Source organism: Megascapheus bottae, chromosome 10, assembly GCF_031878675.1.
Source record: "Megascapheus bottae isolate mThoBot1 chromosome 10, mThoBot2.hap1, whole genome shotgun sequence".
NCBI lineage: Eukaryota > Metazoa > Chordata > Mammalia > Rodentia > Geomyidae > Megascapheus > Megascapheus bottae.
Window position 1 is genome coordinate 52051111 of NC_143518.1, and position 70273 is coordinate 52121383.

A 70273-nucleotide genomic window follows, 5' to 3' on the forward strand; every position below is an offset into this window, starting at 1 on the left:
AGAGATAATTTGGGCTGGGGTGTTTCTGTTTCTGGTTCCCTCCTCCATGTCTCTTTGTGGCAGACTGGATCTCTTAACCAAATTTGCTCCTGCCACAGGGTGCTCTCCAAACTGACCTCTGTTCTGGGTTCTCCTAACAGTTCTATCTTTTTGTCTCTACAGGCCTCTCGGTAGTCTTGAGATGCTGCACTGTTGTTGGTGATGTCCAAGCTTTGCTCATGCTTTTGTAAGTAGTTTCCTTTCTTTATAAATTAAACTTCATGGAAATGATCCAACATAGAAGTGTCATCTCTTACCTGTTGGGTCTTGCCCAATGGAGGGTTTTGCTAGGTTGTGAGCAGTAACAGGTGTTTTGCTTCTCATTTGATTGTAGTCACATGATGACTAGCAAGCGTTGTTGACTGAATGAAGACTAAAGTAGTAATGGAATTTGAATTCCAATCTGTTCACTCTAAACGTTGAATGAACAGTTGAGCATTCCTACATAGAATTATATATTGGATGGGCTCAGATTCTTAAGGACTGCCACTTCCCTGAGTTGCCTTCATGACTCATGCTCAGGTATTTGCATTCCCCAAAGAATGGGAATGCAATAATATGAAGAATATATGAAATACATGGAAATGATGAAAAGTAGGATGCCCACCAAAATGAACATAGAAGTGATTTCTTCAGCTTGGAAAAGTCCAGAGCACAAGTTATGAAATGAATTTTGACAAGCTTTATTTGTATAGCTTATTCTCTTACAATATCAATACCCAGTGAACTCAAATTACACCTATCAGTATTGAATTTATAAAGTTGAAATGATCTTTATTACCATTAATATTGTATTTAGCATCACAAAATTACACAGAAGGGATGAATCTGATATAACTTTTACCTGTCATTATATCTGTGGTCACTAACAATCTCGCAACCTCAGGTTGCAAAGTGGCTCATACATTTATTGTGGAAATTACATTTCCATTGTGCAAATTGTGATTCCAATTGTGACTTGCTTGTCTCTGCGGATAGTTTAGCTATCCCTCTGGAGGATGCTTTTGTGGAAAGAACTCAGAAATGTGGGGCAGACTTTGGTTAATCTCATATTGTTACTGTATCTGACTTTGTTACCTGGTATATTGTATATACCTTTATTTGTTAATTTGAAATAGGAAAATGGGGGGGGAACAAGATGATTGGGAAAGGGTTGGGGGAGGGAAATGGGTACAAAAACATGAGAGGGGATATCAATGTGTGAGAAGTAATGCACCTACTACCTGGTGAATGTAGCTGTAACCCCTCTATACATTACCCCCGTCAATAAAAAATAAAATAAAAAATGTAAAAAAAAAAGAAAGAAAGAAAAAAGAAATATGGGTCAGAATGGCCACAAGGTCCATTACCTTTCTGAGCCTAAAGCTACTTCTTAATTTTTTGTAAGCTTTTCAACATTATATCTTCTTATTGTGAGAAACTCCAAGATTTTCCTTCCTGGATTGCCAAGAAGGAATTTGGTCCAGGCTGAGCGGTCGTAGTATACTTCATCTTGACGTAAAGCTGTCCCTTTGATGATTTCCAGAGCACAATCTTCCTTTGGAGCTGCTACTAAATTGATCATCCCAGAAACTGCCTTCATGGCTGTTTCTGTGGATGACAAAGAAAGAGGAGTATTATTTAAGACCAGTAGCTGTCAAAGACTAGACAATGGATTACCTGAAGGTTTACACACAGATTGGCAGTTAGGGACTATTTGTTAGTGCTTGACCCTCATACGTCTTGGAGGCAATACATGGGGAACTGGGAATTGCTTAGTCTCTGTTGACCAGAGACATTTGGTACTAACAAAGGCATGCCTTCCAGAATGGAGATTTTTTGGAAGTGTTAGAGGTGTGTATTTGGGAGTTCTGAATCATGATTTTCTCTTGAGTGTTTAGTTGAGGTGCAAGTTGAATATGAGGGGTTTCAAGAATAAGGGTAGAATCATGTGATTACTTATTAGCTAATGGGAACTATCCATGGGCAAACACCCAGTATATATATATGTATATATATATATATATATTTGTGTGTGGCAGGGGGTCATGGGGCTTGAACTTGGCCTGGGCTCTGTCCCTTAGCTCAGCTCAAGGCTACTGTCCTACCCCTGGGCCTGGGCATTGTCCCTGAGCTCTTCAGCTCAAGGCTACCGCCCTACCCCTGGGCCTGGGCATTGTCCCTGAGCTCTTCAGCTCAAGGCTATCACCCTACTCTTGAGCCAAGCCCCTCTTCACTGTTTTCTATAGGTTAATTGGAGATAAGAGTCCCAGGTCCTTTTGTGCCAGGGCTGAACCTTGATCCTCAGATCTCAGCCTCCAGAATAGCTAGGATTACAGACGAGAGCCACCATGCCTGGCTCTCCCAGTATATTTTATAATGGCTTACTTACTGACTTGTAAAAACATAGGTAGAACTTAGCCTTTTACTTCCTTCCTAACCATGACCACTTCTCAGTAGAAGGCAGCTCTACTATTTCCTTTACTCTTTTCATGTCTTCACATTGAATCCTTTTCTTTTTCTCTCTGTTGTTTCATGGAGTCTCTGCCTGTCTCATTCTATAACAAATATTCATTGTTCCTTAAAGAACTTTTCCTACCATACTTGCTGTATGTTTTGGGGAGTCTTGAATTTAGACTGAGAGAACTTACAAAAACTGAACAAAGTGCGTCCTTATATGTTGTATATATGTTTCTCCTGATTGCTATGTCAGGTGTAAGCATGGAACACTGATCAACAATACAATCTATATAATTCTATACAAGTAACTAAATTACATGACTCATGTTTCATTAATATCCTTGTATGTTCTGGGATTGTATTTAGTAGTAATTCCTTGTATATTGTCTTTCTCCAATGTAAAAGAGTTCTTCACTCAATACAAGGGGGTCACTTATGGCCTTGACACTTTCAAAGAGCAGAGATCAAGAATCATTCATTTTGTGGAATAGCTTTGGATTTGTTTTAAATTTTTTATTTATTTGTTTGGGCGATCCTGGGGCTTGTGCTTGTTAGGTGTGTGCTTTACTACTTGGTACATGGTTTCATACCATTTTTCTTTTTGCTGGTCTTAGTGCTTAAACTCAGGGCCTAGGCACTGCCCCTGAGCCTCTTTTGTTCAAGGCTAACACTACTATTTGAGCCACAGCACCACTTCTGACTTTTTCTAAGTAGATTGTTGGAGATAAGAGTCTCAGACTTTTCTGCCTGCGCTGGCTTCAAAATGTGATCCTCAGCCTCCTGAGTAGCTAGGATTATAGGTATAAGCCACTGGTGCCTGGCTGTTTTAGTTATTTTTGAGCTAGGAGTTGGTTATGCCTGGTCTTTTCTGGACCATAATCCTCCAGTTCTCATAATCATCCAGTTCTCCAGTTCTCATAATCCCCCAGCTTCTCATATACCTACGATTGACAGTTGTGTGCCACCAGGCCGAGCTATTGATTGGGATGAAGAGATCTTACTAACATTTTGCCCAGGGTAGCTTCAAAACACAGCCTTCCTAATCTCTGACTCCAAGGTAGTCGAGTTTGAAGGTGTGATCCACCAGGCCCAAGCTGTTCATTTTATGTGAGTCCAAGTTTATCCATTTTTTGTTTCAGTCAATTGTGTTTTCCTTTGTGCATCATGGCAGAGGGTTAATGGACCAATGCCTTACTGCTGTTGATGCAGAAAAGTAGTGACTGTTGAGAGTCCACAAGAGTGTAAGATGTTCAGTGGATGGATGTGGCATAGGCTGTACTTCATTATGTGAGAGTGTTAGTGCATTTGCCCACTGCTTCTTGGTGCTCATGAATCAAGGAGTATGGCATCCCACTTTGCCTACAATGCTAAGTAAGACATACAGTCTGGTTTCCATCCATGTATTCTAGTATATTAACCTTACCTGTGTCTATAAGGCCAAGGACACAGAGGGTGATTGACACATTGAGCTTCATGAGTGAGTGCTCTTTCCTAATGGAAGAGAAGAATCCATCTAGAGCAAACTTGCTTGCAGAGTAGGGAGCAATCATAGGATGAGGGATTTTCCCTAAATGAGAGATAAAAGAAATTGGCTAAGGCTGAGGACATAGATCAGTGATAGCGTTCAGTGCATGCTTTCATAAAATCCTGCATTGGATCCCCCAGTGCAGCAAAAACAAAGAAAGACACTAGATTAAACAAAGAAAAAACTGGATCCATTTTAGAGTCTGGCAGATCTGGCCTTTATTTTTAATTGGTTTTATGAACCTTGAGGACTTATCTTACCCTGTTGTGTCTTAGTCTTTCACTGTACCTTAGACTGTCCCATTGTGTTGAATTTTTAAGGGGAAAATATTAATATAGCAGTGGAATTGTGTATCAGTGGTATCAGTGTATCAATAAAGGGCAGAGAACAAGATAGACTTCACTAGAAGGATTGGATAGATTTTTAGTAAGAGAGGAGATTGCCCTGGACTAGGATATAACCAAGTAATCCCATGATTTTTAAGTCATCCACTTCTGAGCTGGGGAGCCTAGGGTTGACAAGAGCTTCTTGACAACTTGGGGCCATGGTTCTGATGTAGAAAGGGGATGTTCATTCTCTTTATGAAGAGGCTTGAACCTCTGCTTTGGATTTTTATACAGAAACTGTCCTGTCCCTTTTTAACTCTTGTTAGTCAGATGTGGGACTTGAACTCTGGGTCTGGGTATTGCCCCTGAGATTCTTTTTAAAAGAAAGAAAGAAAATGCTCATCTCTCCAAGATTTTCTTGCCTTTTGGTCATATGATATAGTTCTTCCCAATGATTAATCTAATAGATGTACTTTCCAGGAAAGATAATAAATTCCTAATTTAAAAAAAAGAAATGGATCTGAGCATTATGCAGCTTTTATATTACAACCTTTCCCTCCTTTTTCCTAAATGCACTTCAATGCAATGCTTAGAATCATAGCAGAGTTGCAGTAAAAGCTTTATATTGGGAATAATGGAACAAAATGTAGAATAAGCTTAGATTCTTAAAGAATTTTCCAACCCTACCAGCCCAGCCCTGAACTTCTTACTCAACAAAAAGGTATTGCTATATTTTTTTCCCCTAGTTGTGAGGCTTGAACTCTGGGTCTGGGCACTGTCCCTGAGCTCCAGCTCAAGGCTACCATCTTATCCCTTGAGCCACAGTGCCACTTCCAGTTTTCTGGTGGTTAATTGGAGATAAGAGTCTCATGTTCTTTATTGTCTGGCTTTGAACTTCAGTCCTCAGATATCAGCCTCCTGAGTAGCTTAGATTACAGGTATAAGCCACCATGCCTGGCTTAAAAAGGTATCCCTGTTTTTATCTACTATATGTAGGGTTTAGTTATAACAGAATGCAACTTCCTACTGACAGAAAAATAATTGAACTAGAGCAAGAAGACAGTGTATAAAATATTTATCATATCCTTTGGAATGTATGATCACTCTAATAGTGAATAATAAAATATATATAGGCACGGAATGTTTTATAAAAAACAAAACTTCTGTATGTCAAGCAGTTACTATCATAACACTGCTATAAAGAACAAATAATAAAACAGACAGACCAGCTTATTAGACAGACAAAACCTTGCTATTTTCTATTTTGAATCTTTCTTTCTTTCTTTCTTTCTTTCTTTCTTTTTCTCTTTCTCTCTTTCTTTCTCTCTTTCTCTCTTTCTTTCTTTCATTTTCTCTCTTTCTTTCTTTCTCTCTCTCTTTCTCTCTTTCTTTTCTTTCCTTCCTTCCTTTCTTTCTTTCTTTCTTTCTTTCTTTCTTTCTTTCTTTCTTTCTTTTTTCTTTTTCCTTCCTTTCTTCCTTCCTTCCTTCCTTCCTTCCTTCCTTCCTTCCTTCCTTCCTTCCTTCCTTCCTTCCTTCCTTCCTTCCTTTCTTTCCCAGTCCTGGAGCTTGAACTCAGGGCCTGGGCAGTGTCCTTGAGTTTCCTCAAAGGCTAGTGCTCTACTGCTTGAGCCATAGCACCACTTCCTGTTTTTTTCTGTATATATGGTACAGAAGAATTGAACCAGGGGCTTCATGCATGCTAGGCAAGCACTTTACAGCTAGGCCAAGCTCCTGGCCCCTTGACTCTTTTAACAAAAGTTTTATAGATAAAAAAATATAAGTCCATAGTTTTAAGGAACTATTCCAATTTCATCCTAAATCATGAGATTTGGCTTGGGATAGCTCATAGCTGTGTTCCAGGTATGGGTGTGTGCCTGACACAGAATGTCAACCTGAGCAGACCGCTGGATGGTCCAGACTTGGCCAGTGGCTCAGGTGAGGCTGTCATCCAATCACTGTTTTCTCATTAGTTTTTCTTTCTTATAACAGATCTCCAGTTGAACTTATGCTTCTCTCAACATATCTTTCCCTCCTTTTTTTTTTTTTGGTTGGTTGTGGGGCTTGAACTCTGGGCCTGGGCACTGTCCTTGAGCTCTTCAGCTCCATTTCCAAATTTCTGATGGTTAATTGGAGATAAGAGTCTCACAGACTTTCTTGCCCGTGCTGGCTTTGAACTGAGGTCCTCAGATCTCAGCCTTTTGAATAGCTAGGATTACAGGTGTGAGGCACTGGTGCCCAGCTCTTTTCCTCTTTTATGACAGTAAAACCTTTTAATTGTGTATGCATTCATTGATATTTGGAATACAGTTCACATCTCACAACTTCCATCAACTAAATAGTGCAAAATGACCAAATTCTGTCCAGTAACAGGGAGTAGAAATCGATTATGTAACTTATGGGACATGTTTCCCTCCTTTTTCACTCGTTTTTTTTCTTGGAAGGTAAGTATAACAACTGTGGCACCAGCCAATCTTGGACAGTAGATGGAAGCCTTGATCTACCCTATAATTTGCAAAACCTACTGTTACTTGATTATTTTGACCTTTTGCATCTGAAAGCTGAATTTAACCTATATCTATACTTCTCACTTCTATACACCTTCTGTGTGAGAGGAAATATGACACTGTCTCTAACCCTAGGTATAAGACTGTATAATATATTTATTTAATTTAATCTCATGCTTTTTATTCATTACTGATGTAGAAATGGGCATGTGGCCCATGTAATCCATTGTGGACCAATAAGATTTGAGGTGAATCTTGTTGGATTGACTCAAAAAATTTTTTTTTCCTGAGAGTGTTTCTGAGAGTGGCAATGGGTGCATGCATGCGTGGATGCATGCATGCATGTATGTGTGCATGCGTGTGTGTGTGCTGGGACTTAAACTGAACTCAGAGCTTGGGTCCTTAACTTCTTTGCTCAAGATCAACATTCTGCCACTTGAGCCACAACTCCATTTCTGATGCCCAGCTTCTTTTACTTTTGCTAGAAATTGTGTGTATGGATATGGGGCTGGGATTGCTGCAGCTAACTCTCTTCTAGCCTGAGTAGAAAGCCACACATAGAAGAGAGCAGAGCCAAGAGAATGATGGGGACATTGAACAGGAGCCAAATCAGCTGTGAGCCCTGCATTACCACTGAACTCCAGTTTTGTCAATAATTGTCCTTATTGTTTAAGCCAAAAATAGATGCAAATTCTTTATAGAAATAACATGCTCCTTAAAAGTATGTATACTCAGATCACCTGGGTATGAATCCTGAAGATTCCATTTCTCAGTTATCACTTGTGGATAATAGTATTACTAGTCTGAAATAATCCATGTAATGCACTAGCACAACCTCTGGCATATCGAAAGAATTCAGAGAATGCTCCTATTGTTAACAGAATTAATATTCAAATATGAGCTATTCAAAAAGTCAGACTAGGACAAATAGCTAATTGCTTGGAGAAAAGAAGGGTGCCCTTCTAATAAATGAATTTAAATTGCATTAGAGAGTGTATGTGGAATAGTCAAGTAAGATATAGATGAATTTACTATCTAGAGCTATACTTTTAAAACATGAAATCAAAGTCATGCACCAAGAAGGAAGATAAAAGTAGATTTCATTATAAATAATCTTAAAATTATATATTATAATTATAAACATTATATTTTAAAATTATGTACTGTATAAAATATTACATATAATACATTATGTAACAATACATAATATATAGCATATACTTGCCATCAGAAAGAATGACATTGCCCCATTCTTAAGGAAATGGAGAGACTTGGAAAAAATCATATGAAGTGAAGTAAGCCAGATCCAAAGGTACGTAGGTTCCTCATTTGTAACAATTAGTCCACATCTAGGACTCTCCTAGCAGAGGATTACCATAGCTCAAAACCTAGGTTCATAAGATCATATAGGATGAGACTAAATGAAATAAACTCTCGGATATGGAAACAAGAGCTTTATCTTGTGTGGTTGTTGTTCCTAATGTACTATATTATTTCTCTTCTCTTTTTTTCCCTTTATGGTTAATCTCATATTGTTACTGTATCTGGTATATTGTATACACATTTATTTGTTTATTTGAAATAGGAAAGGGAAGGGGGAAAACAACATGATTGGGAAGGGTGGGGGAAGGGAAATGGGGACAAAACATCTGAAGGGGTATCAATGTGTGAGAAGTAATGTATCTACTATCTGATTAATGTAACTATAACCCCTCTATACATTATCCTGACCAAAAAAAGCATTTATACTATATAATATATTATATATAATATATGATATAACATATAGTGTATATACTATACAACATAATAATTGATTAATATATGTTATTTGATGTATCTAAACATCCTGTTTAATATATATATATATATATATACATATATATATATATATGATTTGTACCAGCCCTTGGAAGACTGGAAGACTGAGGCAAGGAAGATCAAATGTGTAAGGCCGATTTCAGCTGTTCAGTGAGACACAAACCAAAACTGGACATGTGGCTCAAGTAGTAGAACACCTGCTAGGTCCTGAGTTCAATCCTTAGCATTGCCCCAACTCATGCAAAGTAAAACCTAAAACAAACCCAAGCCCAAACAAAACCATAAAAACTTGCAGTATCTTAGAAATACTTAACATCATATTTCACAAGAGACAATTTTTCTAGCCTTAGGAGTTTGGCTTCATGATAGATTATGTGTACACTGGTTTCAACACATAGTATGATGTGAATAACACAAGGATTCTAATTGCTACTGTTTGATTTTTTTTTGCCAGTCCTGAGTTTGAACTCATCGCCTGGGCACTGTTCCTGAACTTCTTTTTGCTCAAGGGTAGCACTCTATCATTTGAGTCACAGCACTACTTCAGGCTCTTTCTGTGTATGTGGATCTGAGGAATTGAACCTAGGGCTTCTTATATGCTAGGCAAGCACTTTACCACTAAGCCACATTCCCAGCTGTACCCTTGGATTTGAATCAAAGGTGGTATAAGGTTGAGGCTGAGGTATCCATTTCCTGGCATCGAAAGGGCCAAGTCAGCAGACAAAAGCAACCTCCAAAAAATAAGCAGGAATAGGAGGCAAACTTTAGCACAGAAGGTTGTATTGTTATTATTATTAGGGAAAAAATATATGCGTCACTTTAAAGTTCCAGGCTTAAATATTTGCTCAGAATTGCAAGGTTAATCAGTTGGAAAACCAGGAATCAATTGTGACTTTAGTGGTTCACATTTCTAATCAGTAGGTAGTTTTTAATCTACAGAGACTATGACTCTCTTTTATTTTAACTTATTTTTTAAATTATTTTGTAAGAAGAAAAGTTATAGCAAAATCCATCATATTTTCCCTTTTATAAATACTTACATAACACTTCTGAGCCAGACATTATGTAAATAAGAAAAATTTTTGGATTTTATAAAGTGGTTTGGGGTGTATACAGTGTATTAAAACACACCCTCAGAAAGAGCTGAGAGACATCTTGTAAGCAAATATTATTTCTGCTTGAGAACAGCTTAATTTAATTATGTAGAATTCATTATGAAAAGGAAATCCTTAGTTTTCAGAACTTTGTTTTTTTTTCTCATAGATTTTTGGATTTTAAAATTGCAAATAAATGTTATGAGCCAGTCTAAGCTCACTAAAGGAAGGCTGGAACCTAGCAAAGAAAGCAGAAAAATGAGTAAAGAAAAATCTTTCACTCTCAGCACTTTTGATGCAGTGAATTAAAGGCTGTTTCCAGTTCATAGGTGTTAATGCTAATTAGTTTGGATAAGGAACTGTTTGCATTCTTCTCTCTATAAAATGTATTTAGGAGTTTTTATTTTATGTGTTTAAGAATTTATTTTACATAGTCAGGAATACTTAGAATACAAAGGTTAAACCTCGTTGAAATTCCATATTTGTAAGTTTTTGGCCTCACCAACATGGAATCATCTTCTTCTTTTGCCAGTCCCAGGGCTTGAACTATCCTTGGGCTTTCTCAAGGCTAGAGCTCTACTATTTGAGCCATGACACCCCTTTTGGCCTTTTTCTATGTACGTGGTACTGAGGAATCGAACCCAGGTCTTCATGCATGCTAAACTAGCACTCTACCACTCCTGGCCAAGTCTTACATATTCTTCAGGGAGGTTCTAGACTATCTCTGTGTTTACATGGGTTGTGATAACACAAACACCAGAAATGGTTTACAATACATAGACCTCCAAAGGACTGGAGTTGAGGGGTTGGGAGTTAGAGGAAGTTAGCAATGTTACACTGACCTTCCAGACAGGGATGGCTTTTCCCTTCATTTGGCTCTTATATGAGTCCTTGGTATTTTCTCCTATGTTTGCATTATATTCTCTGGACCCTGTAGCAAATAATATAAACAACTCCTGCCACATCCAGGTAAAAACTAGTAATACTTCAGAAGGGGGCTGAGCAAGCAACGCAGGCAAGGAACAGATTTGATTGTCTACACAGTGGTCAGAAAGCAGAAGCTCTGAATGGCTGGCCAGGCCAGAGGAGACCAGTACTCCCCTAGCTGGGACTAGCCAAGTAAGACTTCTCTACTTCTTAACTTCTTACATTTTTCACTTCTCTAGATTCAGGCTAGAAAATAAGAGGTGAGAGAGGAGAAACATTTATCTCTCTTTCCTACCTTGGATTTCCCACCAGGAGTGGGTTTGAGCTTGAGATAGGAAGCTTTTGTGAAATTATGCAAGAGTAGACAGTCTTTTTTTTTTTAAATGGTGACCAGTCTTGAGACTGGAAGTAGCCAGAGGGTCTTATATTACCCAGAGTGATCAGAAAAAGATTATAGTCTGCCCTATACAACAAGCACATTCAGGGAGGAACAGCTGCTGAAGGTTTAGACAGGCAGTGGGATAATTAAACATACTTTTTCAGTATGCATGAAATAGTCATAAAGGTGATGGGAAGTTATGCCAGAGTGCCTTTGTCCATGATTGAGTTTTGGTATGTACCAAGATGGGCCTTCACAGCAGAGTGGACATATGGCAGCTAGATTCTCCTCTGGAAGTTTAAAACCACAGAGCAGCAGAGCTTATGGTGACTTTTTCTTTTTATGAAGCAGAATATGAGACAAGGGGCCTGACATGTGTGAGTGTAGATATGGTGATTAATGGGACAGAATGTTTGTAATTAGCTCTGTTCCAGAAATGCTGGGGCATAGCCACTGTAGAAATAAATCGCAAGAGCCAGAGAGCTGGCAGAGAAGCTGTGCACTGGGCCTTGTTAGTGGAACAGAAGAGGTCAAAGGAGGCTTTTGGTACATTTGTTTATCTCTTCCTTCCCCTCCCAGCTCAGCAGCCTTGCTGAGATTTGGTAATAATTTCCATTTCAAAGGTGAATTTTCAATGGCTTTAATTGAGTGCTCAGAACCAAGTGTCCAGGACTGGAAAGTTTCATTCCTGCCTTCCTTCAGACTTTCACAGGGACCCCATGCAAATGAGCTACACGTTCCATTATTTAATGCTCATCCATGCTTCTAGGAAATTCATCTGAGCTCCTATCCCTGCCTGTCTCTAGATCTGCCCAAACATCTTCCCTTGTAATTGCAACTTTATAGTTCTTTTGGGTTGAGTCAAGTTCTAAAGGTCAATCTGTCTATTCTAGGCCTTGAGGAACTAAGATGCCACAGTTAGTATTGAGTCAAGTCCATTGATAATGGAGGCAATGAGGACAGATGGAATGGTCTGGGGAGAATGGACAGAGACGTGTTTAGGATGGAAGAATCCCAAGGAAATCAACAGTGGAGGTTGGAGACATGAAGAAAACTCTGAGATACTAAAACACCAGTTAGTGCTGGCAGATGAAATCAGGGGCTGGTAGTAAGGAAGATTGGTTGATCATGAGGGAGGGTGGAAGGTGTTGAAACAATAAAAAAACGCTCCAGAGATAAGTCATGATGAAACCTGTTAACAAAATTTCACAACGGTGATTTTGGCAAGGTGATTCCTGTGCAGGTATGAGACTTGTGTAACAGTATGTGAAATGGGGTTTCTCCTATTATCCACGAGTATTCCCTAAGGCAAGAATAAAAGACTCAATTTCAGGAAGTTTCACAGTCATAGAGTAGGCCCAACCAGTTCTGCCAACATGACCAAATCCATGGCCAGCCTAAAGCCGATGCTTCGAAAAGGGGGAAGAATTGTCTGTCTCTTATGTGCTTTTAGGACTTGGGATAAGAGAGATAGTTGCATTTCCCTCACTTTAGTTCATGAAAGAAGAGAACATTGTCGAAGACTTTACAAGCGTCTTTCAGGGCTGGTATTTGGCTCATACATAAAAGTCTAAAAGTGAGCTCTAAAAGTGAGCTCTCGGCAGCTTGGAAACTGTCTTCACTTGAGAACAAAGCTAAGCACACTGTGGGACAGATTATGTCCTAATGGGCTGATCCCAAATGTGGATCATATGGAAGGAAGCTTAACATTTGTGGGTGAACTGAGTCAAGAAGCTTTTTGGAACATCAGATTCCTGGAGCAGAGAAGAAAGCTGGGCAAAAGTGGCTTATAAAGGCTCTTCTCACACCTAGGAATTAGTGAAGTTAGAGGTGCCTCCTGCAGGAGAGCTCCAAAGAGTCCCTGAGAAAGTCCTCTGTTCTCCTCCCCCCCACCCCGAGCCATTTTTCACACTTCCTACACGTCACGGGTCCCCTAGGAATAGGGTGGGGATGTTTTTCTTTTGAAAGTATTTCAAACTTATAGGAAAGTTGAAAGATTAGTACCTACAGCCTTGTTTCTTTTCCCTGAGTCATTTAGAAGTGAATTGCTGTACCTGAGGTCAGGAGTGGCCTCTGTCTTATCACCTTGAGTATGTTGATGACAGCATCCTATGAAATAACAACCATCATCAAAACGAAGAGCATCATTCAGTAGTTTCCAGGGCTGCTGTTACAATTCATGGAAAACTACGTAGCTTAAGACAACAGGGATCATTCTTACAGTTCTGGGCTTGATGTGTATGCCATCAGTGTTGGTTGTGCCTAGTTCTTGCCAATGAGTGGCCCCAGGGGAGAATCTTTCCTGGATATCTGCATTCTTCGTGGCTCAGTCACTTCGATCTCTGCCTTTCTTTACCTAGTCTTATCTTCTCTTCCTGTGTTTTTCTTATCCTCTCTCTCCTTTGAGTCCATTCAATTTAGAGCTCACTGTAATAATTGAGGATGATCTCATCTCAGGAGCCTTGTCTTAATTACATCTTCAAAGTCCTCCCTTTCCTTTCCACTCCCTCCTCCTCTCCCCCAGCTCTCTTCCTTCTCCCTATTTCTCCTTATTTCTCTTTTGCCCTGCCTGTCCTTCCTCTTTTCCTATTCTTGAGAATCTCACAGTGTAGCATAGGGTGTCCTCAAACTCGAGACCCTTGGCTTCAGTCTCCTGAACGCTGTGATTATGGGTATGAAACATTATGTCAATCTTTTCTTTTTTTTTTTTTTCATTTTTTTTGCTGGTTCTGGTGCTAGAACTCAGGGCCCAGGCACTGTCCCTGAGGCTCTTTGTGTTCAAGTATAGTGCTTTACCACTTGGGTGACAGCGTCACTTCTGGCCTTTTCTGAGTATTTTATTGGAGATAAGCGTCTCATGGACTTTTCTGCCAAGGCTAGCATTGAGCTATGATCCTCAGATCTCAGCCTCCTGAGTAGCTAGGATTACAGGTGTGAGCCACTTGTACTAGCATTGGCCATACCCATAGGGTTGATGAGTTCGGACGTGGATATACATTGAGGGGGTGTACCACTCAACCCTCTAGTGTTGATATATTCCTGTCATCTAGTCCATAGCCCCCCTGTCAAGTTTTGCCACTTGTTTTAGTAATAAGTTTTATTAAGGATTGCATGTTACTTTTAGTCCTGACTTCAATTTCCTTTCATTTGAAACAATTTTCTAATCTGCCTTTAACTTTCATGGCCTTAATATGATGGTGGGACAAAAAGTGAACCAATTCGGCAGTGAGACCCACTAGATATTATGTTAGAAATGAACTGTACAGGGCCGGGAGCATACCTTAGTGGTAGGATCCTTGCCTAGCATGCACAAATCCCTGGGGTTCAATTCCTTGGTACCACATACACAGAAAAAGCCAGAATTGGTGCTGTGGCTCAAGTGGTAGAGCACTAGTCTTGAGAAAGCTATACAACTTGGGTGGGGAAGGAGGGTTAGGAGGGGAAAAACTGGGAGAAAGTGAGGGAGGGGGTGACATTGTTCAAAAAGAAATGCGTCCATTGCCTGGCTTATGTAAATGTAACCGCTCTGCAGGTCACTTTTACAATAATTTTTAAATTTATTTTTACTTTTGCCAGTCCTGGGCCTGATCGCTGTCCTTGGGCTTTCTCAAGGCTAGAGTGCTGCAGCACCATTTATGGCCTTCCTTCCTTCCTTCCTTCCTTCCTTCCTTCCTTCCTTCCTTCCTTCCTTCCTTCCTTCCTTCCTCCCTCCCTCCCTCCCTCCCTCCCTCCCCCTTTCTCTCTCTCTCTCTCTCTCTCTCTCTCTCTCTCTCTCTCTCTCTTTCTTTCTTTTTCTTTCTCTCTCTCTCTTTCTTCTTTTTCTTTGTGGGACATGGGACTTTAACTCTGGGCCTGGGCACTATGTCTGAGCTCTTCAGATCAAGGTTACCACCTTACCCCTGAGCCATAGCTCCACTTGCCATTTTCTAGTGATTAATGGAGATAAGAGTCTCTCATTCTTTTATTTTCTTTAGTGCCTGGGCTGACTTTGAACCACAATCCTCAGATCTCAGCCTCCCGAGTAGCTAGGATTACAGACTTACAGACATGAGCCACTGTACCTGTTGATTTCTAGCTTTTCTGTGTATGTGGGACCAAGGAATTAAACTCGGATTAGAGGCATGAGCCACTGCCCCGGCTTCTTTGAGCATTTCTTTGCTTAATGAAGAAACAAGACTTTTGAGTTTATCTTGTATCTTATCTTTTTAGAGGAGAAATGTAGGTAGAAAGCAAAGTGTGGGCCAGGTGGAGGTGGTTCACTCCTGTAATCCGAGCTACTCCGGAGGCTGAGGTTTGAGGATCAAGGTTTAAAGCCAGCCCAGGCACAAAAGGACCCGAGACTCTTATCTCCAATTAACTTTTGGAAAACAGGAAGTGGGACTTGGCTCAAGAATAGAGCGGTTGCCTTGAGCTGAAGAGCTCAGGGACAGCACCCAAGCCCAGTGCAAGCCCCATGACCCGCCCCCCCAAAAAAAAAGAGAACAAAGTGTGGGGCCTAAGAGTGCTTTTAGGTCTTCCCTGTGGACAGGGAGAGGAGAATATTGTCATGTATATATGGATAAACATATCTACATTTCTATATCTACTGTGCATATTAAAAAATTAACCTTCTAGTCCACTACAGGATCCATTCTAATGTTTTCCCCTTTCATATTTGCAACATCAATGGTGAAAACCTAATTCCTAATATATATTGGGAATATATATTGGGTATATTTTACTTATGAGATTGATGCTCCTTGTATGTGACAATTTGTCCTTTGCCTCTGCTTCTTCTGTATGGATACTTTTCTCATCTACCTGTGTGTTCACATCTCATGCCATAAATGCCTTCTTCATCCATGTAGATAGCCTTCTTGGCTCATTTATTCTCTGAAACTTCATACAAGATACCACTGCTGTGAGGATGCCCTCCTCATTTCACCAGTCTTCAGTATCCAAGTCAAGCTTCCATGGCTCCTACTGACCGTCCTGGCCTGTCCTGCTCACATCTGACAAACTGTGCTACTGTCCTTTCTCCTCCTCTCATTCCCCTCGAATGGTTTTTACATAGCGTTATTCAGTCTTAAGGACACCCAGTGGTCTACAGTACACCACACAGTTCGGTATGGTGAAGAACTGCCCCCCACCCCAAAGGACAGAAGTGTCTCCATTAAGAAGTCCCACCACAGAAGCCTAGAAACACCAAGAAAACAAGGAACGGGAAATGGGATCATGTGTCACCATCTTAGTCTAACACAAGCTGTTTTGCTACCTATTTATTCAAGAAGGATGTGTTGACTGCTTGCCAAAATCGTGAGCTTGGGGGAGTCCAAGATGAATGAATGGAGTGTCTGCCTTCCAGGAAGGCACGGAGGGCATGGCCTACTCACTGTTGATGGAAGGCTGTATTTCGTTCATTTTGTGAGCCGAGCAGTTAGAAGGCACATCATTATGTTGTGTACCAAGAAACAAAAAGTCTGCCAGTAGAGCAATGGCATGATTTTTATCCTTTGGAATTTTTATTTTTATAACTTGTTTGGAGTTCCTTTAGATTTATATTGACATAGTTTAAAAATCATACATCATTCTGCTGTACTCAGAAGCACCTTTAAAACTAGAACAGTTTCTGTGCAATATCATCCTTTAGTACATAGTCTGTCTTTCTCTCCTCCTCCTCCTCCTCCTCCTCCTCCTCCTCCTCCTCCTCCTCCTCTCCTCCTCCTCTTCTCCTTCTCCTTCTCCTCCTCCTCTTCTCCTTCTCCTTCTCCTCCTTCCTCTTCCTCTTCCTCTTCCTCTTCCTCTTCCTCTTCCTCTTCCTCTTCCTCTTCCTCTTCTTCTTCTTCTTCTTCTTCTTCTTCTTCTTCTTCTTCTTCTTCTTCTTTGCCAGTCCTGGAGCTTGAGCTGTCCTTAAGCTTTGTCAAGGCTAGTGCTCTACCACTTGAGACACAGTGCCATTTCTGGCGTTTTTTTTTCTGTGTATGTGGTATCCAGGAATTGAAACCAGGGCTCGTGCATGCTAGGCAAGCACTCTACTGCTAGGCCACACTCCCAGCCCCGTAGTATTTCTTAAAAGAGTGTTTTCCAAGTAACTGATGCATATTTTACACCTTTTTTTTTGTTTGGTGGTATTAGGGTTTGAACTCAGGGACTTGTGCTCCCTGAGTTGGTGCTCTGTCACTTGAATTATGACCCCAGTATAGATTTTTGTTGGTTATTTCAGAGGTGGGATCTCACAGATGTTTCTCCCTGTGCTTCTCATGAACTGTGATCCTTCATATCTCAGCCTGCATAGCTAGCATTATAGGCATGAGCTACTGGCTCTTGCTATATTGAATTATATATGTACATATTTCAGAGGACTTTGGAATTTTACTTTTGGCTTTAGTTTTGCTGATTCTGTGATTAGAAATCTCACACAGTATAACAGAATTTCATCTGCTTCTAGGTATTTTTCCTCTCTGTTACTATAGAGCTCTTGACTTGGGATAAGATTTGGATCATCTATATATAAGTTTGATTCATACATTTGCCTAGCAAGTACAAGATCCTGACTTTCTCTCTCTCTCTCTCTCTCTCTCTCTCTCTCTCTCTCTCTCTCTCTCTCTCTCTCTCTCTTCTATCTCTGTCTCTCTTATACACACACACACACACACACACACACACACACACACATACACACACACACACTATGCCAGAAGATAGTTAGGCATCTCTTTGTATGTGTGCAGCCACACTTAGGTGTTCTAAAATGTTATATCAAGTTGTTATGTTTTACTAACAGGTACACAACTCAACTGAAGTGATGACAGTATAAACAGCAATGGCTGTGTTGTATATACAAGTTATGACAGCTATGCCACAACCATTGTCAACCTGATTATCCTGGTTATAAGATATATTTTTCTTTCCTTGCTGTTAAACTGTAGATAAATGTGCATTTTATAATAATTGAAACACATTGTAACCACAATCTTCCCTTTGCTCTGATTCTACATTCACAAAGGAATGTTATAATGATTAACTTGGATTTTTACTGTTGTTGTTTCTGATAACTAGGGCATTCAGGTGATTTGGAGATATTAACTCTGGCTAACAAAAACACTGTTTAGGGCTGTGAGTTTAGCCTAGTGGTTAAAGTGCTTGCCTAGCATGCATGAAGACCCGGGTTCGATTCCTTGGTACCACATAAATAGAAAAAAGCCGGAAGTGGTGCTGAAGCTCAAGTGGTAGAGCTCTAGCCTTGAGAAAGTCCAAGGACAGTGCTCAGGCCTGGCAAAAAAACAAAAAACAAACAAAAAAAACCAAAACACTGTTTAGGGAAGGATAGGCAAGTGGTTTGGAATGGTCTGCCTTAATTCTATTCTAACATTGTCTTTCCTATGACCTCCACTGATTAGACCTGATCAGATGATCGAACCTTCCTAGAGATTGGAGGGATTGATTATTATATAATTCAACTGGGCTAATTAGATGTTTCTTCTCTGAGGAGAATGTGGAGATTAGAGATTGAGAGAAAGTGATAGTTGTCAATGAGGCAGAAGCCTGATGTATGTTGATAGTTCTCATGCTGAGAGGGGGATTGTGGCAGCCAGGTTGAATTATGCACTAAATGAAGCAGAGGATAATAGTGAGAAATGCAAGAGGAGCAGAATTACTGGGAGAAGCAGGTACACTAGTGTCATCCCTGTGAGACCCTGGGGAGGCCTCATTTCCTGGATGCTTCTTGGTTATAATTCCCACAAGGCCTGCTGTCTCTGTAGGGGTGGACTGAGAAGGATATGTTCCCCAAGAAGACCAGTGAATTGGCACTTCTTCAAAATAACATTCCCTAAATGTCGTTCAGCATTTGTTTAGAGAAGTCAGGGAAAATTTAATTTCCTAATGCTAAAAAAGGACTTATTTTTATGTGCTTAGTAGATGTGAATTCCTGAACTACCAAAATCCATGAGAAAAATAATTTAAAACTTATATAATAAAATCCATTAAGCCATATGTTATTTGGGTCTGTCCTTCAGTTGGCTATGATTGTTAACTTTAGAGATATACCAGTTGTCTAGCTGTATCTTTAGCATTGGTATTTCTGCTTATGGGGGACATTAATACATTCAAAAACATCCTACAACAAATGTTTTTATGCATACATCTAAGACAGAACTGTCAATTATTACTTGGTGGATTTTTAGCATTATGTTTACTGGGTGAAATAATGTAAATGTGTTTAAGGCTACTGTACATTTTTATAAAATTGCTTAAAAATGAAAACATGAAACACTATACCTTTAAAATCAATAGTGAGGGTTGAGGATTTAACTCAGTAGAAGAGCACTTGCCTAGCAAGTGTAAGGCCCTGAATGAAGAAATACACCTCAAAACTAGAATACTTGTCTAGCATGAACAAGGCCCTGTGTGAATTCTAGGCACTGCCAATAAATAAACAGATAGAATAAAAGAGCTACATCTTATTCCACTAGGAGAATGTGAGAATGCCCACCTTGCCCTGGTGCAACCTTTAACAAAGTTTTTCAGGTGATAGTTTGAGTACCTAGAAAGCTTAAGGCCCTGACTCAGTCCTCATACTGTCAAACAGAAACAAAATGAAAGAGTTTGACAACTGATAATCTCATAAACATAAGCAGCAACACCAACAGCAAACCCTACCAAATAACAATAATGAACCACTAGTATTTAGTAGCCATTATTTGAATTGTTTACACATGAGCTGGAATCCTATACTTTAAAAATTATTCTAATAAAATTTACACCAAGGGCATTATACAGTAAATAATCCAGAAGTGGATTAAGTGAAAAGCAAAAGGTCTGTTGACTTCATATGATATATGAACATAACTTATATGACATATCTGTGTAAGCATATGATTTGTATAGTCACATGTATACAAACTTACATAATATTTTACTACAATTTAAAAGCCTGCCCCTGAAGGTGGCTATTTAGATTGCTTCCAGTGCTATCACAACGATAAATAATGCAGTAAAAATTGGCTCATTGGAATGTGGATTCTGTGACAGGTACTTCACCTTGGCAGAACCCTGACCTCTGGCACAGTGTCTGACTCAGAGCTGACACTTTTCAAGTGAGTAAATGAATGAATGAATATGTTTGAGAAGCACTTGCATAAATCTTTTTGTGGAGATTTGTCAAGTTCACTAAGTGAACTTCTACTCATTGAAATCAATATTTATTTATTTATTTATTTTTGCCAGTCCTGGGCTTGAGCTCAGGGCCTGAGCACTGCCCTTGGACTTTCTCAAGGCTAGAGCTCTACCACTTGAGCCTCAGCACCACTTCCGGCTTTTTTCTATGTATGTGGTACCAAGGAATCGAACCCGGGTCTTCATGCATGCTAGGCAAGCACTTTAACCACTAGGCCAAACTCCTGGCCCCATTATTTATTTATTTATTTTTTTGCCAGTCCTGGGGTTTGAACTCAGGGCCTGGGTATTGTCCTTGGACACATTTTGCTTAAGGCTAGCACTCTGCCACTTGAACCACAGTGCTACTTCTGGCTTTTCCTGTGTATGTGGTACCAAGGAATCCAATCCAGGGCTTTGTGTGTGCTAGGTGAGCACTCTACCACTAGACTATGCTCCCAGTCCTCAATAATTATTTCAATTAAAAAAATCTTCCTTGGGTTAAGAGGAAACCTTTAAAGCTGCAAATTTACATCTCGCTGCATTTACTTTTACTTTGTTAATTTTATAATTGCCATATTTCAATTATTTTTGTTTTTATATTTAGGTATGCTCCTTTTCAGAGTTTGCAACAAGAACTTGCACAGAAATTGACTTACTGTATTTTGTTAGTAAAGTTTCTCCAACATTTCAGTTCGGCAAGGCCATGGAAAAATACTTTATAGGACAAAAGATGTTTCCTTGTGGTGATGGTGAACAAATCCATCATCTTGTAGGTACAGGCAAGCACTCTTCTGCTGAGCCCTATCTCTAGTCCTGGCGAAAGCTATAAGTAGCCTGTAAACTTGAGACTTGTTCCTGAGTTACCAGAATTATCATGTTAGATGCTGTTGTAGGTACAGAGGATATAATGCTCAACAAGAATAACTCATGTTTCATCTCACAAGTCAACGAAGAAGTTCATATTATAGGGTGTTTTTTTAACTAGTCCTGGGACTTGAACTCAGGGCCTGAGCTCTGGGCTTGGCCTTTCTAAGGCTAAAGCTCTGCCACTTGAGTCACAGCACCACTTTGGCTTTTTTTCTAGTCCTGGCTTGAACTCAGGGCCTGAGCACTGTTCTTGGGCTTTTTCAAGGCTAGAGCTCTACCACTTGAGCCACAGTGCCACTTCTGCCTTTTTCTATGTATGTAGTACCAAGGAATTGAGCCCTGGTCTTTGTGCATGCTAGGCAAGCACTCTTCTACTAGGCTAGACTCCCAGCCCAGGTTAAAGCTTCTTTTTGATCATCAAACTTGTCAATTCTGGAAGCAATTAACTTTGCAAGGTGTGAGATGGGAACTCATGCAGAATGGGAAAGAGACATGATTATTCAGTCTTGTATGCTTGCTTACTTGCTTGTTTGTTTATATATATATATATATATGTAGATTTAGATTTTATTAGCATTTTTTACATCGTATTTCAAATGTCATGTTTAACAAACAAGTATTCTAGAAGGGAATCTCTCTCTCTATATATTTTTAAAGTAGTGAGATTGAATTTAGCTCAGCAGGCAGTCTCTGTACCACTTAAGTCATATTTCTAGCCCCATTTTCACTGGTTATTTTTGAGGCAAAGTCTAGCTTTAAGCTCAGGCTATCCTGGCTTGCAGTCCTCCTGCTTATGTTTCCTGGTGCTGTAGATGACGAGTACAGGCTACTGCAAACAAGTCCACTCATTTTGCTTCTTTTGTCAGTGTGATGACAAGTGTATAACACTGTGCCCAGGCTGGGCTAACCTTGATCCCCTGATCTCTGCTTTCCTAGTAGCTGGTGTTATAGGCTTGAGCCCATCATATTGGATATCTTTTCTCATTTGGGAACACTTTTAAGTCTGTTTGAACACACTGCCTAATAAGTGTTCCCAAGCTCCTTGGAAAAAAGAAAGGCAGATTGTTGACAACTAGTTTTCCTGAGTCCCTGCTGACCAATGCCAGATATGTGGCTTAAGGGAAAGAAAAGCCTAAGTTGAGGATGCAAAAAAAAAATTGCAGTCAGAGACTAGTAGAAATCCAGATGATGGATCTTAAACTTGTATAAGAAAGAAGAAAGACATGAATCTTAGATGGAGCCCTGAGAGGCAAAGTCCTTTGCAAGAGTGACAATAGGATTAAAGGTTTTTTTGTTCTATTACTTGCTCTGGTGGTGGCCTTTGCTTGTGTGTGTGTGTGTGTGTGTGTGTGTGTGTGTGTGTGTGAACTTTTTTGCTTATGGCTAGCACTCTAACACTTGAGCCATAGCTATACTTCTATCTTCTTTTTTGGAGGTTAATTGGAAATAAGCATTTTATAGACTTTCCTGCCAAGACTGGCTTCAAGCTGCAATCCTCAGATCTCAGCTTCTTAAGTAGCTAGAATAACATGTGTGAGCTGCCTGTGCCTGGCTGTTTTTTTTTTTTTCTCCTTGCTTCTCCTTATCCCTCCTAGAGAAACCCATACATGTGAAAACCAATGGAATAAACAACAATAAAACCAGCATGGGGAAATGCCAGAATCAGGAATAGATTAGCCTCATGTCCCTTTGTGCAGTACAAATCTGATGGGGCAAGCAGGATCTGTGAGTCCTATGCCATCCCAACACAAAAGAAAGACCTGGGTGTGTATACTCCATAAGAGGAATCCAGCTAAGTAGGTAGAGGTCAGAAACATGTGCCTAATTCTACAGGGGGTGGGTGCTTTACAGAGCCAGGGGCAAATTTCCCTTACCCTATCAGAATTGGGGAAACATGCTGTTGAGATTTTCTGTAACCTACTTCTTTCCTAGGACTCTTGCCTACATTGAGCCAGTGGATCTGAGTGCACAGGCTCAAGAGGGAATTTCATCTAAAGACAAGTATGCCACACAATTACCCCTGAGAGGCTACTGTTAATCAGTGGGCACTTTACTGTCCTAAGCAAAAACCCATGACAGTCTGGAAACAAAATGGTGCCTAATTGGAATGTCTCTGTAATTCAATGTACTGTATTCAAGGGGAAGATGACCACACCATCCAGGACATGGATGTCCCTTGTGTCATTGTTAAGTCTAGCAGTAAAATTCCCCAAAGGTGACTAATGGAGTGGCCAGAGAACATTTACCCTTCCCCACTTCCATAGCAAAAGATGCCGGTGACAAACAGTGCTAGGGAATCCTTATCTATTTTGTACCTGGGGTACTGCCAGGGCACATACACATAGCTCAACCTGAACAGGGCAAAGAGAAGGAGAGGCAGAGTGCTCTCTTCAACTTGCTGGGTTACGGTGTTCAAAGTCCTACGATGTGAACCGAGCTGGGAAGAGCTGATTCATGTTATTGATAGAGTTTGGCTGACTCTTAGCAAAGGAGAAAAACTATTTTTTTCTTTCTTTTCATTAAATAGTGGCCTATTCTACCTGCCTGTTCCTCACTTTAATACTTTTTTGTCCCTTTACCATCTCTGTTATTAGCACCTTTTCCAACAATAACTGAATAATATGCCGACACATTAGTAACTGCCTCTAGCTGTCTCATTCTATTCTCTTACAGTCTATTCCAATCTTCCTTACTCTGAATCTCTTCCCTCACCCTCCTTACTCTTAGTAGCTTAGTTCACGCCTGCAATCCTAGCTACTCAGGAGGCTGAGTTCTGAGGATCATGGTTTGAAGCTAGCCCAATTAAAAAGTCTGTGAGACTCTTATCTCCAATTAACCACTTGAAAACTGGAAGTAGAGCTGTGGCTCAAAGTGATAGAGCACTGGCCTTGAGCAAAAAATCCCAGGGACAACACCCAGGACCTGAGTTCAAGCCATATGACCGACCAAAAACAAAAACAAAAACCTCCCCAAAAACAAAAGCAAAAAGACATACAGAAGTAAATAAAACAAAAAGTCAGTGTGAAACAGGGAAAAGAATCTTGAAAATAGATGTCTTTTACAAGAAATCAGATTGATGTTCTGGAGTTAAAAAGTTAAATAGAAAGCCTCTTCAGCAGAGTAGATGCTCTGGAAGACATAATTTCAGGACTTGAAGACAGAGTAGACAGAGTAGAAAAAGAACATGCAAAGAAGTTGCAAGAACTCAGGACTCTATTAGGAGAAGGAGAGATAGCTAAATGCATAGCTATCCACAGCGTAATAATGGAAAATTCCCAAAATCTTGAAAAAGAGAAGCCCATCCCTATGTAAGAGGTGTATAGAACACCCAGCAGAACAGATTACAAAAGAGCATTTTCATAACATTATTTTTCAGACACTAAGCACAGGAAATAATGGGAGTAAAGCTCAGAAAATTTCAAGAGAGAAACGATATAAGGGAACACAATAGCAGTATCAAGAACACAGAGAGGATGTGGGGAAAAAGAAACCCTAATATACTGTTGGTGGCACTGTAAACTAGTGCAATTGCCATGAGGTTTCTTAAAAACTAAGAATTGATCTACCATGTGATCCATTAATCCTACTGTTGGGTTATTTATCCAGTGGAATGTCAGGATATAATAAAGACACCTGCTTTTTGCAGCACTATTCGTAATAGCTAAGCTATGAAACATCCCAGATGTCTAAAAACTGACGAATGGATCAAGAAAATGTGGCATAGATAAACAATGGAATATTATTTAGCATGAAATGGATGAAATATCATTTGCAAGAAAATGAATGAAGTGAGGTAAGCCATTCCCAGAAATATAAAGGCCATATGATTCCTCATATGTGGATATTTTTTAAGACATAAAATATATAGGTGGGGATACTTTAGGTGAGAGAACTATGGGGGGTGTTTTTCTAAGAAATAGCTGACATGTCAGCAATGTTCCTGGTCCTAACAATTATCACACGTGGTGATCCATGAAACATTAAAAAACATGTAGCTCCACTATGGCCTATTAGAAGGTACTAAAACAAAATGGTGTGTGTGTGTGTGTGTGTGTGTGTGTGTGTGTGTATGTAGATATGGGAATATGGAGATACACCTTCTTAGAATAGGGTCTTTGGGACTGTGGGACATGTTTGTTTGTTAAAGGAACGACTAACACGTCAGCAGTGTTCCTGGTCTTAACCATTATCATACGTGGTGATCCATGAGGCATTAAAAGCATGTAGGTCTCCATGGCTTGTGAGAAAGTTTAATTTATAACTCTATTTTTTAAACTGCATGCACAGGACAAGTGGTATTGTTATTCCCTGGTCAAGCTCTGTTTACCTTTCTATCATTAATTGTAATTGTCTGCAAAGCCAACAGCCTAATAAAATCCATGGGAAACCAAGCAGGGTCACTTCTCCAGAAGCAGTTGTGGACAGGAGCTCAATATATGGGTATCTGAGCCATTTCAGTGTACATGTAAGCATGTGTGATAGATTTATAATAAACATACACATTTTATACACAAATATGTATATGCACATATATACTCATATATATAAGTAAATGCATTTATATGTTCTGACAAAGCATGGTATATGGATGTGTGAAATATCATGGTGAAAAATACACATTTTAACAGAGACAGACGTATTAGGAAGCTGACACATAATCTTCTCTGAGGAGTAGGTGGATACTTGTGGGAAGGGGAAGAATGAGAAGAGATGGAAAGGAAGGTAAATGTAGTCAGCGTACTTAATGTCCATGTGTGAGGATGGAACAAAGAAACTTGTTGACACTGGTTTAGGAAAGGAGAGAGGAGAGGGGAGGATGATTGAGGGAATCAAGATCAAGATGCATTGTAGACACAAACAGACACGTGAAAATGAAGCTTCCTTGTACAGGCAATACGCTGATCCGTCATATCATTTAATCTAATGCTAAAAGCTCAAGGAAGTAAGCATCAACTTAGTCACACATTCGGATACAAGAACATTTATTGTAGTACCTTTTTTTTTTTAAAGTGAGAACACTAGAAGCCATCTAAATATTTTTCACTTAGATATCTGTAGCTATGCATCTATATTTTTGGAAGGAATTTCTTCAGCGTGTCAGCACAGTTATATCTATAAGACTATAAATGATTTTTATTTTTCCTTATTTTCTAAATTTTCACTGTGTCTATGCATAACTTTTTTTTTGGTCAGAGGGACATCTTTAAAAGTTGATAGGAGCCTTGCTTTTTTTTGCATCTTACATTTTATTTATGATCTTTTTGTTTTGCTTTGTTTAAGGATTATTTCCCTATGGTAGTTCAGGTTGGCCTTGAACTTGCTATATAGCCCAGAGTGACCTCAAATTAGTAATTTTTGTGTCTTAGCTTTATGAGTGCTTGAATTACAGACATGTTTCACTGTCTCTGGCTATTTATACTCTAATGAAAAATTTACTTAACACTTTCGTTGCTTCTTGCTACCTTTTAAATATGACCTTATTATGTGTCATACTTTTGCTAGAAAACTAAGTTGTAAACATACAATGTGTGTATTCATCTAATTTGGGCATATTAATGTACTTCATCCCTTAAGACTTATTTTTTATTTACATATTTCCAAATGAGATATACTTATCACAAGCATTAGACATGTTAGTGAGTAAATTTAAAGATACAAAGGATGGCATAAGCTTGGAATTTTATCCCAGAAGTGCACTTGAAGGAAACCCATGTTTTAACAAGTAAGTACCTTTACAATTAAAGCTCCACTCAGTATCTTAAGGGATGATCTTGGGATAATGGTCATGAGTATCTATCTAGTTTTCTCTACCTGATCTAAATTGTAACTATATTTATTAGAGAGTCTCTTCATCTGTTTTCACTTATCCCCTTCCTCTGGGGGAGGCAGAAACAACACAAAATTCTTAAAAAAAAATCCAGCAGGTTTTGTCTAAATCCCTCAGTTTGGGCCCAAATATAATCTCTTCCTTTTGAACAGCAAGATCTCCTGGGATTTATATGTTCTTGATGTTAATTCTCACCCTTTTTTCTTTACATTTCTCTAAGTCCTGTAGCTGTGTACCTCTGTCCACATGTGTCTCACATTGCATGCTTTTCCATCCACCCACCGGCAGCCCAAACCCCTGGCCATTTCCACATGTCCAGACGCTTCACTCATCTCGGAAATAGTGCCCTTGAAAATTATTTCCAGGCTAATGTGGATTTAAGGGCAAAATGACACTTTTTCTTAGAACAATAGAACAGTTTCAACGAGGGATAAATTACTGCTTTCCACTCTAGTTCCAAGATCCTTTCACAGCCTAGATTTCAGGCCCTTCACCACCACCCACCATGTCCCCAAGGCCCACCCATACAACCATACATACAAGTTGACAAGCCAACTTGTACTTTTTCAGGAAAGAGTAGGTGCCAGAGCTGAAGTTTGGGACAAGATTAACATCTGTGAATTCTTGTCTTTATAACAACGTTATAGATATTCTAAATCCTGTTAGTTGATATGTACAGTTGAGAAACCTGTTTTTCCTCACTCCTCCTCTAACCCCATAATACTGAATTCTCCGAATTGCTTTAGACCACACAGGCAGCTCTCAACTGATAAATAGATTAGCTCAATAATTCACTTCATTCCTTGGTGGCATTGTTTTAATGAGATGTTTCCTCTGGTTAATCAATTCAAAATACTGCGTAATTAAATACTACATTGTTAAAATAGTATGTAACAATGCTGAAAATGAGTAAATCAGAAAAGGCAGGCATTGAGATTGGTTTGGAAAGAAGGGAGGAGGGATAAAAGAATGATGAATGTGGTGAGTCTGATCACGGGTTGTTGCATGCGTATGTGGATATATCAAAATGAAACCTTGTACAACTAATTGATGGGAATAAAATATGGAAAAGAGGAAAAAGAATGCACCTGAATAGGACAAAAGTTACATAGATATTGTTATGTGCATAGGCACACATGTATTTTTGAAAATTGATCTATTTTGAAGATTTATTGGGAGAATAAAGTAATAGAATAAGACACTTGTGGTGCTTCCAAAGAGGTCTGCGTATTTAGAGGTTATTGACAAGGTTTGACACTCTTTATGCTGATTTTGAAGAGTTCAGAAACCTCGTCTTAGGCTGTAGGCATTGCTCAAGTGGTAGAGCACCTTCCTAGCAAACACGAGGCCCTGCATTCTAACTCTAATACTGGCAAACAAAACAAAACAAAGAACTTAAAAAGAAACCCAGTCCTTTATTTTGCCCAATTTTGCTTTGAAATGTACCTTTCATTTTCCTTAATACAAAAAAACCCCCTCCCTAGCTCTGCATTCACATTTGCCTAGCATTTTATTGTTGTTGTTATTATTATTACTGTTATTAGTAGAGTTAGGGTAACAGTTGAAGCCTAAAGTGTGAAACAGAGAGGAAGTAGGTTTTCTTTTCTTTTCTTTTCTTTCTTTCTTTTCTTTTTTTTTTTTTTTTGCCAGTCCTGGGGCTTGAACTCAGGGCCTGGGCACTATCCCTGAGCTTCTTTTGCTCATGGTTAGCACTCTACTACTTGAGCCACAGCACCACTTCTGGCCTTTTCTGTTTATGTGATGCTGAGGAATCGAACCCAGGGCTTCTTACATGCTAGGCAAGCACTCTACCACTAAGCCACATTCCCATCCATTATCAAATTTCTATTATGCATTTGGGCTTCTACAAGAAGTTTTAATATTTCCAAGCACATGTAGATTGAGTATGGTATAAAAGTTAAACTCTCCAACAGTAAGGGAAACATCCACATGTATTCTTTCTTTATCAACGGAAATCATGAAAGCCATTTAGGCCACAACTGTCAGGGCTTTGGCCAATGTCCTGGATGGATTGGGGATGTGCCCACCACCCTCCCACTCAGTATGCATCTGGAAGCTCTGCCTTCCTTTCAGTGCAGAGAGTCTGTGGCTGGGGAGGGGTGAGGTGTCTGTATTGGCTGGGAAGCACCGGGATGCATATCAATCACTCTGTTTGGCGGGTAGCAGAAACACACTCCCTCTTTATGGAGTCACTGTGCTGGGCCTCACTGAGCCAGAAAGGGGAACTCTCTACCACATGGACGGTGTTATTTCAGTATGAACTGGTGTCTGTGAAGTACTTCACTGTTTGCAGAGTCTTTTAAGTCATTCATTTTTACATTGCTAGGAACTACATTTAGCTAGCAGATTCTGATGGGCTGTTGGGATCTTCGAACAGTATCTTTCTGATTCATCAACAAAGACATGTAGAAGAACTTCCGTCCTGGCTACATAATGAAATAGGCCAACCTATCTCTCAAGCTAGAAACTCCTTGACCTTTTTTTTTAAAAAAACAAACAAACAAAAAAAAAAACTGGTGATGGATGTGGTGCTGTGGCTCAAGGAGTAGGACAGTAGCTTTTAGCTGAAAAGCCCAGGCTCAGAATTCAAGTCCCATAACTGACCAAAACAAAACAAAAACATAAACAAAAACAAAAAACTGGTGATATTTTCTGATGTTACTACTATCTGTTCTATCAGGAACATTACCCCACAGAGATCTCTTCATGGATATTTCTTTCTGCCCTACTCAGTTGAATATTTAAATTGGAGTACAAGTAGAGAGTGCCCCCATTTAATTCTTTTTATTTATTTATTTTTAATGGTTAGGGACTGTTATTCAGGACTTCATGCATGCTAACCAAGTTCCTTCAAGCCTCATTCCTGAGCCCAATCTTTGTTTTTTTCTTTCATTATGGTCTTTGCAATAGCAAAATTCATTTCATTTTATCCTAGCTAAGCCAGGTATTATATGTTGTCAAAGCATTTCAATTCTAATTTCTATTTTTGAATCCATTAACTTCACCAACATAGGGCTCTTAAATGACGAAGAAAGCAAAGCCTTGCTTATTCCTTGTAACTAAATCTCCATTTGGAAGACCAGGAGAGGCAGTAACTCCAGCAGCCTCTTCAGGTTCATTATCTGTTGATCACAAACCAGGTTTCCCCAGGGTGCCCTGAATGTTTGCTTTCTCTGTCATTTTTAGGGATTTTATAGCTCACTTACTTCCTTCTTTCTCTTCTTCCTCTCCCATCTCCCTTTCCCTCTCCCTTCTCCCTCTCCTCTTCCTCTTCCTTCTCTTCCTCTTCCTCCTCTTTCTCTTCCTCCTCCTCCTTCTCCTCTTCCTCCTCCTCCTCTCCCTCCTTCTCTCTCTCCATCTTCCTCTCCCCCCACCCCTCCTCTTGGATTCACTAATTCTTACAAGTGTCTCTTTTAGTTCCTACTGTGTTAACATACCCAGGTTCTTTCTTAGTATATCTGTCTCTCTGTACATATCTGCTAATCATCTTTTGCCTAGTATCATTGTGAGCATTTCACCTTCCAAGTTTATATAGTATTATCAGAATTCATAACAGCAATCTTATTTTTCCTTTCACTGCTTTAGCTTCATTACGTTTACTGTTTTCATTCAAATTCTCTTAATGCCAAGCAATAGAAATTTATGTTCACCACACCTTTTTTTTTTCCTCCTGCCTTCCACAGGGATCCCTGCCCCACTTACCAGCTATTGAAGAGACGACAGCAATACTTCCATTGCTCTGCTTCAGCATAGGCAAGGCAGTTACAGTCAGGACCACGTAACTAAAAAAGTTGACTTCCATATTTTTTCGCACTTGGTAGATGTCATTATGAAAAAAAGTTAATGAAGAATTGGTGATGTGGTTGAGAATGAGCATGTCTAGTCCTCCTGCAAGAGATGGCTATGTTAAGAGAAAGCATCTGGGGTTGGTACCTTCCCTTCCCTGCCCAAATGCTTTGTGGGAACTTTGAAAGGTGAAGGGCAGAGCAGGAAGGAGGAGAAATAGCCTTACCCAGGAGTTTTCCTGCTTCAGTAACAAATTGTTCTGCAAATGCCATGTCTTCCATGGAGCCAGCAATGTAGTGTGCAGAGGCGGCTCCCAGCTCCAGACAGTGGGATACCACCTGCAGAGACACAGCAGAAATAGCATCTGGCTTGCTTTGTAGACTTCTGTACGCAGTTTCAAGTAAAGGGGGCTCAGCTGAGAGTTTGCTTGCAGCTCTGTTTGGATAAGAAATGAGTGTGTGTGAGTGTGTGTGTGTGTGTGTGTGTGTGTGTGTGTGTGTGCATGCTGGTACAGGCTGGTGCTTTACCACGAGTCACATCTCTACTTTCAGCTTATTGGTAGTTAATTGGAGATAAGTGTCACACAGACTTCCCTGTCTGGGCTGGCTTTGAACTGCAATCCTAGAATCTCATCCTCCTAAGCAGCTAGGATTACAGGTGTGAGCCTCTGGCACCCAGCTGTTAGTCTGTGTGGATTTCCAATCTTACTTTTGTTGTCATTGCCTTCTGTTGGAAATATTTTTTGAAACAAAATGGGGTTTAAACACATAAATCATCTCTGTGTTGGGATTTTAAGCCCATGTCCACGATATACATGCATTATGGGTGTAGGTACTTTTTACTCTGCCTGTAGGACTTTGGACTTGTGAATGTCTGAGAGGCCAGAGAGTCTAAATGGGCATGAAGACATGTATTCAAGAGAAGGTACTGGAATGTCAGTAGCTGAACATAGGTCTCTATGACTCCATGGCTAATTATTGGTGAGTAGGTATGAAGCTGGATGCATGTACAGCATGTGCACACACACACACACACACACACAGAGTGGAGAGGTATAGGGATGAATATTTCTGTATTCCTCAGAATATGTGAACCTGGTTATGAAAGTATGTAATTGACAGGAAGAGAGAAGGAGGGAGGGAGGGAGGGAGAGAGAGAGAGAGAGAGAGAGAGAGAGAGAGAGAGAGAGAGAGAGAGAGAGAGAGAGAGAGAGAGACTAGTTCTGTGTCTATGTAGGTATATATGAGAACATAAATGGGCAAAGAATCTTCACCTTTTCTAGAGTTTCTTTTGACCTTGCAGTCACCACCAGGTGGGCTCCCATCTTTGCCAGATGATAAGCCATTTCTCTTCCAATCCCTTTGCTGGCTCCTGTCACAATCACCTTCTTTCCTTGGAGCATCTCTGGAATAGCAGACAAGGAGGTGAGAACCATCCTTGAAGTGGCGGCACCATCTCTTCTCCCTCTCAGGAGATGAGCGGCCTCCTTCTGCTTTTCATCTCTAAAGGTTATGAACCCAGGCCACTTTGTTTTAAACTGTAAATCACTGAAAAAGCAGTTCAAGTCATTCATGAACATGTGGTGAAGTGGGGTTTTGGCCTGATTAGTAAAAAAACAAGTCTTCCTACTGTCATTTCTCAAAATGTCCATGTGCAGAGATCATAAGAATAAGGTCAGAGAAGTTATGGTTCAGCTAAAATGCTGGCATTCCAGAAAATTTGGAACTCATCTAATTTTATACAAATGAAAGGGAAATTTCAAAAAGCAATCAAAAGACACTTGTTTATAAGGAGCCCAAAGGTTTTCTCTCACTTCACTTAGTCATCAACTTCAGGGTCCGCTCTTCTTTAACCTGCCAGTTACCAGCCTCTCCAGTAAACCTAGCTCTTTGGCTGATTGTGAATTTGAGTATTACCTTCCTTTTTGCCAATTGAAAATGGATTTCTATTAGGGATGCCAAGTAAAGCATAGCCTATTTGGCAAGATTTGGGCAATATGATTGCCTCTCCTCACACTTCTCCTGTCCACAAGTTGTGGACAGCTTGGAGAACACAGATACATATCTTCTCACCTTAACCCCCTTCTTTTGCTTATTTTATTGGCAACTAGGGATCATGAACACATCTTGATCCTTAGGAACACTCTAGCAACCCTGTGTTATCTAACGTATTCCTCCAAAATTAGACATACTGGTACTTACCTGGTCTGAATTCTTCATTTTCAGAATAGTAGTAGAAGGCCAAGAAGAGCACCAGAATGGAGAGCACATATTTGTTCATAAAAGCCATCAGTCAGGGAACTGGCCCAAGGAGTCCTGTAGGACACACAGAGAGAACCTACTGAGCTCCCTACAACCTCCTAGCAGGCAGCAGCCTCTGAATTGTGACATCAGGGACGGGGGAGGCTGGAGTTGTCTCAAGGCAGTGCTAGCCAATTTCCCTGTCAGAGCAGCGATTGGCTTTGGGTGGGATCCCATTCGTCCCTGGCAGCCTGCGTGGTGTATTTCATAATGGACAATGTTTACTCCATTTCATTGAGCAAGAGGAGACTTCCAGATGGCCAAGCTCATGACTGTACAGGACTGGATTCCTGAGCATCCCCCATCTCCTTCTTGACACCATTTACACCAGAGGTCAATGGCTGTTCAAAAGGGGTTTTTCAAAGGGAGAGAGGGAAAGACAGAAAGGAGAGAAAGGGAGAGAGAGAGAGAGAGAAAGGAGAGAGAGAGAGAGAGACAGAGACAGAGAGACAGAGAGAGAGACACAGAGAGAGAGAGAGAGAGAGAGAGAGAGAGAGAGAGAGAGAGAGAGAGAGAGAGAGAGAGAAAGTGAGCGAGTGAGCATGTAGTTTTTTTGTTGTTTGTTTTTTTGGAGAAATGTAATAGCAAAGAGAACCAAATTCAAGCCAAATCTCACTCTCAGCCCCACCCCCCAGTCAGAAGCAATTAAAAATAACAGCACAAAACAGCAAAATAAATTCAAGGGGGAAAAAAAGAAGTACACATCTTGGGAGATAAAAATAAATAAAAGTAAACAAGCCCTATAAGCCTCATACTCCAGTTCAATGGCAAAGTATTACAACATCAAAGGGAAATTGCAATCCAGCCAGAACCCAGATGGCGGGAAAGCCAAGACCAGTTCAAGCTTCTCAGGCAAGTGAATGCAATGTAACAAGGAAGTAATGAGTGGGGGAAAAAAAAGTGCTAAATGCTATAGCGGAACAAAAAACATGGAAAAGATGCTAGGATGAAGAGAGCCTGGGCAGAAGGAAAAACTAATAGTGTGGGATGAATTCCTGTGACTTAGGTAATAATAGATTTAGTAATGATAAGAGGGACAGGAGGAAGAACTGCTTAGCAACTTATTATTACAGACAATATAGAAATGACCACCTCAGTATATCTATATTAAGATTTCTTTAGGGTATACTCTTAGGAGAGAAGACAAAGACTCAATACCTATATGCATCTGGTCATCTAAAATAATATTTATTGAAATGAAAAAATTTCTTTAATATATAATCACCAAAGAACTTAAGACATTCCACTGTTCAATTGTTCAACTTAAAACCAACTAGCCCAGTCATGAAAATTACACTGTCATAAAGCAAATCTTTCTGCAAATTCTGCAGAAAGGTACTCATAATAGAGTACGGAAAAAAGGAACATCAGAAGCATGACAATAAGAATGAGTACAAGTTCTTTGGAGGAGTGATGAGGTTGGGGACAGAGGGAGAGCTGGAATTTACACAAAGCTAAGAGAAATTGAGTTATGATCCTAAATTCAGTATCTGGAAACGTTCAGTGAATTTTTAATTCAGCGACAGAGAAAATAATTTAAGACCCAGAGGAGATGAAACAATTTGTCAACAAGGGCTCCCAGCTGGGGGGTTCACTTCCACAAAACAAGGATGATTTGAGAACAGTGGGAGCTAGTTAGAACTCAAGGTTTGAGGGGGCCAGAAACAGGAAAAAGATCAAAGCCAAGTGAAAATGAGGTTACCTACTACTATCTGAACTGCCAGATATATTTGCATAATTTCATAAAAGACTTTATGCTACCAAGCCACATTACAAACCAGACTTCATTTTCATCCTTACAGGAAGAAAGTATTAGGTCTATTTTCTTACTCCTACACAATTAATAGTGAAATTATAGGTAATGATTTGGAGTTTTGTTTTAAAATACCATGATACTAAAATAACAAAAAAAGATGGGCAGAATAGGGAAGTGAATTGTCTACCAAGAAGATAAACAAAGAGCCTCCCAAGCTTAATCGTGCGTGCATGCTTCATGTGTTGATATTAATCCATTAGAAATTGAGACTTAGTATTTTTAAAATTCAATAATACATAAGCATACCTTCCATTAGCAGTCAAGGCAATGACATTATCACACATCCTGAAGCCTCTGGAAAAGTTAAATAATGTCTTAGTATGATTATGGAAATAGTTTGACCTTTCAAACTCCCAAAAGGGTCCTAGGGACCATACTTGATGCAATAAACCCAGAATTCACTGCATGGCTGGTTCTCTCATTAGCTTAGGTTATTCCTTTTTCATCTCGGCCTCTCTGCATTGCCCCCAGACTTGTTCTAGAATAGGCACTCAGTAAACTTTTGCTGTTTTAATTTCGTTTTTGAGATTCTGTGGCAATAAGAAAATCTCTGCCTTTCTGGTGTCTGATTTAATCCAGAGAAATCACTAGGATTCAGCCCTCTGATCAGAAGAGATCAAACTCATCCCCTAAGTGCTCTTCCCAAAGTGTCCGCATTTGTTTTGAGCCATATATTCCCTATTTGGCAATTTCTCTCTCTCTCTCTCTCTCTCTCTCTCTCTCTCTCTCTCTCTCTCTCTCTCTCTCTCTCTCTCTCTCTCTCTCTCTCTGTGTCTACTGGGGCTTGAATTCAGGGCTTTAAACTGTTGCTGAACTTCTTCTTTCAAGGCTGGCTTTGTACCACTTGAGCCACACTCCCATTTCTGACTTTTTCCTGGAGATTTTTCTTCCCCAGGTTGGCTTCAAGCCATGATCACCAGATCTCAGTCTTTTATTCGCCAGGATTACATGTATGCACCACCTGACTCCGGATTCCAGCAAATTCTTTTTCTTGTTAGAGCAAAGAAATGCTAGGTGGGCTTGTTGTAGACTGCACTTCCTGTTGTTCCTCTTTGGTCACGCAATGGTCACCTACATTCTAGAGCGAACTCTTTTGCACACAGCCTAATAGTTTGTGACTATCCAGAGAAAGTGGGTATGTCCAGCAGCAGGTGCATATCAGTGCTCTGCCAGGAACTCTCATTTAATCCTTCTCATCAGAATAAATAAAACCAAATAGCAAAGCGAGAAGCACATGCGTCATGAAGGAGCCAAGGGTCTGTGAAGGACGGGCCAGATTTGGAAGGACAGATAGGAGATGGCAAAAAAAAGTAAGGGGGCCCAGTGTGTGTGTGTGTGTGTGTGTGTGTGTGTGTGTGTGTGTGTGTGTGTGTGTGTGATTTCCATACATTCGACATTAAATGTAGACCAGGAAAAGAACACCTGTCATTCCCAAGGCAGCTACTGTAGTATTTTTCATGACTGTTCAATGTCTTTGTTTCAGAAACTAATCTTGCTGGGGGTGTAGTAGCTGACCTCAGAGTTAAAGGTAGGTGTTCAAAGGCTCTACCTTGACCCCTTGAGAATGGCTCCAACACATTAAAACTGGAAAGGCTGTCCGTGTTATATCAGAATGTAAACAAAAATATTCTCTTTTTACCACCCTGTCCCTGCTCAGTGTTCTTTAGATCTGATTTTAGGAAGTCATAAATCTGTACCACAGCTGCCTAAATCTGTTCATCTAGACAGAGAGAAGATGATCATGTTATATAATCTTTCGTGTAACAGTTCCTCCTATTCCTCCCCTTCTCCCCATCCCTGTCTGTCCTGAGGGAAGAAGTTAGTTTTATTTGTCAGTCTTTCTGTATGATCCAATAATTCCAATGCACTGATTTACTTTCACTTTCACCTAGTGGGATCTCAGGACTGGATGTCAAAAGTGGATGTGGGATAAACTGTCCTGTTTTCTTGGCAGGAAACAGTCTGTGGCAGGACCACTGATGGGTAGATTCCTGGGATCTCTTTGTGTGGGAGAGCCATGAACCTCACAACCTTGATTTGTTTCCTTGTCCCACTGCCATGGCACGGACCTAGATAAGATTGGAGAGCCCATGTCTGATTATGGAGGAGAGAAAGGCTATACAGTTGCTGAAAAAACTGACTCCTTGGAAAGTTCAGTGAAACACAAGCAGCTTGAGTGAGAGCCCCATACAAGTGGGAAACCACACAAGTGAGAGCTTGCTGCCTTCCTGCACACCCTGCTCGGCCGAGGCCTGTACAGAGCTTTTCCTTAGCTGATCAGCTCAACTTTCAGGAAGCACATTGAAGTGGCATTGACAGCCAGGTGAGTTTTCGCAGGTGCCAATGGCATGAGCCGGAGATGCACACATGCACTTGAGCATTAGGGGTAAATGCTCCAGGCCAATGAGGAAGGAGATGAGGGACACATACCCTTTCTGTTTCCCTCTGGTGGGAAACAGAATTGCCAGATTTAACAAATAGCAATATCAGATATCCAGTTAAATTTGAATCTTAGCTAAACAATGAATACTTTTAAAGGATCTCTCTCCTCTCTTAACTATTGAAAGAGACATATTATACTGAAACATTAGTCATTGTTGATTTGAAAGCCACATTTAACTGGATGTGTTTTACTTGGCAACCTTGGAAATGACATAGGGCTTTGGGAACTCTGAGACATTCTGCCTTAGGTGTGGATAAAATATCATGGATCATGGCCATTAATAAGCCATCTTGTCTACCTGTAATGGAGTCCAGCAGCCTAGCTACAGAAGCCCCCCAAAAGGCTCTCAGTCAGAAAAGAGAAAAGGGGGTGTGGGAGTTTGGCCTAGTGGTTGAGTGCTTGCCTAGTATGCACAAAGACCCGGGTTTGATTCCTCGGTACCACGGAAGTGGTGCTGAGGCTCAAGTGGTAGAGCTCTAGCCTTGAGAAAGTCCAAGGACAGGGCTCATGCCCTGAGCTCAAGACCAGGACTAGTAAAAAAAAATAAAAATTAAAAAAAGGGCTAGGAGTTTGGCCTAGTGATAGAGTGCTTGCCTAGCATGCATGAAGGCCCGGGTTTGATTCCTCCATACCACATACATAGAAAAAAACTGGAAGTGGTGCTGTAGCTTAAGTGGTAGAACTCTAGCCTTGAGAAAAGTCTAAGGGCAGTGCTCAGACCTTGAGTTCAAGTCCCATGACTGGGAAAAAAAAAGAGGGTTACATAACACATGATGGTTGAGTGGAAGATTCATCCACTGATACTTATTTAGTTTATTATTTGCCAGTGGTCAGACACTATAAATGAAAAGGTAAAGGGCATTCTTTTCAGGAGTAGGGGATTACATGGAGAGGGCCATGTATTTGAGTTTTCAGTAGCCATGACTAGATTCTGTCATTCTTCTCACTTATTTCCAGTTAGGAAGTCTCTGAAGTCTGGTGGCTTCTCCATCTTCTTCCCAGAATGCACTTGTCCACTGGTGCTTTGCAGGCCATTCTTGCTCCATGCAGAAAATGCCCCATGTGTATATTGCACTCTTTAGGCTTATTAGTCCAGTCCCCTCCCTCCATTAGCATGGGCTTCCATCCATTCAGGTGTAGCCTTGCATCCAGCTTGAAGCCCCCTAGAACTGTGCCCCACCTAGAGTTTTCTTCCATGTCTTTTCTTTCTTTGCTTGTTTATAACCACCTGGCCCCTGGGTAACCCTTCCCACTCTTCCTACTCCCTTCTCTTGGCTGTGGTCAGTTCATTTTCACTGGGATAGCTTCTTACTTCTTGGACTGCTCTTTGATGTTCTTTGTAGATTGTACTTCCCTTCTTGACTTGGTCCTGATTATTCTATCCTCTTTTTTCCTCTAGGTAATTTTTCTCATCCTCATGCCTTCAGTCCTATTTCTGCACTAAGTCCTTAACAATCTCTCTCTGGGGCAGCATTTTATCCTAGCTTTAGGTAGTATAGCCAACTGTTTACTCAACCCCTCCTTTTGAATATTTCAAATTCAAAATGCCAAACTATTTAATTACTTTATCAGCTTTATTGAAGTACACTTTATACACCAGAAAATTACCTCATTTCAAATGTTCAGTAAGTTTTAATAATTTTACAGAGTTAGGAACTATCACTACCACAATACTATTTCAGTACATTTTTATCATCCCCCAAAGATTCCTCATATCCACTTATACTCATTCTCTAGTCCCATCCCTGGAGCCAGATGATCAAGAATCTTCTTGTTGCTATACATGTGCCTTTTTCTATACATTTCATAATAGTGGGCCCATCATTACACTGTTAGGATTTTTATGCTGCTGGTTCTGGAGCTTAAACTCTGGGCTTTGGCACCATCTCTGAGCTTCTTTTGCTCAAGGGTGGTTCTCTACCATTCGAACCACAGTGCTACTTCTGCCTTTTTATAAATAATTTATTGGAAGTCTCATGGACTTTCCTGCCCTGACTGGCTTTGAACCATGATCCTCAGATCCCAGTCTCCTGAGTAGGTCAGATTACAAGCATGAACCACCAGTGCCCAGCTCATTAGGGTATTTTTTGTTTGATTATTTCACTTAGCATATTTTTGAGATTCTTCCATATAGTGGCATGATGTTGTATTTTATTCTTTTGTTATTGCCAACCCATGTACCATTTTATTACTCTACCGCCTTCTGTTTATGCATTCACTGGTTAGCTGTTATTTGTAATTGCCCTCCTTCTGTGGAATAATGAATAGGGCAGCTATGAACAGTGGCAGGGAAGTCTATGTGGACATATGGTTTTATTCTCTTGGGTTTATATTCAGGAGTAGCATCCTGGGTTTTATGATAAATTCGTATGTAACTGTCAGAACTGCCAAGTTGTTCTCCAGTGATTTCATTTTTATTTGCTATTTCCTAGTGATCTCTATTTCAATGACTATTTTTAACTATCACCCAATGAATAATCTAGAACCTGAGTAGTACTTCTTTATACATCCCTTTCCATGTCTTCATATTCCATTAATCACTCAATCTCATCAGTCTCCCCCGAAGTATCCTTATCCACACTGTGATATACTTCCTCAGACCACCAGTTTTCATCTATGTCACCTGTCCTATGAAGGTCATGAAATACTTAGTATGAACCAGAGACCATATGAAAACATAAACAGTTTATAAAGCAGAAGAACACAATTGTGCTGGCTGCTTGTGGGCCTGTGGCTCACACCTGTAATTCTAGCTATTCTGGAGGCTGAGATCTGAGGATCCCGGTTCAAAGCTAGCTGGGCAGGAAAGTCCATGAGACTGTTATCTCCAATTAACCACCAAAATACTGAAAGTGGTTCTGTGGATCAAAGTGGTAGTGTGCTAGCCTTAATCAAAATGCTCAGGGACAGCCCCCAGGCCCCAGAGTTCAAGACGTGGAAGTTGCTAGTGGCAATCCTTGTGGATTCCAATCTGCCTGTTTCCTTACACTGCAGCTGACTGACTAGTACAATTTTTAGTTTCAAAGGATTCAGTGGTTCTCATTTGTTCTTTGGATGAAGTGTGAAGTTCCTAGTTCAGTTCTGTAAGTTCTTCATGATCTTTAAAGATCTTTTAGCTATACCTATGTGGATGCTACCTTATCTATCTTTCCTGGGCACGATGCTCCCAGAACTGGATGCTTCTCTTTATATGTCACGCATCCCTTTTTCTTCCCATTAGCATCATCTTTCCCACTAGCCATGGCTCTGGGAGGGCTGGCCAATCTTGCTGGCCAGATCCTCTCCTGTTAGCACTGTGCTTGGTACACAGTAGGTGCTCAGTAAGCAACTTATGAGTGCTAGTGAATGAAATGTCTTCAAAATACCTAGATTGTGGGTATCCAGTAGGTATTTAGAGCTTAGGGGAGAAGCCTAGGTTGGAGAAAGAACTTTGGGAAAATAAACCCACGTAAGTTGAAGTTGAAACCATAGGAGTACCTGATTTGAAGAGAGAGAGAGAGAGAGAGAGAGAGAGAGAGAGAGAGAGAGAGAGAGAGAGAGAGAGAGAGAGAGAGAGAGAGAGAGAGACATGGAGGGAGGGAGGGAGGGAGAGGGAGAGGGGAAGGGGGAGGGAGAGGGAGAGGGGGAGGGAGGGAGGAGTGGGAGGGAAAGAGGGAGGGAGGGAGAGAGACAGAGAGACAGAGACAGAGATAGAGACAGAGAGAGAGGCAGAGAGAGAGGAGAGAGAGAAGGAGAGAGAGGGAGAGAGAGAGCATGCGGAAACTATGTGACAGACCTGCTAGGCTAAGCATCTTTTTCAGCTTGTGGGAAAGATCTCATTATATAAAGTGTGAGAACAGGACCTCTGGAAAGTCATGATTTATGGAGTCCAATTCCAGACAACATGGCACAGGTCTCTGGAAAAGGAGCCTATGACTGACGATGGACCGAGGAAAGAGAGTGTGACTGTTGAACTCTTGGTTTCTGTTTCCAAATCCAGTGTGCTATTTTGGCATCGCTCATTTCCCTCTTTTCACTTTTTGGAAGGCAGATCAATGAGGAATCCCCATCTACCCATAAATCTTGAGGGAGGGTGAGGCAAAGAAGGTGGGGAGTGAAATTCTGTAAGAGCTACCTCCTCAGTTTTGGCCATCGTGTGTGTCTCCCATCTTCCCTTTCTGTCTCACAGCACTGCTTCCCAATATCCACATCCCTTATAAGGCAGAAAAGTCTTTCTCACATCCTAATTTCTTCTTTTCTGTCTGATGGGATCAGGGTTCATTAAGTTTGAGAACTTGGCCATAGCCCTGCACAATGACCTAATAGGGAGCCCAGGGAGTATTTTTGAGTTTAGGATGCTGGAAGTTTTAACAGCTTTTGCCAGGAGAGGGCGCCGTAGGAATGAAGAAGAAGCTCAGACTGCAGAGGTTATGGCCAGAGACCAGGAGATGATTTTTTTTTTTTTTACTTGATATGTTTTCAGTAGTCTAGAGGAACTTGTAGGTTAAGATGAAAGAGAAGAGGATAAAGACTTGTAAGACACTGATATATACCTAGAAATTCTCACATAAAATCCATATTACCAGACTCCTGAACCTGACCCTTCTTTCACACTCAGACTTGCTTTAGTTGTAATTCCCAAACCTCACTGACTGCGGAGGGGGGCTAAAGGCAGGTTCTCAGCCTTGGTCAGTGCCTGTGAAGTCACTAAGTCATTAAGGGTGGGTCCCAGCAATCTGTGTTTTCACAAAACCCCTGAGGAAGTGTTTTGGCTATGCCTAATTGTAGTCAGGATTTCAGGCCTTCTGTTAGATCCAGCTGCATTCTTCCTTGTAACATACAGCTAAATTAGTCAAAACTCATGATCAGTTCGCCTTTGATATTTAGTCAGTTTCTTCATCTTCCTCCATCCTCAGGTAATTGCTGGTCACTTTGGCAGTGTTCAGCAAGAATCCTGTTAGGTCAGTTTGGTTGAAATCTCTCCCTCTCTCTTAGTCTTATTCTTAATGTTTCCTTTCAGTAATTTTCCACTTACCATCCACCCTCTTGCAACTTTGCTATAAATTCTTATGTGTCCATGCAATATTACCATCTGAGCTTGGTTTTATTCTGTGGTCTCTCTTGCTCTGTAACAATAATCCTAAATAAAATCAGTTCCATTATAACTACTGTCTATCTCTGTGGATCATATATATATATAATATATATATATACATATATATATATTTTAAACATTCCTCAGGTGATTCTGAAGTAGCCTGTGGGAAGACCAGAAAACTTCTGTGTTAGGTAGTTAGGTAAATACCTTAGCCAAACCTTGTTTGAGAAGTAAGTAAATAGTTTCAGTCATTAGTATGCTGGCTGGTAGCAGAATGCAACCCTTGGGATACTGCTGTATTATGACTGAGCCATTTAAAAAACCAACTCCTCTGTTGATATAATGTATGCAGAAGATTGTAAAAGCCATAAGATAGCAAAAGGTATAAAATAAATAATAACATTTGCTTTTCTTTTCCCATGCCCTACTCCTACGCAGAGATAATCACTTATTTAAACAATTTGTTTTGTAGCAGGCGAGGTGGCTCAAGTCTGTAATCCTAGCTACTCAGGAGGCTGAGATCTGAGGATCAAGGTTCAAAGCCAGCCTGGGCACAAAAGGACCTGAGACTCTTATCTCTAATTAACCTCTAGAAAAAAGGAAGTAGGGCTTGGCTCTAGGGTAGAATGGTAGCCTTGAGCTGAAGAGCTCTGGGATAACACCCAGGCCTAATTCAAGCCCCATGACCCACCAAAAAAATTGTTTTGCTCAAAAGTTAATTTACTTTTATTATTATTATCTTTGAGTACTTGTACATAGGAGTTGCCATTTAACAAAGCAGTTTATGAATACAATATGTCTTGATCAGTGTCTCCTGGCAATCACTTTTAAACTCTTATCTTTTCCCCAGGAACCAACTCCATATTTGTTAAAAGATATGCTTTTACTATTATTCCTTGGCTTTGCAATTTGAGAAACTTATTTTTTTTGCCAGTCCTGGGGCTTGAACTCAGGGCCTGAGCACTGTTCTTGGGCTTTACTAAGGCTAAGGGCTCTAACACTTTAGCTACAGCATCACTTCTGGCCTTTTTTTTTTCTATGTATGTGGTACTGAAGAATCGAATCTGGGTCTTCATGCCTGCTAGGCAAGCACTCTACCACTAGGCCAAACTCCCAGCCCCATTATTGTTTCTTTTTAAAACTAAGGAGTACCTTCCTTTTCTTCCAGTTTCCTAATCCTAGAGTATCATAGTTTTAATGAAGTCACTATTAATTTCCATTTTTTTTTTGCCAGTCCTGGGGCTTGAACTCAGGGCCTGTGCACTGTCCTTGAGCTTTTTCAAGGCCAGAGCTCTTCTTGAGCCGCAGCACCACTTCTGGTCTTTTCTGTGTATGTGATACCAAGGAATTGAACCCAGGCTTCATGCATGCCAGGTAAGGACTCTACTACCCAGCCCTCACTATCAATATTTTTTTTTATTTTTTTTTGAACTCTTTTTTTATTGTAATTAGTAAAAGGGTTACATGATATTTGCCAGATAGAAGGTGCATTAATTCACATACATTGATACCCTTTCATATGTCTTGGTACCCATTACCCTCCCCCCCACCCCCCCTCACTATCAATATTTTTGATGTACTTTTAGCCAAGTGATATAGTTTATCTTGATTGCATTTCTGTTCTGTTTCTCTTGGGACTTAATACTCATCTCTATTTAATTTTGTTGGTTGGGGGCTTGAACTCTGGACTTGGGTGCTGTCCCTGAGCTCTTTAGCTCAAGGCTACAGCCACAGTGCCACTTCTGATTTTCTTGTGGTTAATTGAAGAGTCTCACAGACTTTTTTACCCAGGTTGGCTTTGAACGGCAATCCTCAGATCTCAGTCTCCTGAGTAGGATTATAAACTTGAGCCACTGCACCTGGCTTCGTTTCTATTTTTATTTATTTGCTTTCTCATTGTTCATGTTCTCCAAACCCTCTGACTAGAGCAATAAATTCAAATAAATGGGTCACATGAACTGGGTAATCTATTAGTTCCTTTTTTATTTGGGGAGAGGGGATATGAGGTGTACTGGATTTTACCTCAAGGTTTTCTGCTTGCTAGGGAAGTGCCCTACCACTTGAACCATACTTCTAGACTTAAAAAAAAAAATCAGGTAGAGTCTTTCCATTTTGCCCAGGGCCAGCCTAAGACTATGCATTTTCTACCTTGCCCCTTCGTATCAGGGTAATTACAGATGTGGGCTAGTACTCTATGCTTTGAATTTTGTTTGTTTGTTTGTTTGTTTGTTTGTTTGGTGTGTGTGTGTGTGTGTATTTAGCCATGGGGATTGAACTTTGGGCCTGGGCACTGTTCCTGAGCTCTTCAGCTCAGGGCTTTGAGCCACAGTGCCACTTCCAGTTTTCTGGTGGTTCATTGGATACAAGAGTGAATGGACCTTCCTCCCAGGGCTGGCTCTGAACCACCATCTTCAGATCTCAGCCTCCTGATAGTTAGGATTATATACATGAGCTGCCAGTGCCCCACTTTCTTTCTTTCTTTTTTTTTTTTTTTTGCCAGTCCTGGGCTTAAGCTCAGGGCCTGAGCACTGTCCTTGGACTTTCTCAATGCTAGAGCTCTACCACTTGAGCCTCAGCACCACTTCTGGCTTTTTCTAAGTATGTGGTACCAAGGAATGGAACCCGGGTCTTTGTGCATGCTAGGCAAGCACTCTACCACTAGGCCAAACTCCCGGTCCTTCTTTGCTTGTTTTTGTGAGATAGTGTTAAGTGCTAATTATTTTTGCCTGGACTGACTTTAAACTACCGTTCTCCCATTTCTGCCTCTTCCATAGGTGAAAGTACAGTTATGTCTGATTATCTGTTTCCTTTCCTTTGTTTCCCCTTTTAATTGGAGACAAGCTCTTTTGGAGTTGTCTTGCTTCTTTTCCAACTAAGTGCTGTATAGTCTGTTGCTATGACAATAGTCCTTTACTCTGACCTGGAAACTCCTATTTTTTCTCTAACTTGTACTTCTTTGTGAATAGTGGGGATTTTTTTTTTTGTGAGACTCAGGGTGCAGGAGTATTATTTCACAACTTAAACATCTTTATATGGACATCAGCCTCTCTGACCTTGACACATGTGAAGCAGTGTGGGCAGTTCTTGTTGACCCTGTCTTCTTGTCCTTACTTTACCTTCCCCTTGATTGTTTTTGGCCGGGTAAGGATTTGTAAAATGAAGATTATTTTCTCCCCAGATTGGAAGGCAGTGTGGTATTGCCTTTCATTGTCCAGCTTCCTGTGTTGATACTGGGAAGTCCAAATGCTTTTTGGATTTCTGAGCCTTGGTTTGGGAACTGTTTCCCACACCCCCTTCTCCCCCTAGAACTTTTCGAATTAAAGAAAAATCCTGGGGTTCTACCATGTCTAATAACAATGTACTTTGATGAAAGCCTTTCCTCTTTTTGTTTTTGGAGGAATTATTTCCATTCCTTTTCATTTTCTCAGTGCTGTCTGTTGGGAATTTTTACTAGAAGATATCAAGGGCTTCTTGACTGATCTTTTAAATTTCCTACCTTTTTTTCCCCCATTTTTTTACATGTTTTTCTTTTTTGTCCTACTTTCTTGGGGAATTCCATAATTTTAATCTTCCAAGGCTTCATTATAATTTTAAAATTTCCAGTTGTATTTTTAGATTAAAGAGCTTTTGTCTTCTTCTCTGCACTTTAAAAAAAGATGGCTTCATGGTCTTAATTTGTGCATGCCCCAGCTTTCCTTATGTCTATGGAGCCAGTGCTATTGCTATGGCTGGTAACGGTTTCCGTGGATTACCTCTGCTGGGTCTTTAATATCAAAGCCTTTCATCCCTCTTGATGTTTGCTTGCTTGCCTTTTTCTTTTTTTCTTGCCAGTCCTGGAACTTCACCTCAGAGCCTCGGCACTGTCCTTGGACACTTTTTGCTCAAGGCTAGTGCTCTATCACTTGAACCACAGTGCCACTTCCAGCTTTTTCTGTGTATGTGGTGCCCAGGAATCAAACCTGGCGCTTTGTCTATGCTAGGCAAACATTCTACCACTAGGTCATGCTCCTGGCCCCCATCCCTTGGCTGCTGGAGAGTTTCATTCTCTGTGTTTGTTAGGTTTTTGTTCTCTTTGGTTGGATTCGTTCTATGGGGATGATTTCTTAATTCTTTTGCCTGCCCTGGCTTGGATAAGGTGGGTGGAGAGGGGTTACAAGCTAAGCTGTTCTTGTTCTGGGAGCTGAGCCAGAAAAAGGGGCTGGAGAATCTCATCTTTCAGTATGAAGGCTTTCTGTCCTGTTTCTAACTCTATACATAACCCCGCTACTATGACTGGTGTCTCTGACTCTGGTATCTCTTTATCAATTTCTCCCTAAAATATAAGTTTTCCTTCCTTGGATGGAAAGGAAGTATGGAAGGCAAGCATGACTTCCTACATTGACTCCCATCTCTCTCATTGTTTTCTGAGTCTTTTAAGGTCCTCATCCCCTGGACTCTTCTGGGGTCCTGGCTTGTTGTCAGTATCCCATCATGAGCGCTGCACTTTAGAGGTCTGAAGCTGGCTAAATCACTTATCACATGTCCATCTACTTTACATCTTCAAAGATGGTGTTGACATTTGTCAGCTGCTATTCTCTAAGTCCCCCATGTTCTCATTTCATCCTGTTTTGTTCTTATTGTCCTTGTGGTTTATAGCATGAGAATTCTTCTACTGTAATCATGTACTTTTTAAGGAAATGTAAATTCATATCTTCTTTCAAAATGCCACATAGAACCTTGGGTAGATTTTTAGGAGGGTTCTCTGGTTTCAAAAAGAGAGTAGGTTCTGATAGTGACATCTTTTGTTTGCTCCTCCCAAGTTACCCAAGAATGAGACTTTACTAAATCATTTGAACGGAAGGAAAAGAGAAAATATTTTCTTGGTTTGCTCACCCAATTTTCATAAACTGCTTTAACCTAATAAAAGATCTGAAACCTTGCAAGGCACTGGAGATAGGAAAACTGAGTGATATATTTGTTTCTGCCTTCAGTATTAGAGTCAGTAGGCCAGAAAGTCAAAGCTGCGTGTAGTGTGACAATATATCAAAGAGGGCGTGTACACAGAGTGCTACTGAAACACAGCCCAGGGTGCCAGGAAAGGCTCTGGGACAAAGATGGCCCTCGAGCTAAGCTTGTTTGTGTTTTTGCTAGTCCTAGGGCTTGAACTCAGGGTCTGGATATTGTCCTTGGTCTTTTTCAAGGCTAGAGCTCTACCATTTGAGCCACAGCACCACTTCTGGCTTTTTCTGTGTATGTGGTACCAAGGAATCAAACCCAGGATTTTATACATGCTAGCACTCTACCACTAGGCTATGCTCCCAGCCCCTAAAGCTAATTTTGGAAGGTTTGAGATTTGTGGAGGTGAAATCAGGGTAAGATATTCAAAACAGAGAGAACTGTATGTGATCAATTAAGGAGTCAAGAAATCCACATGGCATGTCAGAAGAACCTTGAATACATTGAAAGGGCTAGAGCCCTGGATAGGGACTGAATAAGTTTGTAGTTATCCTTTAGTTTTCAATATCCCTTAGTCCAGAGTGTGAGCCTAGGCCTCCTGACAAGGGATCCAGAATGAGCAAGGTATTATTCTCTCTGTGAATCTGAGCAAACTTATTGTGTATAAAATAAGGATAGCCTGGTGCTGGTAGCTCACGCTTATAATCCTAGCTCCTCAGAAGGCTGATATCTGAGGTGGTGATGGTTCAAAGTCAGACAGGGCATGAGACTCTATGAGATTCTTACCTCCAATAAACTACTCCGAAAAAAACTGGAAGTGGCGCTGTGGCACAAGTGGTAGAGTACTATCCTAGAGCACAAAGGTTCAGGGACAGTGCCTAGGTCCAAAGTTCAAGCCCCCGGACCACCAAAAACAAAAACAAACACACAAAAGAATAATACGAAGATGATATAAAAAGATAAGGATCATTGATAAGGATGGAAAATATTCTGGTTCTCTTATGACAAATCTGCCTTAGATCCCTTGCCTACTGCCTAGTTACCTAACAGTTATGAAATAAACTGGAATGGTAGAATCAGAAAGGAAATCTTTCTTGCTGTTTCTGCCAGGTGGAGTTACTTGAACACCTTTTACTCAAATATCCCATACTATCAGCATATGCAGTGTTTGTGCACTCTTGGGAACCTAAGGTACTCTTGTGTAAATTTGGAGTGATTTCTTGAGAGGACCCTGGGTAAGGAGATTGAAATTCAGTCTCCTCTCCACTACTGGACATGACTACGGTTGAGTCCCTCCCCTTGTCTTGGCATCCATTTCCTCACCTGGCAAACAAGAGGAATTAAATTAGATTTGTTCCAGCTCAGAAATTGAATGCAAGGAGATTTTAGCTGTACTGGAATGAGTATTAAGAAAGAGCTAGGATTTGGGGATTTTATTTTCTTACCATACTATAGTGGGGAAGGCAATTCCTTTAACATCTTGGCAAACAAGCAGGAACAAGATTGTTCCATTTTTTTTTTCACTTCTCTCACTCTCCTTTCAGCTTCTGATTAACTCCTACAAATCCCAGAATGAAATTCACAAACACACACCCCAAAACAGAACACACACAAATAGCACAAACCAAACCAAAAACCCACTTCAAATGTATTCTGATACTGTTAAGCTCTACTGGAACATGACTCTTAAAGGGAACATTTGTGAAGACACAGCATCATCCTCTATAGATGTTTTCTGCAGCGTGAGTCTAGCTATTTTAATCCCTTCAAGTGATTGGATCAGTAAACCACAATCCTCTGGGTGATTCTCTCTGCTTGATGGCAAGTGAGGGTTGGAGTAAGTGGTGAGGGTGGGGAATGGAATTTCCTTTTCCTGTCATGGTTTTTCTCATTTGCTGCCCTGGAAAAAAGAAGTGTTTTGGAATTCTCTCTGAACAGACTCTGTTAAGTGTAGAAGGTCAATATCTTGAGCAGCCAGGATGGGCTGGAGTGAAGGGAAAGGTACTAGCACATGAAGAATTTAGATTGACGAATTTAGGCCTCCCATGTGCATGCAACAAGAAAAACTTCTTGTGGTAAAAACGAACCATCCCCTGAACTCTAGGTTTCAATGTTAATAATATTAAATTGGCCAATAATTCAATATAACATGCAGATATCAGCCCTTATAGCAGTTCCCAAGATACAGCATAGTGTTTCTGTCTGTCATCAGTTTAAAGCCAATGCTAAAAATTAAAACAGCAGCAACAACCAGAAACCCACTTATGACCTGCAATCATTTTTATGATTCCAAAAGAATTTTGGACTTGCAGAATTTCTTTTTACACTAACTTTGCAACATTTTTGCTCCAACTTAACTTTCTGTCCCCAGACAAGGAGATTGTGCCAATAACTGACGCCTGGTTCCATCTGTATCTTATCATATCTTTCCTCCTACATAGTTGAAAGCTCATTGGGCATTCTTTTTTTTTTTTAAATCAGAATTTGACATTGAAATTTCTTTTCATCCTATCTGCCCTGTTTTATCTCAATAGGATCATTTTTGAAATAGTAATTCTTTTTGACCTATGTTCTACACCCAATGAATGATGATACTATAATATAGAATATCGTTTTGAGAAGTCTTACCTTGAGCTTCCAAACAGATTTGACTTCTTTTTTATTGATCTCCTTTTCCCTTTTGCTCCTCTTCTCTCTTTCCCTCCTCTGCTTTTCCTTCTATTTCATCTCTCTCTTTTCCTTTGTAGGGTTTCCCACTCTTTGGGGAGAGGCAGGATTTCCTGCTCCGAACTTGGTTGGTTTCTGGGAGGAGTCAGAAGACCTGATTTGGGACTGAAACCAGCTGGTCTGCCACCTGATACAAGTAGGTGAAACCCAGGCCAGGGAAGAAGGTCCTTATGCTAGGACCCAGCTGGCAGCCAGGAGGTGCCTATGGAGAAAACCCAAGGGGAAACCAATGTGGGCCAGTCTTGGGCATCAGTCATCAGGCCTGCCCGAACGACAGAGGTCTCCCATATAGCTCAGGATGGGAATACTTAGAAGTTGTCCTGGTTGCCCCGGGAGACTAAGTCATTACTATTGTTAGCTCTAAACATGGAGGGGAGTGTACCAAGTGGAGACCTTGTCCCACACTTAGCAGGTGTGCACTCTGATGCTTGGCATTGCCTCAAAAGAAGTTACTGAAACAAGAACTGGGTTTGAGCAGTATGTTCTTCCCTACAAGGAGAGACTCTTAGAAATCCAGCGAGTTCTAGGATGCCTATATGTCTACAGGTTTTCCAGTTATGAACTGGTCAGGGAAACATTTGCATGACTCTGAAATCCTGTGGCAGTCACGGCAGCAAGGGAATGGAGTGGATGGTGGTGATGGAGGGGTAAGGGTCTGCAGTGGGACCCATAAATGGTTGCAATTCATCCTGATTTACATCAATTGATGGAGGATCCTATTCCATCCAGAGGTTTGAGTTATTCTAGACTAAGGAACTGGCTATAGTATATGTATATACTCTCACACTTTCTGTATGTATCTATGTGTATAAGTAAGTATACAGTCACTTTCTTCGTTTATATTCAGCACATATATAACAAGCATCTACTCTGTCCTAGGCCAGTCAGAGCTGGGGCGAGAGTTGTAAAGGCTGTAGCTGCATCATGATGGTGTGTCAAATCAATGTAGCTGTCTTATATAGGCATTCTTGAGGTTTGAAGTTGTAACTTTAAGGGAAAGCTTGGAATTAGATGTTTGGTAGTTATCTATTTCTTAGCACTTATGGGGTATTAGTTCTTTCAATGATCCTTCTTCTAGCAATATCTACAACAGTCCCTAACAATATACTCCTAAGCAAATTCAGATGGCTCTGTCCTAGCTTTTTCATGTTTTATCCTAAGGGATTGCAGTGTATAACAAAAGACCTCTGGTCTTCTTTTTTATTGAACATTCCACTTCCATTAATAAGGCATTATGGGGCTACAGGCATGGCTCAGGCTGTAGAGCACCAGCCAATGAGAGAACAGATAACAAGTTGGAGTCCTGTTCTTGGGGGAAAAAAAAAGCCAGAAATAAGGAATTAATTTGGTTTTAGCAGTTTGATCATAAGCTCTTGTTGGTATTCATTGAATTTATAATCAATCATTGAAAATACGTAAGTATTGCTTTAAGTTTTTTTTCCCCACTCAAGGCTATCATTCTGCCACTTGAGCCATACTACTTTCAGCTTTTTGCTGGTTAACTGGAGAGAAGAGTCTCATGGACATTTTGTCCCCTGAGCTGGTTTTGAACCATACTCCTCAGATCTCAGTCCCCTAGTAGCTAGGATTACAGTCACATGTCAACAGCACCCAGAGCTTAGTGGATGTTTTAGACCTGAATTGTGTGCTACATTTTCTTCCTTATCCAGTGTCCATCCATTTGCATCAGTGCACAACGCAGCTCCTAAATGATTCTCAATTGTTACTCTGTTATCTCAGTTCTGTATCTCTAACAGAAATGGTATGTATATCATGTGCCAACCTCTCCTCTCTTACTGATAAGATTACCAAGTAGAACAATTTTTGTTCCTGTGTTGGCAGAGGGATTATGCTTGACTACAACTCTTCATTATTGCATGAGACTATCTCAAAATCATGATTCTGAAACTATTAGGCACACATTTTCCTTATTTTCTTGTGAGTTTCTCAACCTCAGCCCTGTTGACATTTTGGGCCAGAGAATTTGTTGTTGTGGGGGACGTTTTTGGTACAATGTAAGAGGTTTAATAGCGTCCCTGGCTTTTACCTGCTAGGCACCAAGAGTAGTGCCCCTTCTCCCACTGGACAACTGGCAATGTCTCCAGACATTGTTGGATGTTTCCATCGATACAAAACTGCTTTCTCTTTTGTGTAAACTACTGTTCTAGTGTTAAAAATGGATTGGGGCCAGGAGTTTGGCCTAGTGGTAGAATGCTTGTCTAGCATGCATGAAGACCCGGGTTTGAATCCTTGGTATCACAACATAGAAAAAGCCAGAAGTGGTGCTGTGGCTCAACTGGTAGAGCTCTAGCCTTGAGAAAGCCCAAGGACAGTGCCAAGGCCCTGAGTTCATACCCTGGTTTGGAATCAGCTTGAGCAAGGAAGTCTGTGAGACTCTTAATCACAGAAAAAGCCAGAAATAGTGCTGTAGCTCAAGTGGTAGAGTGCTAGCCTTGAACCAAAGGAGCTTATGGATAGTGCCCATAAGTTTTGTGCCCATAAGTTCAAGGCTCAGGACCAGCAAAATAAATAAATAAAGTGTATGTACAAAGAATTCAGAGAGGTTAGAACAAAAATTATATAAGCATAATCAGTAGATTTAGGCATCTGTATTTTTATATATAGGCAAACCCTCAGATATAGGCAATATCTTTTATACCCAAACCCAGAACATGTAACTTGATAGTTTGACGGTAGAAAGAATATTTACAATCCTCCCTCTCCTGGTAGTTTCAGACGATACAAAGATCATGGGTGAGAAGGCATTGAGGAGGAAGAGTAATGTTAAAAAAGTAAAGGAAAGAAGAAGCAGGCACAGCAGCTCATGCCTCGAATCCTGGCTATTCAGAGATTGGGAGTATATGGATTTAACATCAACCCTAGGACAAAAAAATTAGCAAAATCTCATCTCAACCAACCACTGGGCTTGGTGCCTCATGAGTGTAAAAAGGAGGATCTTGGTCTAGTGAAACCTTATTCCGAAAATAAATGAAGCAAAAGGGATTGGGGGCTCAAGTACCTGTGTACGAAGGTCCTGAGTCCAAAATCCCAGTACTGCCAGGATGGAAGCAGGTCATGGAGGCACCAAGTAACATGGTAGTTGAGTGTCAGGTTCTTATGGAGGAACACTAGTATGAAAGTATGGAAGACAGGCTGTCTGGAAGTGGCCTGGTTTGGAGTGAACATGCTTCCCAGAGTAGTAGATGGTTTGAATTGGTGAGAGATGGTCATATGAGGCTCAAAAGGGCAGAGGAGTAATTAACATTATATGAGTAATTAACATTATAATGAACATTATAGAGGTGTTTGGGAAAGCAAACTGGAAGGATACAGTGCAATAAGCTCCTAGAGTCCATTTTGGATATTTACGATTAGATATTGCCTTAACAGAGCCAAAGTTCCCTTGTTGGAAACAGTAAGAACAGGGGAGTTTTCTTTAAAACTCCAAATACATTTATTTTCCTTCCTTAACCATATTCCTATTGCTCTTTCCTTTGGGGTGATAAGGGAGAGCTGATCAGTTAGGAATGCTGGGTAGATAGGAGCTAGAGGGGATTAATGAAAGGTCCACGTCTCCATGTGTGTAGGGTAGCTTACGTGAAAGAGCCTGACCAGTGACAGTGACATGAACCACTATTAGGCCTGGCCACAGCTGCTAATGATAAGGTTTTAGCCCATGGTTAATGTAGGTGATATTAAAAAGTCTGGGGGTGGGGGCTGGGAGTTTGGCCTAGTGGTAGATTGCTTGACTATCATGCATGAAGACTCGGGTTCAATTCCTTGGTACTACATACATAGAAAAAGAGCCGGAAATGGTGCTGAGTGAGGCTCATGTGGTAGAGCTCTAGCCTTGAGAAAGCCCAAGGGCAGTGCTCAGGCTCTGAGCTCAAGCCCAGGACTGGCAAAAAAAAAAGTCTGGGGGGGATTGTAAGCAGGCCATGCCTGTCACCCCTATCTGCCTATTGGCTGAGTCTATAAAGCAACTGAATTAGGTTTTACCACAGAAAAAAACTCTGTCCCTGGAGGAAAAGGACCCACACCAGTGATGCCAGTCTTTTCTTGTTTTGGTTCAGAACTCGTAGAATCTGAGTTTCTTGAGACTGAGGGCGATGAATGGCTTGGGGGAGGATAGGGATGGTTTCAGCTAGACTGTCAGGTTAGGCATGCCTCTTAACCCACCAGGTAGTTTTTGTTCTCTTTACCCTTTCTCTCATTAAAATATAGTTAAGAAGGAGATAGAGTTGAATAAAATGTAGTTTAAGAAGGAAAAGTTTGGGCAGTCATGGAGACCTGTACACACAGGGTCAAATATTGACTGCTTCCTCCTCCTTGAATCTTCAGGGAAAAGCTGTGTGTGCGCGTGGCAGTGCCTGAGTCTGCAGGTGTGAAGCTGTTCCCCCGCGTCCAGGCCCCAGCCACACACCCGCCCTGTGCCAGGCATGAGAGTAGGAGATAACGTACAGAACATTTTGGCTTTTGTTTTGTTCTTTTTAATTTCAAAATGCAAAATGGTGATCGTAGTAACAACAACAACAACAGTCATAATAACAGTATAAAAAAGGCATTTCTCTTTCCTCCCCAGTGCAAAAAAAAAAAAACAAAACAAAAAAACCAACCCCAAACCCTCGACTCTCAGATAGCTTCAGGAAAGGTACAGTTTGACTTCATCGTCACAGCACATTGCTGCACGGCAGCAAAAAGTCAGTGGCACCCCGCGCTGGGGGGAATCTTCGCGGCGGGTCCGTTGTGGACGTGGGTAGCCGGCTTCTTCTCAAGGCCGCCGGCTCCCTCCTCCTCCTCCTCCTCCTCGCCCTGGCCTTCCCTGGCTCCCCGGGTTCCTAGGAGGCGTGCTGCCGGTCCGCGCGGCTGCAGGGCTGGGCCCCGGGCTGCTGCTTCCGGGCCCTCCCCAGCGGGGCCCGCGGCGGGCGCAGGGCGCACGGCGCGTCCCGCGCGCGCCTGGCGGCGGCGAAGGGGCCGCACACCGTCTCCACCAGGCCCAGCACCACGCCGACCAGGGCCAGCACGCTGCCCAGCACGTACAGCCTCACCAGCCTGCCTCCGGGCTTCTGCGCCAGCATCTCCTTGGCCAGGGGCAGCAGCTCCTGCACGGTTTCCATCGCAGCAGCAGCGCGGGGCCGGACCTGCGGGGAGGGCTGGGAGGGAGCCCAGCCGGCCAGGGGCGCCTTTAGTCCCGGTGGCTTCTGTCTCCCGGTTCCCCCCGACCCCGGGCAGCACCCCCGACTCCACACCCGGGCTGGGGCTCACCTCAAGTGACAGCCTGGGCTGGAGCCGGGTCAGTCTGTGCGTCCCTCTGTCTGTTCGCCTCTTCCTCCTCCACCTTCTCCTCCTCCTCCTCCTCCTCCTCCCTACAGCCCTTCCAGGTGGAGACACGGCTTCCCCGGGGGCCACTTATATCTTTTGCGGGAGACCCGCCTCCCCGGCCCGGCTAGGGCAGGCCTGCGCCTGCGGGAGCCAGAGAAGGGAGGGGGGTGGAGTGGGGGGAAGACGAGGAGGAAGAGAGGAGGGGGGCACGGGGGGGGGGGACTGGAGCAGGCAGGGGCCTGGCAGGAGGGAGGTGTCCACGAGCTGCACACGCCCCGGCGGGGTGGGTGAGACCCTGGACAGGCCTGCACTGCCCTGATGTGGAAGGCAGGGCCCGGCAAAGCCCCAGCCTCGGCAGGCCCCAGGCCCAGCGGGCGTCCACCGCCCCAGCTCTTGCTTAGTGCCTTCCTACATGGTACACACCTCCTTTAGTGTGTGCAGGGACAACCTGAGAAGCGCCCATTGTGGGGAAATCTGGAGATTCTAAAAGATAGAACTTTTCTTTTGCTTCAGTGTGTGTGTGTGTGTGTGTGTGTGTGCGCGCGCAAGGGCATGGGCAGGATCCCAGAAACGAACAGAACAACAGAACAGATACTCCATGTGTAGAACAGGTCACCTCCACGCAGTGCATGCACAGTGTTCTCACACACTTTCTTGCCTGATGGCTTTTATTCAAAGGTTGCATACAATGCTAGAGTACATACATCATTGAACAGAAAACTGCTCATTGAGGGTGTTCTTTTATGTATAGAGGTGTGTTTGTGTATGTGTGTGTGTGTGTGTGTGTGTGTGTGTGTGTGTGAGAGAGAGAGAGAGAGAGAGAGAGAGAGAGAGAGAGAGAGAGAGAGAGAGAGAGAGAGAGACTGGTTTTGAACCTGCACAGTGTTTCTATATGTACTTCCATGTATCAGGGAACAGCTGTATATCCCAAATTTTTCCCACTTTCACTTGACAAGTGAACCTTGAGGCTGGGGGATGCAAGCATGGAATGGACCTCTTGGTTAAAAAAACAAACAAACAAAAAACGATCTGCTTGTTCAGAATGAAATATTTCATGTTCTCTTCAATAATTCTCTGGCACTCCCTTGAGCCTGTGGGTACAATTCCCCTGTACTGGTTTAGCTGTCTAATCAATGACAGGAGAGGTGTGGTAGAGAGTTTGGGTAAGAAGCCAAGGTTAAAAAAAAAAAAGACCAAAGAAGGCAAGAAAGGAGCAGAAGCTGGATTTAGATATAGGGTTAACTTGGATGAGGATTAAGCACAATCCTCTGGTTGGATGGTTGAGGGGTCTGAGGTGGGACGTGGGAGGGGAGATCTAATTTAGTTTTGATTATGAATATACCTGAGTTAGCAAAGTGGAGGCGGAGAGGGAGGCAAACAGGCCAAAGGGCTTTAAGCAGGAAAAGGGGAAGAGCGGGGGGAGGAAATCAAACTGGCCAGAAAATTGCAAAGGTCACTGATGCAATCTTACAACAGCCTTCCAAGTCATTCTGGCTGAGTCCTGTAGTCACAGTGAAACAGTCTCTCTTGGGGGTCTGAGGTTGCTTCCTAGGCAATGCAGTTAATAAAGGCAAGTAAGTTCTAGCCACAAGTACTATCCTTTGCCTCTGCTATGAGAAGTTCAGGTAAGGGTTTGTGGGTGGAGAATGAGATTATTCTTGGAGCACTGTATCCTCAGTGTATTATTCTTTGAACCTTGTCAGGCAGGGAAGTTCTATAACAAGGGTCCAAGCCAAGTTTCATTTCAGTCTTGGCATTTTCTTTGAATCTTCCATATAGTTTTTAAGTGCTCCCTAATAATTGGCAGAAAGTGATTTGTGAGCTTTCCCAGTACCCATGAGTATCCCAAACAAGGTGGCAGGCATCTGGAGACTATGCATGTGATCTTGATGACTTGGTGTATGTTCCACAGGTGAGTCAGCCGACTCTGAACCCAAAACTCCAAAATTGACAGAGCAGCACTAAGCATTTCCTGTGTTGAGGTTACTCAAAAGACGCAACCCACGAGTACATCCTCCGTGGTCAACAGGCCGGAAAGCGTGGAGGTTCCCCTTTCCTGCTGATTTCCCAAGTTATGGCACACCTAACATGAGCGCCTTGCTTCACTTCTTTGATACTCTGACTTTTACCCCAAGGTTCCCCCAGTTTGCGTCAAGGGCTAGGCAGAGGGGAAGGCATGCAGCATGGGTTGAGGTCACTAGTAACTGGTGCAGTTGGTAGTTAGGGCAGGGCAGGAGGTCATGGGACTTGCAGGCGAAGGAGCACAGTGACAGTTCATGCACAACTCCGTGGTCTGGATGGGGAAAAACATCTGAGTTCCTAGGTGGGAGATGGAGGGGCCAGGAAGTGTTTGAGAATAACAGGTACTTTGGCTGAGGTGACTTTACTTTTAGAGAAGTAAAGCAGTTTATTGCCTGGTCAGGCACTGGTTATATAGCCAAAGGAAGGTCAGAATAAGCTATGAATCTGTCTGTCTGTCTATTTTTTGCCAGTCCTAGTCCTAGGGCTTGAACTCAGGGCTTGGACACTGTCCCTGAGCCGCTTTTGCTCAGGGCTAGCACTCTACCACTTGAGCCAAGCTCCACTTTCAGCTTTTTCTGTGTATATAGTATTAAAGAATCAAACCCAGGGCTTCATGCGTGGTAGGTAAGCACTTTACCACTAAACCACATTCCCAGCTCAACAATCCATCTATTTTACTCAGGATTGAGGTTTTATTTTTGTTTTAAGATGCAGGCAATTTTGAGAAGAATGGGGCTATTAGTTACCCTACACACATTAGTCCATATGCTATTGCTAATCACATAATACTATGTATTAGGTAAGTTAAAAGGCAAGAGATTTTATTTTGGTTTCTGGTTCTGGAGGTACAAGGGCAAATGACCATATCTGCTGATGTACTTGCTGGTGAATTTTCAGTAAGATTAAAGAAGCAAGAGACAGGGGTATATTGATATATGTGCCTGTGTGCGTTCCTTCTCCTCCTCCTCCTTCTCCTCCCTCTCCTCTTCCTTCTCCCCCTCCTCCTCCTCTTCCTCTTCCTCCTCCTCGTCTTCCTCCTCTTCCTCTTTTTCCTCCTCCTCCCTCCTCCTCCTGACACCAGGGTTCAATCATGAGGCTCACCATGATGACTCTATTTAATTCTAATCACCTCCCAAAGGTCCTACCTCTAAACACCATACTTAGATTAAATTAGCACATTTAATACTTCATAATGCGTATTAAATTCCAACCATATCCAAACCATAGCACTGCAAGGTCTATTCAGCATTCAATTCTTGTCCTTTCTAAGAACTGGAAAGGCCAGTTTAAAATTCATTTCCAAATCCCTCTCTTCTACACATTAAAACACAACCATCTGTTAAAGGAGGGAAAAAAATCACACTAGAGGGACATATGGTTCAAGGGATGAATAAATGCTAAAGAACAGGAGACGTGCCTAAAACTGTGCCAGATATTGAGGAGATGGGACATAAATGCACTTCTATTATTTATTCATTTACTTTCTTACCACCACTACTACTACTACTAACCAACCACTTGGTACTTGTACATCACTGTCCAATTCTGGGATTCTAGAACACTGAAGGGAATGGAGCAGTCATCACTGGAGACTATACAGTTACGTGTGTGTTTTGTTCTTTGCTTATTTTTTTTTCTTTTTGAGTCTCTGAGTTAGTGATTTAATGAGTTTTAAAGAGAGGCCTTTTTATGACTCTAGTATCAAGGGGTGATTTAATTTTCTGTTCAGTACAGGGGAGTGAACTCATGGCCCGGCACCTGCTCTACTGCTGAACTGCAGCCCCATCCCTCAACAGAAGGTTTTAAGGTGCATATCTAGTCTTTACCTCCTCTGGTCTTGTAAAGTAGGGATTGAAAGTTTAGCTCCCCCACCTTTTTTTTTTTTCTTGTTGGTCATGGGACTTGAACTCTGGGCCTGGGTGCTGTTCCTGAGCTCTTCAGCTCAAGGCTACCACCCTTGAGCCAGAGGGTCACTTCTGGTTTTCTGGTGATTAATGGGAGATAAGAATCTCACAGACTTTTTAGTGCCCGGGCTGGCTTTGACCTTGTTCCTCAGATCTTAGCCTCCTGAATAGCTAGGACTATAGGTGTAAGCCACCGCACCTGACGAGTTTAGCCCTTTCTGTGTGGATATCCACTGTACTCATGAACTTGGAACACTTAACACAAGATTCCTCGACTTCTCTGTACTTTCAAATGAAGTTCCCTCTCAGTATCCTCATTCCATAGCAGTACCATCTCAATTTTTTGGCTCTTGGGCCTAAAATGCTGTGTTAGTTTCTTGATCAGACCTTCTCTGACTTTTCCATCTTGTCACTCTCTCCTTGGGGTCCTGCTTTGTCACTTAATCTTACGTAGATAGAAATATTTGGTTTGGCCTTGAATTTTCCTTCAGTCCCATTGAGGAATGAATTTCATGAAGGCTGTAACTTTGTTTTGGTCTTTACCATATTCCTGGTGCCTAGTATGACCATTGGCACATGTCATCCTCAGTAGGTAACTGTGGGCTTCAGGAATAGCTTCTCCAGGGACTATGGATTCTGGCAGGGATGGAACTTCTTTACATTCACATGTAGTCAGACTTTAAATAAATGGATACTCAAAAGAATCATTTGCGTCTTTTGATAGGCAGGTTTTGTCCCTAAACCCTTCTTCTCTAATCCACTTCAAACACTCCTACCAAACATCTCTTCTTAGATGCCTAGATTCTATTGTTAATTACCTTCATATAAAAGCTGATAACTTCTTAGATTGTGCATGCTGTTTGCCAGACCTAATATTCTTGGAAATAGGCCCCATTAGGTTTTATCTTCCCTACACATCTGTCTGTATCTCCTATTCTTCCCCACAAGAAATCTTTGCTCTACAGAGGAGTTTTTTTTTCCCTCTAAGACCCCAAACAATCCTTTCTCACTACTGTTGAGGAAAATGCTCAGCCACTCTCATTGCTCATACCTGCACACACTATTGTCCTTACCTGAAATGCCATCCTCTTTCTGTTCTATCTTCCTTCTTTCTTGGAGACCAAGTTCACGTGTGTGAGCTCTGAGAAGCCTCCACTACCTAAGCCAGCACACCCTGATCTCTTCTTTCTGTGAACTATAGCTGCCTCCGTGATTCCTTCCACATGCATTGGCACTGTATACTGACTTAAACAACTGCCTCATTGTTTCTTGTGGGCTTGTCTCTGTGGACAGAATCTTTTTATTTTTTTCATGATATAACATATGATGGGTCTCAAATCAATATCGACCTAAAAGTCAATATAGGGATAGAGATTGCAAAACGACCAGTAACAACTCTGGGGGAGGTTATTTTAAGCCCAGTGTCCCATCCTTGGCTCAGAGCCTTGGGATTGAAATTGCCCAAGACCTGGCATGTTGGCTTCAGTCCCTCAACTCTAGCCTGTTCACCTTTTACTTCAACTTCCAACTTAGTGTCTGGCACTGCATTCATTGGCTCACTCGGAGGCACCCCTCCAACGTGCCCCTGGGACAACTCACTGAGGAGCACACCTGTCAGACATTGGCTTTTGGTCCTCATGGCTCCCGGTCAAGCATGGCGGCCGATGATGGAGCAGGCAGGCTGTGCAGGGCCCCTTGAACTGTTCTACACAGTGAGGGGTGTAGACAGGATCCCGTGCCCCTGCTGCCTGCGTTGTATTTTCTGAAATGCAATCATCTGAATTGGCCCAGAAAACTTCCTGAAGCGTAGATTTAAATATATAGGGCTCTGGAGTTATGCAGGCTTGGGTACCTTCAAGTCCTAATGCCTCCACTAATTAGAATCTAACCTTGGATGTGTTAACTTCTCCCTGGCGGCTACTTCCTCATCTATAAAGTGAAAGTGATGAGAATCTTCCTGGGGAATGGTGTGGTGAAGATGGATGAAGAATCACGAATGGCTTGATGGTGTCCAGCAGGAAGGAAGCAGTCAGTAAAATCCAGCTGGTATTCAGTTGCTTTTGCCACCTGCCATATGTGTGCAACCTGCCACATGTATGCAATTCCTATGATCCTGGGTCCCAACCCAGGACACTCACACTTCCTGGGTGATATTTAGGCAGCTTCCAAGAAGGTTCCCAACATTGGTTGAAGCTATCCATAAATCCAGCTCTGTGTTAAGCATAGTTACAGTAAGCAGAGTAGAAATGACTCTTCTCAAGAAGCTCTTAGTTATCCAGTGCTGGTGGCTCACACCTGTAATCCTAGTTACTTAGGAAGCTGAGATCGGAGGATCTCATTCAAAGAATTAACCTGCAAAAAGCTGGAAGTAAAGGTGTGGATCAAGTGGTAGAATGCCTACCTTGACTAAAAGCCAAGGAAGAGTGAAAGGCCCTGAGTTTAAAAAAAAAAAAAAAAAAAAACGCTTAAAGAAAAAAAATGCTTACAGTCAAGTAGAGAACACAGACATGCAAATGTATTATTACAGTATGCTAGGAAAAACACAGTGGTAGAATGTGACAAGTACACAAGAGAGTACAATGAGAAATCTGTTGATTCCATTTGGGGAGGAGGTCGTCAAAGAAGGCCTAACAATGAGTGAGTTCTGAGCCCTTCAGTATGTAAAAGGTTAGACAGCACTCACCAGGGGACTCTAGGAGGGCTCATTTAAAAAAATGCGGAATCTAAGAGCAGTTAGGTCAGACTGGTGTTGGAGAATAGAGAAAGAGGTTTTGGAAATGAGGAGGAAGTAGTAGGCAGGAGCCAGATAATGCACAAATATGTAAATGTTCACCAACTTAGGAACTGTAAACTACTTCTTCCTGGTAGAAACACATTCCCCTGGCCTTTGTGATATCATATTCTCTTAGTTTCCTCCAAACCCATTCCCCACCATGTTTTCCTTTTTGTCTGACTTATAAATGGCAGCATCTCTCAGGACTCAGTCCTGGAGATTCTCTTCTTGTTCTCATCTCTTCTCTGGGTGTTTTAGTTTATTACTTGGGCTTCCATTTCTGCCTCTTCCTAGACAACACAAAGATCTGAACACTACCTGTCCTGCATTTCAACTTGCGTGTCTTGCAGAGATCAAATTTAGCATGTCTAAAATGAGATGTCATGATTCTACCCTGCAGTTTTTTGAATCTAAGCATCACCGTCCGTTGCATGGTGGCTGAGGTCTGGAGCTTGGCTCAGTCATTTACTTTTCTCTTATGTGAATGATCACCAAGACTTGTCATTTTATTTCTTAGCTATCTATTGACTGGAACTGCTTACTCTCCTGTCTGCTGTCTCTCACTCACCTTTCAAGTGTCTATATATTTTCACTTCCTGAGGGAGAACTTCTATTCCTCATAGGTAAGTCTAGCACCCGTGCCACACCGTCCCATGGACATCTCATTGTCCCTTTCTCATTGTCTGTCTGCAGTGCGTGTCTGAAAGCCCCACAAGGGTAGGAACTGTCTGTCTTGTTTTCTGTTTTGTTCAAAGGTTTATTTGTCTATTTATCGCGCTGTCTATAGTGTTCTCAGAAAGAGCAAAATACAGAGCTTCCTGGGGCGTTTAAAACATGCACAAATTATCAATTTTTCTTAGACTGAATAGACAATGGGAAACACTGATGTATTTTAGGCAGCAAAATCCATGATCGCATCACCTGTTAGTATAGATTCACAGTTGGCTTCTAGCTCAGGTCTATTTTCTTTTATACTGATTCTTCCATGCACAGCTTCTACTCCTTCTCATCCTGAGTCATTTGATTCAAGTTCTGGGAGTCTGTGAATGAGGAAAGCTGTGAGTTACAAGTAACAAAATCTAATTTGAAATCACTTCAACAATAAAAAATACTATTTCCCAAGATACGGATTCTAGGATTGATTAATTCATTAGCTTGATTCTCTCAAGAATTCAGACTTTCCTCCTTTCTGTTAAGTTACCTTCAACATGGAGGATTGTAAAAGACTAGCTCCTATCATTCCAGGATAGCTGTTGCAGTTTAGTCATCAGATTCCAGATGAAGACATGTCTGTCTGTCTGTCTATCTATCTATCAATCATCTATCTTATATTCTCATCTGAGATTTGAATTCAGGGTGTTGAGTTTGCAACTGTTCTATCACACAAACAATGCCTCTAGTCACTCTTTTTTTTTAATCACTAGTGAAATCTTTCCTATGTGGAATAAAATCTCAAGAGGTCATTGTTTTACACTGGGCTTCTGCATTGGACACCACAAGACCAGCCTGAAAATCAGATGGAGTCACTCATGCTAAGAATTTCCTCTTATCAAGTTGAAACTTATCTGTTTATCTGGCCTTCAGAGAAATCATGATTAGAAAGATAACAGTCACTTTTCCCGGGCAGCCCACTTTTAGCTGGCATGATAATGAAGTTACCTTTGTTTTAATCCTTTTATAAAGGAAGTAACTAAGGGGTAACCTGATGAAAACTTACAGGTTATTTTTCTCTTGTTCTGTCTTTCAATACCTGCCTTACAAGAAAAGTAACTTTCAGAACCCTGATCTGCTTTTGTTCTTTGTTCCTACTTTTTTTTCCCTGCCTATTACACCAGTTTCTTCTGTTCAGTCCACTAGTACACTTAATCCATTTTATGGCATTAAGTGTTGCCAGATTCTAGAATAAAAAAGAAAGCCAATTAGAATCTTTGAACTAAATTGTTGTAATGTTCTTTGATACCTAGAGTGCCCAAGAAATTCCTCTTTATTGTCCAGAACTAGATCACATGCCCGTCTCTTACTACTGCTGAAGAAAAAGACTGGCATCATGTGTTTAGCTCAGCAAGTCTCAAGGATTCTCCCTAAAACCAGCAGCAGCAACTGCAACACCTGAAAACTTGTTATAAATTCAGATTCTTAGGATCTACCCCAATCCATAGAATCAGAAATTGTGGATGAGGGCCTAGACATGTGTGTTTTTAAAAGTCCTCAAGGCAAGTCTGATACGAGATCAAGTTTCCAAACCACTGGTAAAAGACACACCCCTATTCATATGATGAAATTTAATTCCAAATGCAATGAGATGAACAGATAGTTATTAAATTATGACAGTGGAACCCTCAAGAATGGGATTAATACCTGCAGGAAAGGCCCAGGGGAGCTCATTTACTCCTACTTCCTGAGGATACAGGTGGAACGCACTATTTATAATGCAGAAAACAATTTTTTAAATCTGAGTCCGATACCAGATCTCACGATGTCTAATTGTGTCTTGATCTTGAATTTCTCAGTGTTGAAAATGATGAAAAATAACTTCCTGTTGTTTATAAGTCACCTAGTTTAAGTATTTTGTTCTAGCAGCCTCAACAGGCTAAGCCAATTCATGTAAGATAATGAGAATTAAAATCTGAGTAATTCTAGAGACTTGATAGCATGAATCTTCTAGCAAGAAAGGAGACGAGTATATTCAACCTCTTGAGCTGACATAATACTATCTATTGGGTGACTTAAACAGAAACAGTCTACTTTCCTTAGGTTTCCAAAGGTTAGACATTCAACATCAAGATGCTGGCCAATCTGTTGTCTGGTGGGGTCTTCTGTCTAACTTGCAGATGGCTGCAAGAGACAAGATGGGACAATGGAGTTTCTGGAGTTTCTTCTTACATGAACACTAATTCTATTGGATCAGGGACTCACTCTAAAGACCTCATTTGATCAGACCTCCTTAGAGGCCTCATCTCCAAATGCATCCCCACCAATATTTAATGTTTCCACACAGGAATTTGTACATTCAGTGCCCTGACATCAAGTAGAGATTTTAGATCTGAATTAAAATTCCAGATCACCAAGACGGGTGGGGGGTGGGGGGGGAGGGAAATGGGTACCAAGACATGTGAAAGGGTATCAATGTATGTGAATTAATGCACCTTCTATCTGGCAAATATCATGTAACCCTTTTACTAATTACAATAAAAAATTTAATAAAAAAAAGACAAAAAAATAAATAAAATTCCAGATCAACCTTTCCACACCCATACATCATCAGGTTGTCTGTTATTAGCACATATAGACATACTCTATTACTTCTCATTTGGCCTTCACAAATTCCTGACTAGTGCTTTAGCACTTCAACTGCACCATTAGCCCAGCTTTTTTTGCTGGTTAATTGGAGATAAGATTCTTGTGGTCTGTCCAGACTGGTTTTGAATCTTCATCTTCAGATCTCACGCTCCTAATAATTAGATTTTCAGGCATAAGCCATTATCATCTAGCTCTAGGAGCTTTATAAACAAATACTAAGATGTAGAGATTTAAAAGAGGAATTGAGTCTGAATATGGTCATTTTCATGTGTTCTCAGAATTGTGAGCTACTTTCTAGATGATTTTCTATGGTTCCTGGTTTGAGAGTCTTTCAGTGATTCCTAAAGAAGTGTCTGCACAATGACAGATGCTGGTGGGGTTGTGGAGAAAAAGAAACCCAACTGCACTGTTGTTGGAATTGTAAGCAAGTTTAGCCACTCTGGAAAGCAGCGTGGAGGTTTCTTAAAGAAGTGAAAGTAGACCTTCCCTACGATCCCACCATACCACTCCTGGGCATCTATCCTGAATATCATAACCCAGGATATGATAAGGACACCTGCTCAGCTATGTTCATCTCTGCACTATTCACAATAGCCCAGCCATGGAAACAATCTAGATGCCCTACTGCAGATGAATAGATACAAAAAATGTGATGTATATATATAATGGAATTCTACATAACCAAAAGATAAAATAATGGCATTGTCAGGGAAGTGGATGAATCTAGAGCAAATCATGTTGAGTGAGACAAGTCAAGACCAAAAGAACAAAAGGCGCATGGTATCCTTAATATGTGGCTATTAGAGCCAAACACTACAAGAGCGATGACACAATATTTGTGTACCCATTGCTATGGACATGGTACTGGAAACATAAACACAACTACATAGACATAAAAATTTATGACTCTATAGACATAATGTTTTATTATATAGATTAATATGTATCTGTGACATACAAACCCTCAGCCTAATTTTAATTATGTTCTAAAATCTAAGTGCCAGTGATTGTATATAGAGATTCCTTTCCTGAAAACCTGTTTGTTAAACATGTCATTTGAAATATGGTGTAAAAATCAATGTTAATTCTTTAATAAAAAATAAAAAGAAGTGTCTGCAATAATGGAAACATTTCTTAACTGTGCTGCCCAATATGGTAGCCACTAGCTACATATAGCTATTGAATACTTGTGACTGATGAACTAAATTCATTTTACTATTTAAATTAAGTAACCCTATATGTGTGGCTAGTAGCTACTGTATTGGACAACACTATCCTATAATCTAATGGCTCTGAAATTTACATGTCCTGAGTTCTGGGACTCTATTTAGTTAATGTCTTTTTTGGATATCTAATAGATATCTTGTACTTATTATACACTAAATGAAAATCTTTATTTTTTCCTTCTATAAAACATGTTAATTTCCCATAAAAACATTGCTTTTCACTGAATTGCTAGAAACCCCCGATTGAAACTATCTTTTATTCTTTTATCTTTTATTCCCTTCCTTCTTTCCCATATCTATTTGTGTGTGTGTGTGTGTGTGTGTGTGTGTGTGATTGGGGACAAGATCCTGTCCCTTATACTTCCAAATAGTCAATAGATGATTTGATCTGTCTGCTTCTCTCTACTTCTACTGGCTTCAGGCAACAGAAAGCTGCCGTTTTAAATATGGCCTACAAACAACTCTACAAGGAAATGTGCTCTAATGGCAGCAGCAGAAATATACTCTAACCTTGTATTCATTCTTGGGGCAGAAAAAGTTAACATTTATTTTTAGATCATAATTTCCATGTGGCACATTCATCTTTTCTGTAAAGTATCTTCTTACCCTCACCTTCTTTTTAGAGATACTAGAATTTGAATTCAGAGCCATGCTTGCTGGGCAAGAGCACTTGAGCCATATTCTCATCCCTTTATGCTTTATTTTTCCAGATAGGGTTTCATGATTTTGTCTGATCTTGGACCTCAATCCTCCCATCTCCACCTCTCAGGTAGCTGGATGTAAGCTATCTCTGTCAGTAATGTTTCTTTAACCCATTAGATATGAATTTTGTTTTATGGAAAATGGAAGAAAAATTAGGTGTTCAGGCCTTGCTTTGGGGGACTAACTTGGTTGGAGAGATGGAGGCTAGCAAAAAAAAAATGGTTGCAAGCAAGCTAGAAGTGTTTGAGGGCGGCAATAACTGGAGTGAATTTATATGTAGGCATCTAGTCTTAGAATTCCCAGAATTATTGTTAATTGGCTTAGTGGAGAAAAGATTGATGTTTGGATGGCAAAAGAAGGTGAGGTAACCCTGGTTGCAAAATTAATTATGTGCTTAATATCTGTGTCCCATGAGACAATAGTCTTCCTATGAACAGTAATTTTGCCTGGCTTATTACTGTATCACTGTGTGCCTGGCATTGGATGGGTGCACAATAAATATTTGTTGAGTGAATGAATGATCTTTGATGTTTTTGTGTGTCTAGATTAAAAGTCAGAAAGATCTGTTGAGAGGAGATGAGCTAGAAGAATATTCCAGGCCTTGAGGATCAGAATCAGACAGAAGCAGGAGAGGAGTGTGTGTGTGTGTGTGTGTGTGTGTGTGTGTGTGTGTGTGTGTGTGTGTGTGTATACACATCTACAGTCTGACTTGCTGGGAGAATTCAGCTCCCAGGTTTATGTCCTTAGCACTACAGAGATAATAGGCACCATGGAAGACGGAAGATGCAGGCAACCCCCACCCCCCCACACCCCGCCAAACCTATTAGATTGCACACATTGAAGGGCTGTTAACACATTGGTTAAGAGTTGGGATTGACCAGAAACTCCCAGTGAGCAGACATAGTATTGCTGGCAGCACAGAGATGAGCATCAACTGGAGGGCCTTCTGCTTCACACGTACCTTGATTTGTCTGAGAGAGACATGGAATCCTTAACACATGGTTAGCAACTCTGGCAGCCCAAGCTTCTCGGTCTACATGTGCCTACCTCTTCTCCACATGTTCTCTACATTACTACTCAAGGTTATATGTGTTGAATCTTAATATCTGTAGTGCCATCACCCATAGCCTGACCCTGTAAATATTTCAGTTCAGAATACCAAGTTTTCATCAATCTGAGTCACCTTCTCAATCTAAAACACCAGTGATAAAGATGGGATAGGAAATTGGTATTCAGCTCAAAGCTTCATAGGCTTAGAATTCCACTGGTGAATGGATCAGTTCATCATGAATCTTACCAAACTCCCTTTCTTTTTCCTTAGAGAATGGATTCTGAGAGAGTTAGAGGCTACTAGCCGTGGAACCCTGTTCTTCAAGCCATGCATTTAAAATTAGGGTTTCCTCTGACCCAAGATTCTATAGTAATAAATTAATAAATGTTGAAAGCTAGGTAGACTTTGGTTGCTCATACCAGTAATCCTACCTACTCAGGAAGATAAGACCTGAAGAAGCACAGGGCAAAAATCTCTGTGGTATTCTATATTTAATTAACCAGCTAAACAAAAGCCACACTGGAGGCATGGCTCAAATGGTAAAGTGCTAAGTGAGAGTGCCAGGATTTTGAGTTTGAACCCTGTCACCAGACCAAAAAAAAAAAAAAGCTAAATAAATTGAATTTACGGAAATGTGAGATATTTACAAAATGGACTTACTTGAAAAACAAAACCAAAAAAAAGACTGATGATTGAATTGGTTAGGTAAGTTCTTCTTCCAGAGTGGGGAGAATTTAACAGAAAAGAAGAATTTAAAAAGAATTTAACAGAGAAGCTACTACTTATTTAGGAATCAGGCCAAATCTTGGATTAAGATTTTACAGAGAGAGTAGAATAGACAAGTGGAGATAATGAGTTCAGAGCATGGCCAGCTGCAGGTAGATCAGAGCATGTGTGAAGGAAGCAATGTGACTCGACCTGAAAGGTAACTTTTGCAGCTATAATTTGAGTACCTGAGACGTGATTGACTTTAAGCTGGAGAAGGCAGGATAAAGTCCACACCAAATGCAACTCAAAGCAAACAGACCATGGGCCAAAACTAACAAAACGTAGCAGACAGAAGTGCAAAGGTGTGTGTGTGTGTGTGTGTGTGTGTGTGTGTGTGTGTGTGTGTGTATGCTCACATATTTAAAGAATGGCACAAATTCAAGATGGGGGAAACCTGTTTTAACAGTATATAACTTGAAATACACATAGTTTTTTAAGTGTCATTATGGTCAGAGTTGGCCCAAGAACTGCCTGCCATAGGGCCAACTGCAGTAGTGGAGTTGGCTCTAGAACAAAGCCATGCTGGCATGCTCTGTTCTCTCCCATCCTGCTACAAGGAAGGCTGCTTTTCTCTGCTGAGCCACCATTCATCTAGGACCTTCCCAGTTCTTTCCCTTGGGAGAGTTTTCCCACATCGTTTTCACTAGGTTTTCTAGGCCTCAAGGCCAACATTTTTGTGTTTATGTGCCAGTCCTGGGGCTTGAACTCAGAACCTAGCACTGTCCCTTAGTGTTCTTCCACTTCTACTATAGTTCCAGCTGCAGCTTTTTGTTGGTGGATTGTCTGGGAAGGCTTCAAACTGTAATTGTAAAATCTTAGGTTCCTGAGTTCCTAGCTCCTGGGCTACTGGCTCCTGGCTTAACTTAGAAAATTGTAATAAATTAAAAACTTAAATAGCAAATTATGACCAATGGTTAAAACATAGAAAACAAGTGGAATCTTTAGTTGAAGTGTTCTACAAAGCACAATAATTCCATTTTAATAAGAAAGTAGATGAAGAATATTGAAAGCTTTTGAAAAGCAATGAGCAAAATTATAAAATACTTGTTCATTTTCAATCCCAAAACATTTGGTGGCTGAACAGAGCTGTGAAAAGACTTGAATAGGGTCATGAATCCTGACCTTAGTGTCCTGGGCTTTCATTAATTGTCCATTACTTTTGGGAAGTCACTTTTTCTTGTTTATATCTGGTTTCTGACAGTTTCTAGTATTTT

At 41.1% G+C, this 70273-nt stretch overlaps 2 protein-coding genes across 2 annotated transcripts; both read right to left on the bottom strand.

Moving 5' to 3' along the window:
* Window positions 1-698: 698 nt before the first annotated feature.
* Window positions 699-33062, bottom strand: Hsd11b1 (hydroxysteroid 11-beta dehydrogenase 1). The gene is made up of 6 exons (XM_090341276.1): window positions 32895-33062; window positions 31967-32097; window positions 30920-31031; window positions 30610-30795; window positions 3902-4045; window positions 699-1629 (listed from the first exon to the last, which is right to left on the bottom strand). The coding sequence occupies exons 1-6, from the start codon at window positions 32980-32982 to the stop codon at window positions 1412-1414; spliced, it is 879 nt and encodes a 292-aa protein (XP_090197402.1). The 5' UTR covers window positions 32983-33062; the 3' UTR covers window positions 699-1411.
* Window positions 33063-54525: 21463 nt separating this feature from the next.
* G0s2 (G0/G1 switch 2) lies at window positions 54526-55339 on the bottom strand. The gene is made up of 2 exons (XM_090339926.1): window positions 55257-55339; window positions 54526-55144 (listed from the first exon to the last, which is right to left on the bottom strand). The coding sequence occupies exon 2, from the start codon at window positions 55106-55108 to the stop codon at window positions 54830-54832; it is 279 nt and encodes a 92-aa protein (XP_090196052.1). The 5' UTR covers window positions 55109-55144; window positions 55257-55339; the 3' UTR covers window positions 54526-54829.
* Between the last annotated feature and the right edge of the window lie 14934 nt (window positions 55340-70273).

Bases quoted from the DNA above. Each gene is read 5' to 3' on its own strand.
- Hsd11b1 (XM_090341276.1), bottom strand. From the start codon at position 32,982: ATGGCTTTTATGAACAAATATGTGCTCTCCATTCTGGTGCTCTTCTTG. The intron at 4,046-30,609 runs GTAAGTGGGGCA...TCTCTCATTTAG, and splicing joins TGTCGTCTCTTCAATAGCTG to GGAAAATCCCTCATCCTATG. The intron at 1,630-3,901 runs GTAAGGTTAATA...TGTCATCCACAG, and splicing joins CCTTGGCCTTATAGACACAG to AAACAGCCATGAAGGCAGTT.
- G0s2 (XM_090339926.1), bottom strand. From the start codon at position 55,108: ATGGAAACCGTGCAGGAGCTGCTGCCCCTGGCCAAGGAGATGCTGGCG.